Source organism: Liolophura sinensis, unplaced genomic scaffold (assembly GCF_032854445.1).
Source record: "Liolophura sinensis isolate JHLJ2023 unplaced genomic scaffold, CUHK_Ljap_v2 scaffold_71, whole genome shotgun sequence".
Classification (NCBI taxonomy): domain Eukaryota; kingdom Metazoa; phylum Mollusca; class Polyplacophora; order Chitonida; family Chitonidae; genus Liolophura; species Liolophura sinensis.
This window is the reverse complement of record NW_027018010.1, coordinates 57,090-127,250: the sequence shown is the minus strand read 5'-3', so window position 1 is coordinate 127,250 and position 70,161 is coordinate 57,090. Positions and strand designations below refer to the sequence as shown.

General features: G+C 40.2%; 2 protein-coding genes and 1 long non-coding RNA gene across 4 annotated transcripts; all 3 read left to right on the top strand.

Moving 5' to 3' along the window:
- Nucleotides 1–5,414: 5,414 nt before the first annotated feature.
- Nucleotides 5,415–7,779, top strand: LOC135481414 (uncharacterized; the record flags this gene model as incomplete). Its single annotated transcript, XM_064761240.1, has 6 exons — nt 5,415–5,654; nt 5,940–6,074; nt 6,314–6,520; nt 6,726–6,781; nt 7,056–7,199; nt 7,752–7,779. Coding segments are annotated over 6 exons (810 nt in total), but the record flags the coding sequence as incomplete, so codon positions are not given.
- A 2,241-nt stretch (nt 7,780–10,020) lies between these two features.
- LOC135481416 (uncharacterized) lies at nt 10,021–27,823 on the top strand. 2 transcript variants are annotated; one of them, XR_010446010.1, is made up of 8 exons: nt 10,021–10,121; nt 11,184–11,231; nt 13,163–13,511; nt 13,702–13,811; nt 20,789–20,929; nt 25,596–25,756; nt 26,023–26,176; nt 26,578–27,823. It is a non-coding gene; the product is annotated as an uncharacterized LOC135481416 (long non-coding RNA). The 2 variants fall into 2 exon arrangements; XR_010446009.1 differs by having other exon boundaries at nt 20,786–20,929.
- Nucleotides 13,818–20,555, top strand: LOC135481415 (uncharacterized). The gene is made up of 2 exons (XM_064761241.1): nt 13,818–19,966; nt 20,370–20,555. The coding sequence occupies exons 1-2, from the start codon at nt 13,886–13,888 to the stop codon at nt 20,412–20,414; spliced, it is 6,126 nt and encodes a 2,041-aa protein (XP_064617311.1). The 5' UTR covers nt 13,818–13,885; the 3' UTR covers nt 20,415–20,555.
- Nucleotides 27,824–70,161: the final 42,338 nt, after the last annotated feature.

Sequence of the window (70,161 nt, the reverse complement as noted above, 5' to 3'; positions counted from 1 at the left end):
ACCAAAAAAAAACTAGAATGGATCTGCGAATAGCAGATCCTAGGCCGGGATCCCGGATCGGATCGATGACGTTTTCCGCACCCAATAATACACGGTCCTTATCACAGAAAGTTTAAACTTTGACGTATCAATCCACGGCCTGCCATGCACAGTCTAGCCGGCCCCCGCCTTTCTCTTGACAATGGGGCTAGGCAACCATCCATGCAGTTTACAGCATCATAAATTATACTCAAGTGTATTTCTTGGGCCTCCGTGGCTGAGTCGGTTAGCGCACTAGCGGAGCGTAATGACCCAGGAGCCTCTCACCAATGCGGTCGCTGTGAGTTCAAGTCCAGCTCATGCTGGCTTCCTCTCCGGCCGTAAGTGGGAAGGTCTGACAGCAACCTGCGGATGATCGTGGGTTTCTCCCGGGCTGTGCCCGGTTTCTACCCACCATAATGCTGGCCGCCGTCGTATAAGTGAAATATTCTTGAGTACGGCGTAAAACACCAATCAAAAAAAAATAATAATCAAGTGTATTTCTCAGACATTTATACAGACATATTAAACTCTAAGTAATTTATGTTACTGACTCTTTTCAACTGTTTGTGCTTGATAGCATAATTTTTTATAAAATGATTTTGGCTAACGTTTAGCTTATAAATACGTAAAATGTCAGTTCCTTAGCGGATCAGACTGTCGATAAATCGAGATCGACCATTCTCTCTGATTATCCGCCTTTGATAAGCAGATATGGCTTAGTATCCACAATTGAACACACAAGCCAAGTTTTATTAAATTCGGACAGGTGGTTCAAGTGGGCAGGCAAAAGTTGAATTGTTGTCTTGTCTATTATAAAACACAGTAAGTAGAAAAACTTCTTTGTAAAAAGTTAATAGAAGGATTTACTTTAATAGCATTATCTGAAAGTACAACTTATATAGAAGGTTACTGTGTTCCGGTGGAAACCGCACGAAGCTTTTTTAAAAGTTTACATTCTTGTAGGAATATAAATTGTGTGTATGACCCGATGCCAACCTTGCCGGTAATATCAAGAGCAAAATGGAAAGAACAAAATAACCCCTGCTAATATGAGGCTCAGTGCGTCTGTGACTGTAATCACATTATCCTCTGATAGATGGTCAGATAAGCACGATCGCCTGTGTGTTACATACACTCGCCCCTGCAAGAAAAGGGTTTCGAACGGAAATAACAAAATAACCCCTGCCAATATATCGCTCATTGCGTGTGTGATTGTAATCACATTGCGCTGTGATAGATGGTGGGATAAGCACGACCCCCTATGTGTTATACACACTTCTCCCTGCAAGAAAAGGGGTTTCACACAGCAGGTAAACTGACATGAACTCACATGATGAAGTGATACTGTGTCTATAAGGGATAGAGAGACAAAGGAAGTGTCCTGCATGCTGAGGAATCGAGGCGTATCTAGTGAAAACACACAGAGTCAAAGATTACGTATATGAAGTCCAATGTTTGCGATTTTATGCATGTAGCTCAGGAGTCATTGTTAAATATGAATTTTGAAATTGAAATCTGTGTAATGAGTATTTAAAGTCCGTACCCTATACTTTCTTATTACTAAATTATCAGACAAATATTTGTTTTATGTGTAAAGGATTATAGGAAAGATAAAGCTAAGTTAATTGGAAAGGAATAAAGTAAGCTATATAGACACATGTGATTAATAGGCATTTAGCAGGAGTAATTTGCGCTTTCCGTTTTATTCAGAAGGCTGGAATTTTTTAAATATCGTAGCAATACAAACAAATCCCGTAGTTTCTACCAGAAAGTAATTATATACTGGCTTTTAATGTATAACAGAATTAAGATTTTTATTTCTCTGAGAAAATGGTGTTCTCGCAACTTGGTGCAAATTGGATTGCCGTTCATTTTAGTTATTTCAAACTATGAGAAGCCTTTTCAAATAATTTTTATTAATGAAAATAGGTCAATTACTAAAAAGTTCAAATTTAGAAAAAAATTAAAAAAATTTCTGGAGAGGACATCTTTGTCCGGTGCGCTAATTCGCAGTGATATGATTAATTCATAAAATATTTCATCGTATTTTTAGCACCCTTGGATATAAATCTATATTCTCAGCAGTTAGTGAATGGTTTGCACGTTGATTCTGTAGAATAGCCTAAATGTTTCATGTGGGAAATTTGGCTACATACACTTGATACGTGGTTGATAAGTCAAGCGATTTCAGTTGAATTAAGCCGATAAAATCTGTTAGGTGACAGGTCATTTGTTTAGTTGTGAATTAATTATAAGAATTTACTTTTATGCCTGTTACTTAAATATTTCCTATTCTAATCCTTGGAAAGTAGTTTACGCGTGCAATGTATGGTTTTTATATTTAGGCAACTAAAGCAGTGTGCTGGAGATAGTGTTAGTGTAAATTGGGAATACATTAAATGGTTTCATATGCAATAGAAAAAAACATCGCTAAAGGTTTAAGACGATTGACAAAGAATGCAGTCTACTAGATAACAACTTGTGTGAGTAATGTTTGTTATCAGAGGATAATTAAAATCTCAAAATATGTTAACAATAATTCAAATATTTTTGACGATTAAATACTGGTTAACCTGACCGTGTTGAGTGGGACTTGCACTAAAACAGTTGACTATTACTTAGTCTGAAGCAATTACAAATTCGGGCTTCTTTTCATTTCATCCGATAGGCTTGAGAAATAAGTTTATCTTTAGAAATTCATTATTGACAATGAATACATTATTAACGTAAAGAAGAATGTTATCAATAATGTTAATTTAATAAGAAAAAATTCAATTAAAATTGGTTGTTTGACGAATTGACGATTTGTCGATTCGGGTTTATTGAGTTGGTCGTTTTACGAATGACCCTAATTCGTGAACTGACATCTCTGCTGTAGGACAAGTGGAAAAGTGCAATATTATTTGATTCATTCATTTCTTAGGGTAACTCCACTGGCACTGGTATATTATGCATGTATGAGGTTCGGAAAATTTATTGTCATGGAACTAAGTGAAACAGTCAACGCTCCGAAAGAGTTGTATTTACCATAAATGAGATGATCTTATCCGAGTTTGTATAGATACAAATAGAGATACGGCGAAAAGATCAGTGTGATATTTGGAAAATGGTCACATAACACCGATTGAAAATGGACCCATGTTTATGTCAATCTGGGTGTATCTGGGTTTTATTCTAGCTGTCCATGTGGTTGGATATACGGTAATATCTCACATGCCCCTTAACCCTGCGGCTTGAACGGAATAAGACAAATCAGGTATAGCTGTTTGTTGTTTACAATTTACTGTAAGCCGGTGTTCTCGTCAAACTCAATAAGTCAAACATAGGAGAATGGAAACATGAACAAGGGTCTTGGTCGGATTCCATAAAGCGATTTATGAATTAACTCAAACTCTTATCTCTCTTATGTGGCCAGCTGTTGGACCAAGGAACCTCTATGTTAGACATATCTGACTGACCTTCACATTTATGAAGTGTTCAGAATTGCATCAAGTTTTGTGAAATATGAAGCGTTTCATCAAGTAACAAATATTATCTTAATTCTAAAATCTCTTTGTGGAATCGTTCACTGGCCACGGGGAATTTTAGCCCACCCGAGGAATCCCAGCATTTTCAAACACTACAATAGAAATGGGCATACAGTGAAAAGAATAACTAAAACAGTTACGATAGTGTGATAGTTGGAAAATGGTCACACAATTCTAAGTGAAAACGGCCCAATGTCAGTTTACCTCAGCGAGGGTATTACTTTAGCTGTTTATGTGATTGTATATACAGTAACATCTAATATGGCACTTAACACTAGTAAACATAATGGTGAAAGGGCACTGCCACTTGAGCGGCAACATCAAACAAAGGAACAGAACTACTTTCTGCGTCGGAAAATTCTGCAAAATTCATGCATCTGCGGTGGTACAAAGGCTAACGTCTATATAAGCATGTGTCTTCTTTAAACGTCATAATTATTTTCTTTGTCTGATACTGTTTTGGAAACTTTATTTTAAATTCTGATAACTGTTCAAGTCAACCGTGGGTTAAGGTGGAAATGGCGACACCAAGCACATCGAAGACCCCAGTGTATCAAGCTGAGTCCAAGGTATTTTCGTTTTAACATTGTTCGTATCATAACCACAAGGATTATGGCTTATATGTATATGTAGACATCTTAACGAAAGCTTTATATTCGTTTATACATTGGACTTATTTGAATTCAAATATGGATTTGAAATTTTGCCGTGAGAGAGGTTGAATGCAAGTGTATCTTCGCAAGCGTACCAGCATTCGGCCGTAAATATTATGGTCTGACAAAATTCATTCTTTCATTTTTAAATAGATCACACATATAAGACCATTTATAGTTAAGTCAAAGTAAAGCGTTCACAAATGTCTTCAGCAGAGTAAAATACAGAAATGCGCAGGTTTCATGTATGACCCTTCTCACATTTAATGCCTTCAAGGCTCAAGAGGGTCATGAATAATAAATATGTTTTTTTAACAGGTGGGTTTTAAACTGATCGATAACTCGTACTTGTACCTGTGTTGATTTCTGTGTGGGGTCCTTGGAATAATTTTGTGTTATTTATTGAAATTCTTTTCTCACTCAATTGTTTGAAATTAGCACATTTCCCTAATCTTATGCGTTGTTTCTGCGATCGGTTAAAACAAGACCGGAACTAGAACCACGCATCGAGGTGATTTTAGCGAAGAAGAAAGTATGAGAGTAGCTTCGCACTGTTTGATTGTGATTTTGACTTGTCATTCAACACGGGGCATACCTAGCTCTCACTTACACAAATGGATTTTGTGAAGCATGTGACGGTATATATAAAATAATGAAAGCGGTAACTTTCAAAACGGTTTTATTTTTTAGTTCGATTTAATTAAAAACCATTCATGCATGTTTACTATCTTTTTTACCAAATTAAACGTTTACGATAGATTTAACCGAAAGAGCTTATGGGCATCTATTTGTTACTTTTACTGGCTGAACATCAAAGTGGAAGCCTTTGATACTTTGATAACTTTTGGAAAATTCTCTTGATAGGAGATATATTTTCTGCGCACAGGTGCATTCTTGTTTACAAATATTCTCCGTAAACTTTGTAACGACTCATCACGTTGCCAACAGTTTTGATCGGCAAATGATCAATATAAATGGCGTCATTGTTCTGTAAGTAATAAAATACTCAAATTGCAATTATTTTCCAAAGTTACTGTAGGCTTAATATTGCACGAGCTAATTTAGATTTTGAAGGATTTACGCGAGTTGGCTATTGGGTGAGTTGACAGGTGGGGCCACAGTTTGGTTGTGATATTCTTTCTTTGTTAAAACAGATTTATTTCTTTGAATTGAAAACAATTTTGAACATAAATTCGTTAATGTTTTTCTTTTTTTGTCATTTTGTTTTTTCTTGATACAGATTACTGTAAAAGTGAAAGTTCTCACGGAACCGACGGAGAGACATGGAGCAGGGGGAGATTTTGTCTCATTGAATGTTATAGATTCATTGTCCAAGACAGTGAAGGTGGCTTTCATGCCTTTGACCAAGAAGACGAAAATGATCAGGGATAAGTTTTATCTGTTGAGAAATGTTTCTGTCGGCCAGTTTGTCCGAATTTCTGAGACGTCCAGGGTAAGATATACAGAAGCTTCATTTTACAACGAATAACGTCAATGAAAGACTTTGTCCACTTTATTAACTGTAGCACAAGGGGATAAAAATAGCTGACTTATTTCAAACTATCATGTATGTGTTATTATATTTTCATCTACACTTCGGGCATGGAAACAATGATTGATATATGAGGATATTACTGAGTATAAATCTGTAACTTTGTCAATTAACATACGATAGATCAAAGAAAAATGGAAATATTTTTGATATCAATAAACATGATGTTTGAATTTTTGTTCGTAGATCATGCAGTGTGGAAGATTTTCGTTCCCAGAGGATGTTGAATGGGAGTTTCACAACCCGCCGGTTGTAACTGTAAGGGAGGCGTTGGTATCACCCCGCAAGAGGCGCCTCTCTATCACAGGGGAATTGTCGGATGTAAGAATTCAATGGAAAGGCTCATACCATTTTCATGTCATGTGTATATATATTTTTAATAATCAGCTTTTATAATTCACATTTTTTAAAAACACATATACTGATTATAACATAAACTATACTCCACCCTTAAAAACAGATTAAAGATATTAGCAGAAGGAAGGACACATCCAAAACAAGAGTACTATGCAATAGTCTGTTACTAGCCTTAAAACCAAAACGCATTTTCTGTTAAACAGGTATCGAGTGTAATAACCACCCCAACATCGAGACGTAAGATACTAAAGTTATCAAGGGATGACGAAGAAATAGAAGTGAAGCTATGGGGGCCACAGGCCGACCTGGCCTTGCCCCCAGTTGGCCACACTGTGACAGTGTCATGTGTCAACATTGCCGAATATAGGGGCAAGACAGATGCTAATTCTACAGAAATGACAGAAGTCCGGGTTAGTTGCTAAATTCAGCTGGAATCCCAATTATAAACAGTACACACCAATGTTAATGGTTTTCTCTCTATCGGTTGTAGTTGTTCGCACCATTGAGCACCCGCTGGTTGTAACAATTGATTAATTGTATAAACAAGATTTTGTAGTTTGATTGGGAGAAAAACAACACGAGGTCTAATAATTACTGGATATTGTCTGCTTACAGGAAGACAGTGAAACCACTGATTTTGTGGGAGAAGTGGAAGGAGTCTGTTTTGAGATGTGAGTATTTATATGATTATTGTTGGACTGTTCGGTGTCGATGTGGATTGTCACTCAGGCAAAGATATAGATACTATCTATTGATGTGTGTAGCTGTACAAGATAAAACCGTCACCATGGGCAATTCTATATTAATGCTTTATCATGACATATTTTCAAAGGATTTCGAAAGATACTTTTAAAATTTATTATAACTACGCGTAATCTTTTATTGTATAAGAATTTATGTAAGTTGTCACCTTTACTAAATTCAAAGTTTGTTTTATTTTTCTAGGGACGATTCTACTATCATCCTTAAGGATGAAGAGGAGGTGTGTTTTTTAACACATGACCAAGTTTTGTCCCTATTCCCACTGGAGATGTTCGAGGAGAGTGTCAGGGTGAAGGGGAAAAGACAAGGATCTAGGATACTTTCAGTGTAAGTCATTTACCAACTTTATATGCTGGACCACAAAGATGGCTAGCCTTTAGAGATTTTGTGCTACCGAGGTAAAATAAGCATTCTATTCTATTCTATTCTATGTGATCAAGCAGTAAGAAGATGGACAGTCAGGTGTCATTTGAAGAAAAGCAATCAATAACAAGAAAACAGGATGTGTATCTGACAAATTTTCCCAAGTTATTCTACATGTCTTTATCCTAATTTATCTCTACCTCTTCCGCTACCATTATTCTAGTTGAAATTATACTTGCAAGCTGTTATGTTATGGTTCAAGTAACACTTCATCAGTTTTTGTTGTTCAAAATGCAGAGCAAACAACGGGGATGTATACAGACCTATACTGTATTAATACTTTCAAGATCATTCAAGGCAGAAACACTTCGGCCATGTGTATCTGCAGCAAGAAAGCACTATTATATTGATTTAGTATATATCATCTGCAAGAACATGTTTTCACATCCATTAACTTTTCTGCCAACCGAGCCATTTGTTTATCTTACACTAATTGGAAATTTTTGTTTTTTGCAGTGAAAGGATCGACGAAGAAAGTTCTTAAGTCGGGGATACAAGCTGGGACATTTGCTGAAAACTGTATATATGTATATATTTAAAAGATTAGTGACAAAAAAACATCTACTTATGTATCTGCTTTATCTCTATTTGTACTTATTTTTATGTCATTTTGGTGTTCCATGTTTAGTTATACAAAACACGATGTATGTCTTTAATAAATTTTTTTAAAGCTGATCGCTTCTTCTTCGTTTTCTGACTCGAGTGATTTAGTTTAGAAACAATCAACACGAAATCCTCCATTTTACATGTTGATTCATATAGAAAGTATGTGTAGACGTCTGATATGCATGATGACGATTTGAACCCTATGCATATTGATTTGTATCTTGCGAAACCTGCTGGATTCTATTGGTATTTATTTCAGTGACATGGTATTTAATTGTGTGTCACGGTGTAGGCCACCCTGCTTTATGTTTAAACCGAGCTAGTGAAATGCATACTTTTTATTAAAGCCATTATTTGCTTGATAGACAGTAAGCCTAATGCATAATAAAGCACGGTTCTGTTGTCATCTTGGCACCGTGACCCAGTAAGACTATTTCGAGTTTGGGGAAATCTCGACAGAGCCACGCTATTATAGTTACAGGGGTAACTGAACGCGGGAAACATACCATGCATTCTAATATACTAACACGGTACCTGTAATCACAAATATAGCTTTACTTGTAGAGGTCTGGTTTACGTCAGTAGGCCCACTGATTGACGGAAAATAGTTGCAGTATGAAGGTTACACTTTTCACTAGTTAGGGCACTAAACAAGCTGGCTCTTAAAACTTACTAGAACTGCATAGGTTTACATTCTCCTAACACCAGACATTGTATAGGTATGGTGCTCTCAGGAGAATTGAGGGCATTTCCTGGTACGTCCACTTCAGTGGGTGTTTATGTAACGTGACGAGCAGGGTACGAAGTTCACACGTCTGTTTACCTCGATCTTTCAATTAATATTGAGAGAAATTTATTGTTTTAATTCTGCGTATAGAGTTGTGTAATGTTATTACGGAAATCTGCCATATACTGAAAAGTAACTGATTGATGAAGCATGTGGATGTATATATATGAATCTTTGGGTGTACAGGTTGGAGATTTATATCCGTAAAGGTTAATTGCGTTATTTGCAATTATGTAGTCACTGCTAAATCAGCTTTTAGATTTTAATTTATGACCTTTTTTATTTGGTAAAATTCGCGCTGTACATTGAAAGTGTGTGTAGGCCTATATATGTTGAAAGCGGGAGGGGTGTGTATTAATGCATGGAGTCATATTCCGCTACATTGAGTCATATTCCGCTACATTGAATGAAGAGTGAGTGCTTGGGGTTTAACGTTGTGCTCAACAGTTTTTCAGTCATGTGACGACGAAGGAATCCTTAGGGTGTATTTAATGAACATCTTGTAGCAGGACGATTTTCCACCGCTCTTTTATCTAGACTTACTGAAGGCAAGTAAGCCGCCCCGCTTACCCCGCTTGTCCGAGACATAATACTGATGCGGATCAACCAGTCGTTGCACTATCCGCTTCATGCTGAACGTCAAACGAATGAAGGGGGGGGGGGGGGGGGGGGAGGCTGCCCAATTCAAGTCGCTCTTATTCATACAGTGTTTGTTGTATGACTTTCCTTGTTAGAAGTATGTTAAAATGTTAAATAAATATGTAATTAATTGCATAATAAATAATGCCTGCATCGCTAATTACATTGTATATTTTGATAGGCAACACATATTAATTTTCCTAAAAGAACCAACACGCACGACTTCGTTTAAGTCTATTTTATCATTTTTTCACTGGTACATTTATGTCATTAGGCTAATATCAGGGCAGTTATAGGCCTACATACACATAACAAATAAGAAAATCAGCGTTCAAGCACTATTTCAAGCATGCTTCGCTAAAAGGCAATCAGGTACATTTGTTCACTGTATGAGATTAATGCATTTCTGGTAATATTTCTCTGAACACTGCCTTTGGAACTTGGTCATTCATTTGAAATTGTCACTTAACCTCATTGTGATTGTGTAGCTCATATAATGCATTCCCTACTTGTGCGCTTTCAACTCTGTGTGGTTGTTTGGCGGCAACTGCGGAGGAAGAGGTGGGGGGTGGGGAGGTTTGGTTTGCATTTGCTTTTCCGGCCTACATGGCAACTGCGAAGTGTCAGTCTATTTTTAGCGCATGACATCATTATATGTGACCAATGAACGTCGGCCAATCCCTCTTTCTGCTTGTCTTCAGCTAGCTGGTGAAAGATTTTGTGTATCGGTATTTCTTTTGCAAGTGTTCGACGAAAACAGAGTTTGCTGTTTCATTGGATTGACAGAGCATAGTGTAAGTTACTCTTACATGTTCTCACTTATTTGGAATTTTGCTGTTGGGGTAGAATTCATGTGTATTACCGATGCACTTAAAACGATACGTTACTGCTGATACTGACTGGTATGCCGTGCGTGTGGTGCAACAACAACAGGCGTACATTACACGACATGCATTCGTCTCAAAACAGCCGTTACAGTCATTTACTAATACCTTCGAACGGTTTTTTCTCAAAATTCAGAGAAAGACAAGCAGTTACATACTAACAACTATTTTGAGACAAAGGCCTGTTGTTAGACTTGATTGTAAGTTACAGTGAATGTTCTTAGTAGCTTGGATTATTATCAAAAGCGATTTGCTGGTCTTCTAATAGACATACGGGTATTGATAGATAGAGTGGGTAGGGGGTCATCAAAACTACAGTGGTAGTGTATGAGAACTCAAACCCAGGCCTCCCGTTTTTTCCCCGTCTTTTTGGACAAGCTTAGCTTAGAGCAACATACATTCACACGCTATTTCGGTAGATGATGGGTTACATTTCAGGGCAATATCTTGAACAGAAGTGCCAATTAGAATGAACTGATCGATTAGATGTGCCTTTTCATTGCAGGAACATCACTTCGTTCGATTTCTGTGGTTGCCATGTTTATCTGGTATCTATTTTCCTACATAATGCCATCAACTTGGTAGGGTTTACTGTCAAGGAGATAGCTTGTTTGGTTTTGCTAGTGCAGTTTTTAGTGGAGGCATAGATAGAGGGACAGTGATGTGTAATGACCGTCGATTCAAGTTTGTGCTTATCCATGGTTACCGTTTAGCCATTTTCCCCTATAATGGTTTGCTATTAAGTATGGTCTCGTGTCCTGGCTACAAAGACAATTGTTTTGCTTGTTCTGTTTAGATTATTAGGTATAGTTTGGTGTTTATATGGGCTTGTCTCATGATTGTATTATAAAGGGTGGGCATTCTACATGCATGTTAGCGTATGGATTATTGTTACTAGTTTAATGTTGCTTGTTGCACTTGTTTGTTATAGGCGTATATTGAGTTCACCTGAACTCTTGTTTTCATTTGCAGTGCAACATGCCACGGAAAAAGTACTGGAGAAAAACAAGATTCCATAAGGTAAGGTGGGCTCAATATATTATGTGCATAATATCATGTCTGTTTAGTTTTTACAAGCATTGGTACATGAACTGTATTCTTATTAGTGATTATATTTGACAGTCTGCAGAAAAAGGGTGTATTTAACACTAATAAAAGGGACATTTTTAGGGAAAAATGGAGCTAAAGTTCAGGAATGTTCAACTCTTGTACATGACTGCATGATGATGGGGAAGGAGTTTACAAATGACATTGGATAGGGCTTGCATGGTTTTTAACTGCTTTTCTATGCTTAGTACAACGTGGGTGGGTGTGTGGGTGTGTGTGTGTGTGTGTGGGGGGGGGGGGGGGGGGGGTGATCAGATGCACCTAATTTGACTAAGATATCCCTTATACATGTACACTGGAACTGTTTTCCTGTGACGATACAATAGTTAGACAGAGTTTTCTCCCAGTAAGTTATGCAGCACACCTGTAATAAATGGTGATATTTTCTAATGTGGGATATTATAGGACAGTGTTTCTTTGCAGAGATTTGTTTTTTTCTTTACTCTTTAAGATGTACTTGATTGGTCATGGTCACAGATTGGTTATGATCACAGATTGCAAATTAATTGCTGGTTGTCATAGTTTTCTCTGTCGAGAGATTATGCCATAGATTTGGTACAAACAATCGGTAATGGCTAATCAAATCAAACTTCAGCTATTCTTCCTGAATAAGCAAAATTATGGCTTGTCAGAAAATACCACCCCCATTTTTGTACTGTTTACCGTTTTAAAAAAGCAGTAAAGTTTGTAAAAAGCTATAATTTGACACGAATTAATCATTTGTAATGAGCTCTGGAAGATAACATGTTATCTCTAAAATGGACACATCCATGAAATCCTGGACTTCAGGAAACATGACTGACATATGAACTTGTCAGCACTTTGAAGTTCACCTGCTGAAATCTGTGGCTGACATGGATGGGTGGGACTAACCATTCTGTCACCCTGTTTTGGTTTGATTTTTTGAGCTGTGATGTGTTTGCATATCGAGAAATATGCTGACATTCACACTTTTTGCCTGAAACAGAACATAGCTTTAATCTCCAGTATTTGTCCATATGAGTCCAGAAGGGATGAAATTTGACTGATCTCATTCTGTCTGTGACCAGAATTCTACAGATGTTATGACTCGAGAAACATATTTATGACAGTCCATTACCTTGATTAAGTATGGCGTGGAATTGACGATTTGACATTATCAGCATTACCTGTATCGTTTTCTCCATAAAATCTTTACCCATCTGAGTATTTTCCTGGATAGTTTATTGGTTAACGCCCAATTCTAATGCATAAACATAGTTTTTAACATGGAAACCATAAGCAACATCAGCGTGCTATGATTTAGTACACTGCGGATGGTCGTGGGTTTCCCGCAGGTTCCACCCACCATAATGCTCACCACGGTTGTATAAGTGAAATATTCTTGAGTATGTTGTAAGACACCAATCAGATAAATAAATAAATAAATTTAGTACAACGCACGGCATAGCTCGCACCAGACCCACACAAGTGTGTGTGCCATATGGTATTGCATTACTAGTTTAACAAAGGCTGCCTGGTAATGGTGATGTGTATTGAAAGTTGTCTGCATTTTTTTTTTTTTTTTTTTTACAAAAGTGAAATGACAACACCTTCTTCTGTGTTAAGGTATTTAAATATTGCAAAACTTCACTTTTTCTTAGCTTTACAGTTGTATTTGGGACTGTCTATATTAGCTGTACTTGATGTTTTGGATAAACTGGTAGCCTTTGTTACTCACAAACAATACAAGTAAAGTCCTCAGATCAGACTGTGTGCCCAAAGCCTCAAATAATGGGGCAGCTCATGCGCACAGCAAATTATGTAGACAATAATAGCATGGATGGCTGAAGTTCATTTTTTGATTGTATATCTTTCTTTTTAAGGAGACAAAAGGGGATGGAAACGTGTCAAAAAATAATGACAGTGACGAGTCTGGGACTGTTGTTTTTACAGAGATAAGTACAGTTTCTGGACATTTTCATCAAGGACATCCACAATTTATGCCAAACAGTGGGGCACAGTGTGTGGCTAATAGTTGCTCAGCTATTCTGTATGATAAAGTAAAGCCAGTTTCTATGTGGACTAGTAATGATCTTGATGCTGTATTGATTTCTGGTGATGAATTGTACTCTAATGTTAAACCTAATCTTCCTGCTGGTGAGACCTTTTTGCTCATTTCAGACATTCCAGATGTGATGGACATGCACAATGGTACATTCGGTATAAGGGCAGGTGAATCTTTGACAGGTTATGTACTTGGTACTGTTCATGCAGATCTGCAATCTGATATTTTCATGTCACTCAGAGATGCTCTTGAGAGAACACTATCTGTGTTTACTTCTTGCCTTATAACCTTCCACTCTTCTACATTTGCTATCATTAAACGCGACCAGTACTTATATGTTGTTGATTCTCATTCCAGGAATGTAGAAGGTGTACAAGTTGTTGATGGGACTGCTGTAAGCATCAGATACACAGGTCTAGAAGGGGTGTTTCAACACTGTACTCGTCTGGCTATTTCACTCAACACTGGTGAGTATGAACAGTTTGAGATTACTGGCATTGATGTAGTTACTCATGGGGATCGTGCTGATTCTGGTGATGTCATGCATGTACAGACTACATGGACATCTTTAACATTTAACCCACTGACAGACGAAGACCAAAGTCTAATGTGTAGGAAGCTAGAATTGCAGAAATTACCAGAACTTGATGCTCTTGGATCATCCTCCTTCCTTGGTGAACCATGCACGACAAAGAAGATTAAAATGGATGGGAACTGTTTTTTTAGAGCATTGTCTTTTGCAATATCTGGCACAGAGGAGAACCATAGACGACTGCGACTATTAACAGTAAAGCATCTTCTGGAAAACTCAAGGCTCTTCTCCCCATACCTTCGAGATGGACATGTCACTGTAGAAAGATATGTACAGTCATCACGGATGAAGTACTTACATACATGGGCCACTGAAGTAGAAATTCTCGCAGCGTCAGACATGCTTCAGACTGACATCTACACCCACAGTGATTCATGGCTGTTGTTTTCCAAGTCTCAAGCTCAAGAGCAGATGAACAATTCAACTAGGGCTATTTATTTACATCATGTTTCAGGTTGTCACTATGATGTGGTAATTTGTGTAAAAAATCAGTCATTAGATCTTTGTACTGGAAATTGTTTACTGTGTAGTAACCATAGTGCTGAAGGAATACAAAGCATAACACATGTCAAATGTGAGGAAGATGACAACATTATCAAAGATGATGCAGTTGGTTCACGAAAAGACACTGGGAACAAATGCTTTGGGAAAGAGTTGAAGAAGAACCTACATCGGGAACGTATCGAGCAGAAAAGGCTTAAAACAGTGCATGACTGTAATGATGTGATAAATAAGCCATCCGCAGAACTTCAACACACCAAGAAGGAGCAAAACACATATGCTGCAAATGTGTCATACAGGAGACGTGTTTTGGCAGCTTATAAGGAGAAATATGCCAAACTAGACCACAGGGAATCGTCAATCCGACAGGGCAAGCAGAGATACAGCAATGATGAATTGTACCAAAATAGGATTAAGGCATACAGCAAGGCCAAATATTTGTCGGACACCAGGCATAAACAGAAGGTCAAAGCGTACAGCAAGGAGAGGTATTTATCAGACACCAGACATAAACAGAAGGTGAAAGCGTATAGCAAAGAGAAGTATTTGTCAGACACCAGGCATAAACAGAAGGTGAAAGCGTATAGCAAAGAGAAGTATTTGTCCGACACCAGACATAAACAGAAGGTGAAAGCGTATAGCAAAGAGAAGTATTTGTCAGACACCAGGCATAAACAGAAGGTGAAAGCGTATAGCAAAGAGAAGTATTTGTCCGACACCAGACATAAACAGAAGGTGAAAGCGTATAGCAAAGAGAAGTATTTGTCCGACACCAGACATAAACAGAAGGTGAAAGCGTATAGCAAAGAGAAGTATTTGTCAGACACCAGGCATAAACAGAAGGTGAAAGCGTACAGCAAGGGAAAGTATATGATGGACACCAGACACAAAGAGAAGGTGAAAACATACAGCAAGAGGAAGTATATGATGGACACCAGACACAAAGAGAAGGTGAAAACATACAGCAAGAGGAAGTATATGATGGACACCAGACACAAAGAGAACGTGAAAACATACAGCAAGAGGAAGTATATGATGGACACCAGACACAAAGAGAACGTGAAAACATACAGCAAGAGGAAATATATGGATGATGAGTTTAGGAAAAACAGGCAATCACAGCTGAAAAGAAAGTATTCGGAATCAGAGGCATACAGGAAAGATGTAATAAATAGACAGCTGGAACGCAGACGACGGAGGATAGCAGACCTTTCTTGTATTGATAATGTAACATCTGTTTTTCACCACTTAATAAGTGATGCACCACACCACATATGTGCAGTTTGCCATCGACGTTTTTTCAGAGGACAGGTTGTTACATGTAAAAGGGAATCTTACTCACAAATAGGTCAAGTGGCTGGAAAACTTGCTGCCAAATGTATATCAACAAGATACGTTCACACATGCTCCTCAGATTGCAATGTTCCCTGTATTATTTATCTATCTCCGTATTCCAAACTCTGGATTTGTTACACGTGCCATAGGAAGATCAGATCAGGCATTTTACCAGCTGAGGCATCTGTTAACAGTCTACAGGTAGAAGGTGTGCCGTATGAATTGTCTTGTTTGAACCAACTAGAGCAACATTTAATAGCAAAACATATTCCCTTTGCTAAGGTGGCAGCCCTTCCTAGAGGTGGTCAGAGAAGTGTCCATGGACCAGTTGTTTGTGTGCCATCCAACATCGACACAACAATTTCCTCTCTTCCACGACCAGAGTCAGATGATCAGCTGATAAGGGTAAAACTCAAGCGGAAATTATCATATAAAGGGCATTATAGATATCAGTTTGTAAACACTGCACGAATTGAAAGGGCACTCGAATATTTGAAGGAAAATAACCCACACTATCAGGATGTTAATTTCAACAACAATTGGGTTAACAACTTGTCATCAGCAGGAAACGACAAAGAGAGTGATAATGATAGTCTACCAGATTTATGCGACCATGAACAAGCTGGCAGTAATGAGGGCAAAAAGGCTGATCTGGGAAATGATGCTGAATACCTCCACTCAAGCCATACAGGAGATCAGGGGCTGATGATAGACAGTTGTCTGCAACCAGTTGACATAGGACAAGAAATACTTGATCAGTTCGCAGATAATGTACTTTGTTTAGCACCGAGTGAAGGCAATGATCCAATTAGACTTCTGATGAATGAAGAAAATGAAGCAAAGGCATTCCCTGTCTTGTTCCCTAAAGGATCACCGACATACCATGACGAAAGAGAAAAGAAAATAACTATTTCACGCTATCTGAATACCAGGCTGATGCATGCAGACTGCAGATTTGCAAAAAGTACTGAGTATATATTTTATGCTCAGTATCTCTCAGAAGTTCAGCAGGTACTTTCAACTGTCTCTATTGCACTGAGAAAAAGTCATCAACCAGACACTGAACAAACGATAAATAAACTCACCGATTATGACTCCTTGAGAGAAATCCTAAAGACTGACTCTGGATTCAAGTTCTTAAAGCCAATCCGAGGAACTCCAGTATACTGGCAATCTGCACAGAAGGATTTATTTGCTATGCTGAGACAACTTGGCATTCCAACATGGTTTTGTTCATTTTCTGCTGCAGATATGAGATGGCCTGAGTTTATTCAAGCACTGGTGGTGGAAGAAGGGCGTGACATTGACATTACTGATATGGAGTGGTCAGCTAAATGTGAATTAATCAGAGAGAACCCTGTTATGGCAGCACGGATGTTTGAACATCGATTTCAGTGCTTTTTGAAGGAATTTCTGCTGTCCCCTGCAAACCCTGTTGGGAAGATAATAGATTACTTCTACAGGGTAGAGTTTCAACACCGTGGATCACCACATACTCATTGTTTATTTTGGGTTGAAAACGCTCCCAAACTTGACCATAACTCAGATGAAGAGGTGACCGCCTTCATTGACAAGTATGTGACATGTGAAATGCCACCATCAGATGATGAAGTGCTGCAAGAGATCGTGTCTTCTGTACAGAAACATAGTAGCCTTCATTCTAAGAGCTGTCGAAAAAAAGGTACGAACTGCAGGTTTAACTTTCCAAGACCACCAAGTAAGTACACATTCATCTCTAGGCCAAGCTCTTCAGATGTTCACAACAATGATTGTAATGAAGCATCGATAGAAAGGGAGATGAATTGTGAAGAAGCTAAGCGAATCCTTGAAGCGTTGTGGGAGGCTCTCTCAAATCAAGAACATGCTTTTGGGAACACAGAAGATTTGTTCACTGCTGTTGGAATAAACCAAGATCAGTTCCAGGAAGCATACACGATGCTGTCAAAGCGGGCTAGTGTTGTGCTCAGACGAGGCCTGGATGATGTATGGTTGAATCAGTACAATCCTGACCTTCTGCGTGCATGGAATGGGAATATGGATATTCAGTTTGTGCTCGATGCTTACTCTTGCATTGTATACATTATATCATATATTTCTAAGTCAGAAAGAGAAATGGGTCTTCTTCTGGAACAGGCAAGAAAGGAAACTTTGAATGGAAATGAAGACACTAAACAAGCATTGAAGAAACTTGGAGCAGTTTATCTTCAGAGTAGGGAAGTAAGTGCTCAAGAGGCCGTGTTTCGAGTCTGTAACCTGCACTTGAAGGAATGTTCAAGACTTGTTCAGTTTATTCCTGTTGGTGATGCCATAAAGATGAGTCTGCCCCTGAATGTGATCCAAAACAAGCTCAGTGGTGGGGATTTAAATGTAGACGATGTGTGGATGACAAGCATAATTGACCGTTACAAGAACAGACCAGATGGTGATGAATTTGAAGCTATGTGCTTGGCAACATTTTGTTCCGAATTCCGAGTTCTGCCGAAGACAGAGAAAATTTCCAGTAAAGCTCAAAAGGAGGGATTGGTACATAAACTGAGCGGTAACATGGGGTACATTCGTAGAAGAACACGAACCAAACCAGCTGTGGTAAGATATCCAAGGTTTTCACCAGAGAATCAATCAGAGAAATATTTCCAGAGCATTTTACAACTGTTTTTGCCATACAGAACAGACTCGCAGCTGAAACCTGATGGGTTTAATTCGTTTGAATACTTTTTTGAGACTGGTGCTGTAAGTTTGCTGAATAACACTAGTGTTGAGCTTGTCAAGGACATAGTTAACAGAAACAAGGCATCATTTGAAACAGATGCTGATCAAATCACCAGAGCAGCGGAAATTCTTGAAATGGGTGGTCACTTAGAAGATGCATGGGCACAGATGTATCCTGAAACTGAAGCAGAAAGGATTTCTTGTTTTGAAGAAATTGAAGAGCTTGACAAGGTCCCTTGTGAGGCAAAAGACATACCAGATTTAGTACAGAATCAGAAGTCTGATTACACTATTGAGCCTCAACAGGGAGTTCTATCCGGGAGTGAAGCAAAAGATCTTCTGCGATCACTGAATGAACGACAACTGGAGGTCTTCTACAAAGTTCGGAAGTGGTGTTTAGAGAAACTCAATGATCTGGAGACAGAACCTTTCTATCTTTTCATCACGGGAGGTGCAGGAACTGGCAAAACCCATTTGATTAGGTCTTTGCATTTTGAAGCCAACAGGCTTTTAGCACGGTGTTTGTCAAAGCCAGATGACACATCAGTTTTAATAACAGCTCCGACAGGTGTTGCAGCTTTTAACATTAGTGCTTCAACCATTCACAGTACGTTTAGTATTCCTGTAGATGTAAAATTACCCTATCAGCCATTGGGAGAAGAAAAACTAAACACGTTACGTTCAAAGTATAACAGCCTTCAAATTTTAATTATAGATGAAATCTCTATGGTGGATCATAAGTTACTTGCTTACATCCATGGAAGGTTACGACAGATCAAGCAGTGTAAAGATTACTCTCCATTTGGAAAGGTGTCTGTGATTGCTGTTGGAGATTTCTATCAATTGCCACCAGTAAAGGGGAAGCCTTTATACAAAGATGACATTGGATTTAATCTCTGGTCTGAGTTCAAAATAGTGGAACTAACTGAAGTGATGAGACAAAAAGATCAAAGCTTTGCAAATATGTTAAACCGTCTTCGTATCCGTAAAAAGACTGAGAGAATCACAGCTTCGGATATTTGTATGTTGACTAAGCGCGAGAACGGAGATGAAGAAGGTGATATTCATATATTTGCAACAAATCAACAAGTTGCAGAATTCAATCTCTCTAAATTGTCTCAAAGTGAAGAGGAAATTTTTGCTTTTGATGCTCAAGACTTTGAGAAGGATCAAAGGACTGGAAAACTTCAGAAAAGAGACAATCAGTTCATAAGTACGGTGTATTCTAATTTGCCCAGAAAACTGTCTTTAACAGTAGGAGCTCGAGTGTTACTTATGAAAAACATTGATGTTTCTGATGGTCTTGTGAATGGTGTCTTTGGCACAGTCTCACATATTCCATGTCCAGCAAGAGGTGAAGATGTACCAAATGTGATTTATGTTGTGTTTGACAGTGACAGAGTTGGTATTAAGATGAGGAGAGAAAGTCAAATCCCTGATTGTGTACCATCCAGCAGTACACCAATTCACCGGGTAGAAGATAGAGTGAGTGCACGTGGTGGAATCAGAAGACAGTTTCCTCTAAAGTTAAGTTATGCTTGTACTGTACACAAGCTACAAGGTGTCACTCTTGACAGAGCAGTTGTTTCCCTGGACAGAATATTTGCTGCAGGCCAAGCTTATGTGGCGTTAAGTCGTGTGAGATCACTGGAGGGGTTGACCATTCAGGATTTTAAAGAGTCTGTTATTTATTGTAATGATAGTATCACTGAAGCACTCTTGTCCATGTCGCCTTTCCTGAACTTTACATCTGAACACACCAATGACCAAGGAGCTAGTTTGGTGGAATTCAAGTTCATTCTTCATAATGTACAAGGATTAAGATCTCATATTCATGACATCAAAGGGGACAAAAGATTTACAACATCACATGCGATCTGTATTACAGAAACTTGGCTGTCTTCTGATGAGTCAAGAGAAGGACGATACCTAGAGGGATACACATTTAACCATAAGACCAGATCTCAAAGCTATGATCAAAGCGATCCATTGTTCAAGGAGTTAAAACAACAAGCACATGGAGGGGTTGGCATTTTCCACAAATCTGATATGAAATGTGAAATGTTGGATCTCGCTATTCCTAACTTGGAGAGTATAGCATTGTACTTTAATGATCCAAACTTCGCTGTCATTGTCATTTACAGGCCATTGTCTTATAGTCTTCCTATTTTCATACAAAATCTAGATAAACTATTGAAAAAACTGGCGAATCTTCCATATGGTTGTGCAGTAGTTGGAGATTTCAATGAGAACATATTGAAGTCCAATGTCATTTCAAAACTGTTTGCCTCTTACCATTTTCAGCAGCTTGTGAAAGAACCAACCACGGAAAACGGGACACTGATTGATCATGTTTATGTCAGACATGTCCATTTGAAAACAGTCAAAGTCATTCCGACTTATTTTAGCTACCACGATGCCATTATGTCCACATTATAAGAAAAACAGGTAAATGATGGGTGTAATATGGTCCTTAATGATGACTTGTTATACTGACAACTGGCTCACCGGTTGACCTGAAAATTCAGAAACTCCATATAGCACAAAGGCTACATACTTTATGAATACTGTATTCTGTAACAAAACAGTAATGGCTATGCTGCAACTGTATTCTGATGTTAAAGTGATACATGGCTGTCCAACTTATGGCTATACTACACGTAAAGCAATAGTTTGAATACCGTCCTTCCATGCTATACTCAGAATAAAGCAGTACACAGCTATCATACTGCCTGCCTATACTCACTGAAGCTGAACACGGCTATTCTACTACCCTACTATACTAATCCAAAACAGTACACAGCTCTTTTGCCACTTAATAATAGTGAAATCAAAGCAGTACCAGCTGTCGTACTGACTGTCTTTACTGAAATGAAAGAGTACTGGCTATTGTACTACCTGACTTTAATGAAACTGAAACAATACTAGCTATCATACTGCCTGGCTATACTGAAACTAAAGCAGTACCGGCTATCGTACTGCCTGGCTTTACTGAAACTGAAATAGTACCGGCTATCATACTACCTGGCTTTACTGAAACTGAAACTGTACCAGCTATTGTACTGCCTGGCTATACTGAAACTAAAGCAGTACCGGCTATCGCACTGCCTGGCTTTCCTGAAACTAAAACAGTACCTGCTATCGTACTCCCTGGCTATACTGAAACTTAAGCAGTACCGGCTATCGTACTGACTGGCTATACTGAAACTAAAGCAGTACCGGCTATCATACTGCGTGGCTATACTGAAACTAATGCAGTACCGGCTATCGTACTGACTGGCTATACTGAAACGGAAATAGTACTGGCTATCATACTACCTGACTTTACTCAAACTGAAACTAAAGCAGTACCGGCTATCGTACTGCCTGGCTATACTGAAACTAAAGCAGTACCGGCTATCGTACTGCCTGGCTATACTGAAACTAAAGCAGTACCGGCTATCGTACTGACTGGCTATACTGAAGCTAAAGCAGTACCGGCTATCGTACTGACTGGCTATACTGAAACTAAAGCAGTACCGGCTATCGTACTGACTGGCTATACTGAAACTAAAGCAGTACTGGCTATCGTTCTGCCTGGCTATACTGAAACTAAAGCAGTACCGGCCATCGTACTGACTGGCTATACTGAAGCTAAAGCAGTACCGGCTATCGTACTGACTGGCTATACTGAAACTAATGCAGTACCGGCTATCGTACTGACTGGCTATACTGAAACTAAAGCAGTACCGGCTATCGTACTGCCTGGCTATACTGAAACTAATGCAGTACCGGCTATCGTACTGACTGGCTATACTGAAACTGAAATAGTACCGGCTATCATACTACCTGACTTTACTGAAACTGAAACTAAAGCAGTACCGGCTATCGTACTGCCTGGCTATACTGAAACTAAAGCAGTACCGGCTATCGTACTGCCTGGCTATACTGAAGCTAAAGCAGTACCGGCTATCGTACTGACTGGCTATACTGAAGCTAAAGCAGTACCGGCTATCGTACTGACTGGCTATACTGAAGCTAAAGCAGTACCGGCTATCGTACTGCCTGGCTATACTGAAACTAAAGCAGTACCGGCTATCGTACTGACTGGCTATACTGAAGCTAAAGCAGTACCGGCTATCGTACTGCCTGGCTATACTGAAACTAAAGCAGTACCGGCTATCGTACTGACTGGCTATACTGAAGCTAAAGCAGTACTGGCTATCGTACTGCCTGGCTATACTGTAACTAAAGCAGTACCGGCTATCGTACTGACTGGCTATACTGAAGCTAAAGCAGTACCGGCTATCGTACTGACTGGCTATACTGAAGCTAAAGCAGTACCGGCTATCGTACTGACTGGCTATACTGAAGCTAAAGCAGTACCGGCTATCGTACTGACTGGCTATACTGAAGCTAAAGCAGTACCGGCTATCGTACTGCCTGGCTATACTGAAACTAAAGCAGTACCGGCTATCGTACTGCCTGGCTATACTGAAACTAAAGCAGTACCGGCTATCGTACTGCCTGGCTATACTGAAAATAAAGCAGTACCGGCTATCGTACTGACTGGCTATACTGAAACTAAAGCAGTACCGGCTATCGTACTGACTGGCTATACTGAAGCTAAAGCAGTACCGGCTATCGTACTGCCTGGCTATACTGAAACTAAAGCAGTACCGGCTATCGTACTGACTGGCTATACTGAAGCTAAAGCAGTACCGGCTATTGTACTGACTGGCTATACTGAAACTAAAGCAGTACTGGCTATCGTACTGCCTGGCTATACTGAAACTAAAGCAGTACCGGCTATCGTACTGACTGGCTATACTGAAACTAAAGCAGTACCAGCTATCGTACTGACTGGCTATACTGAAACTAAAGCAGTACTGGCTATCGTACTGCCTGGCTATACTGAAACTAAAGCAGTACCGGCTATCGTACTGACTGGCTATACTGAAACTAAAGCAGTACCGGCTATCGTACTTCCTGGCTATACTGAAACAGTACTGGCTATCGCACTGCTTGGCTTTACTGAAACTGAAATAGTACTGGCTATCGTACTGCCTGGCTATATTGAAACAGTACTGGCTATCATACTGCTTGGCTATACTGAAACTAAAGCAGTACCGGCTATCATACTGCCTAGCTTTACTAAAACTAAAGCAGTACCAACTATCATACTGCCTGACTTTACTGAAACAGTACTGGCTATCGTACTCCCTGGCTATACTGAAACTAAAGCAGTACCGGCTATTGTACTGCCTAGCTTTACTAAGAATAAAGCAGTACCGGCTATCGTACTGCATGGCTTTACTGAAACTAAAGCAGTACCGGCTATTGTACTGCCTGGCTTTACTGAAACTAAAGCAGTACGGGCTATTGTTTTGCATGGCTTTACTAAAACTAAAGCAGTACCAGCTATTGAACTGCCTGGTTATACTGAAACTAAAGCAGTACCGGCTATCGTACTGACTGGCTATACTGAAACTAAAGCAGTACCGGCTATCGTACTGCCTGGCTATACTGAAACTAATGCAGTACCGGCTATCATAGTGCCTGGCTATACTGACACTAAAGCAGTACCTTCTATCGTACTGCCTGACTATACTGAAACTAAAGCAGTACCGGCTATTGTACTGACTGGCTATACTGAAACTTAAGCAGTAACGGCTATCGTACTTCATCGCTTTTCTTAAACTTAAGCAGTACCAGCTATTGTACTGCCTGGCTATACTGAAACTAAAGCAGTACCGGTTATTGTTTTGCATGGCTATACTGACACTAAAGCAGTACCAGTTGTCATACTGCTTGGCTTTACTGAGACTAAAGCAGTACCAACTACCGTACTGCCTGACTTTACTGAAACACTACTGGCTATCGCACTGCTTGGCTTTACTGAAACTGAAATAGTACTGGCTATCGTACTGCCTGGCTATATTGAAACAGTACTGGCTATCATACTGCTTGGCTATACTGAAACTAAAGCAGTACCGGCTATCATACTGCCTAGCTTTACTAAAACTAAAGCAGTACCAACTATCGTACTGCCTGACTTTACTGAAACAGTACTGGCTATCATACTCCCTGGCTATACTGAAACTAAAGCAGTACCGGCTATTGTACTGCCTAGCTTTACTAAGAATAAAGCAGTACCGGCTATCGTACTGCATGGCTTTACTGAAACTAAAGCAGTACCGGCTATTGTACTGCCTGGCTTTACTGAAACTAAAGCAGTACCGGCTATTGTTTTGCATGGCTTTACTAAAACTAAAGCATTACCGGCTATTGTTTTGCATGGCTATACTGACACTAAAGCAGTTCCGGCTATTGTACTGCCTGGCTTTACTGAAACTGAAACAGTACCGGTTATTGTACTTTCTGGCTTTACTGAAACTAAAGCAGTACTGGTTATCGTACTGCCTGGCTTTACTGAAACTAAAGCAGTGCCGGCTATTGTACTGCCTGGCTATACTACAAGTAAAGCAGTACTGGCTATCGTACTGCCTGGCTATAGTGAAACTAAAATCAGTACCAGCTATAGTACTGATTGGCTGTACTGAAAATGAAGCAGTACCAGATATTGTACTGCCTAACTATTTTGAAACTAAAGTAGTACCGACTATTGTACTGTTGGCTTAAATTACATGTAAAGTAGTACTGGCTATCATAGTGGGTGGCTATGCTAAAATGAAACCACTACCGGTTATTGTAAAGTAGTACCAGTTATTTTAGTGCTTGGCCATATTGAACCTAAGGCAGTAAACTGACTTAATACAGGCTATTGTACTGCCTGAAGTTAATGCATTACTGACTATCATACTGCCTGAAGCCCAAGCAGTGCGGGCCAATGTGCTGAAGCTAAAGGTAAGTATCTTTGTATGAAAATATTATGATTCATATGAACCCATGTCACTCAATTAGTCAGCTTGCTGTAAAGATATTGAGAGATCTCTTTGTCCTGTGACTGAAATAATGTTTTAAACATTACATCGAAAATAAGTCACTCACTCATTTACTTATCCTAAAAAAACAAACATTTAAACACCGTTAAAATGGGAAAACACTTTTGTACATAGCTTAATCGTGTAATGTTCATACTTGTGTTTAGTGTACTGGATTTGTTCTTTTACAGGAGCTTTGGTCTTGGAAATCTTAGTAACTGTTGGCACTGGAGCTTGTGGGAGAAAAAAAACTTCTGATAACTACAACTGCAACTTCCTGTGAAGTGAAATACCAGAAATTCAGTGCTTATCGATGCAGCTCAAATTGTATCCCAGTTGTCTTCTAGTTAATGTAAGTATGTCATGTATTTAGTTTAAAATGTTTATGACATCTTCCATTTTGGTATTTGACATGGTAATTTACACTTGTAGTGTTATGCTCAGACTATAACATATCACGTTCACTAGCCATTATGTGTAAACACATGCCTCTGACGGGGCCTCTTTAATATTAGATTTGATGGGAGTTCAGTTTATGTAATAATTTTAGATTGATTACTTGATCTCTGCTAATTATTGTGTTATAAATAAACCTATGTTTCCTAAATTTATTTCTAGAGCCAACCTATTTAAAACGTTGGATAGAAAAAACAGGCACTTCAGTGATCAATTTCTGAGGATCTTGGTGGCGAGATGGACGACTATGGCAGAAACGTGCTGTTAGGACATCATTTGTTGGAGACCTCCGGCAGTCCACCGCAGTATAATATAAGTAAGGAAGTTATTAGTGACTTGCCACTATTCCTGTAAAACTACTGAATAAATCTTGGTCAAAATTCTCAAACTTGTGAATAAATTTGTGATCTTGAACTTTCATGTAATATAAATGAATGTCTCAAAACCAGTTTCGATTAACTCCATTACATGTAACTTAAAAGACAGGAGAAATTATATATTAGCTAAAATAACACACAAGCAAAGGCAGGGTGGATATATCCAGGTACAGCTGTAAGAGTCGTATGAATAGAATATTGTGGGCGTTAAGATCACTTCAGGGAATCGCTTGTTTATAAAGCTAGTACAAAGGGACTGAAAGTCTCTTAAAGTGACACTATATTTGACTGAATTGTCTTCACTGGTTTCATGTTAATGTTAAAATATGACTATTTTCAGGTGCTCTCCTCCTCTCACCAATACCACTCCGCGTTTATCTTCGGATAGACACTGGCGGCTCAGGACCTTATGGAATGGACCAGTATATCCCGCAAAAATGGAACAAAATGGCAGCAAAGAACTCAAAAGTCATATATGCCATCTTAAGTCAGTATCACTATGGATGATGGAGAGCAACATATCCATCTAAACAAATGTTGCCCCTAGAACACTAATACTGCGAAGAACTTGCGCATGTGGTTTCTTTTTATGACAACTTGACAAGTCTGTCTTATATAGTTAAATCTGCTGAGAAGGATGATAAGATGTTAGGTGTGCTGAGAGGCATGATTCGTATGGCAAATCAAGAAAATTGCCAAATGACAGAAGCTATCGGCTGGCTGGAAAGTTGAAGATAAAACATCTAGATTGAATTAAATGATGGCCTTTAACAGCAACATGTAACAAACCCTGTATGATGGTAACATTTATTGGTGGTAACATCTGAATGACCTGTCTTGTAGATACTTCAGTAACTGTACCGTAACACCATCATGTGAAACTGAAACTGTAATTCAAAATTGAGGTGATATATATTCGCCTTACATACCTCAAATCGCTGTGAGTTCAACTCCACCGCATGCTATCTTCCTCTCTGGCTGTAAGTGGAAAGGTCTCAGCAACCTGCAGAAGGTCGTGGGTTTCCCTAGAGCCCGGTTTCATCCCACCATATTGCTGGCTGCTGTCGTATAAGTGAAATATTCTTAGCACGGCGTAAACACCAATCAAATAAGTAAATAAAGACATACCCCAATGTATGGACATATCTGATTTTTGTAAATACAATTACAGGGCTGGAAAAATGTGGATTTTTTTTAGTCGCTCTGGCAGGCAACCAAGACGTTCAACTGTGGTTGGCCCCTTTCACCTTGGTTGCCGCCCACTTTTTATGTCATTTTGGTATGTGATCATTTAAAGTACAATACAATAAAATACAATGACATAAATAATATCTGATAAAAGTGATTTTCTGATTGGTGCTGAAATCATTAATACTGAGAAATGGTTAAATACGTTTTGATCCATCAGTTATGTTGCCTTTGAATACCCTTTTGAAAAGTATGGAATGGAATTTTTAGGCAGCCATATGCATTTTCATTGATGTACGGTTCGGATGACAGTCCAATTACATTTTTGTGAACAGAATTTTTTGGACATGTATTTTTTGACCAAATTCAAAGCACGGTCGATTCATGAATGAAATGTACACTTCATCCAAACATAGCGGTAAGCCAACCTATTTCCTGGATGATACAGAAGACGGCTTATATTGTATATGTAGTAGCAGAATAGTGACGTATGTTTTGTACGGTATATTGGACCGTGAATATAATATTTTATATTTTGTTGTTGTGTGAGACGACACCGTAGGGTGAATTAAGTTTTGTAACAGAAGATATAAACCAAGAGAAACGTTGTTGAGCGATTATACAGTACGAAGCATTTTCATTTTTATTATGTACTGTGAAGAATTCTTTTCCGTCGAGCCTCAGTAAGCGTCAATATCATTTAGCTTGTTTATGTACGATTGGTACAACTAGCTGGCCGACAAGGTCGATGGGAGTTTGAACGGCTAAACGATGATTAATACTGAATCGGAATCTGAAACTTCCGCTTGGTACATGTTACATTGTGTTTTGGCAAAGTAGTTCCAAAGGGCAGAACTCTTGATCAGTGATTGTTTCTCCCAAGTAAAGTTCGACCATGGAAAGACTGCAGTTTTGCGGACGTGCATGCCTGGCTTTCCCGCTGAGCGAGTCACGCGGTCGCTCAAATGGGGCTTCACTTACGGGGTCGTCTCAAATTTTCGAATGGTCATTTATCTATTCCAATTCGGCCAATTTTCTAACCGTTTACGGGTCCCCCCTTTTCGACGCTACTTCTGATATATATATGTCACTTTACCTGAATAAAGAAAATGTACTTTTCACTTTGGTGTTATTCATTTGCTGTATATTTTCAACAATCCCCACCAATTAAACAGTTTACTTTCTTCACGGGCATTAACATACATATATAATGGAAAATATTTTGATTTCTATACAGCACAGTGACAGAGGCTTGTGCAGTTAGGTTAATTAAAGTGTGTACAAACAATACATGTACTTTCAATTTGTGCCCACATTATCAAATATATATCGACCGCCTCGGTGGCCTATTGGTTAGAGTGTACACCTCGAAGTCGAAATATACGAAAGGCATTAAAATGGTACTTGTTGGCTCGATTGGCGCCCAGCGCTAAGGGCTTCGAGCAAAGAGACCGGACTCGTCAGCCCGATGTCAGTTTATAAAATGATTGGCTGAGGTGTCTTGTGTCTTCGGTATGGTGTTTCAGTGGCGGCAGAACTTTGACGGCATTCGCCCTGCCGATCCAATAATACACGGACCGTATAACATGATCAGGTTAACATATAACGTGGCCACAGTAAAGAGAAGTGGGTGTGGGCGAAACAAAGATAACTTTTGGAAATACATATACAAGATACACTGGTTGAGGCAATCGCTATTATAGTGCAAACCAGACAGGAGAACATATATATGAGACATACTCTTCGCAGCCATCGATACATTGTATTACACTACATAGTTTGTAAATGTGGTAAATATGCCTTTGGACATTACTTGAAAACGTATATGTCCTGTGTTTGTTGAAACAGATCACAGATTTTCAGCACACATAGAGTACATGTGTAGCGCTTTACACTCAGTAATTTTCAACTTTACGGCTGTTACGGTTTTCTCGCAACAGACCTCGAAATATGGTGACAAATTGCGCTTTTTAACGTTTTCATCGCCATTTGCAGCAGAACTATGCGTCGCCGGAAAGAAATAAGTCCACATTCATGATTAGGACGTCAAACTACGTCGCGTAGCATGTTTACATTGTTCGTGCCTTCATCCTAGTCGAAGTGCCAAATATAGCAAATCGGCCTTTGCACAATATTTGAAGCATTGCAACTCCCACATTTATTGGCACACTATCATGATTTTACGCACGCCTACAGTACTCATATAGCCCTTTGTACTCAGTCATTTTCAGCTCCACAGCTGCAGCGGTTGTGTGTCACGTTCCCTCCAAACATCGGCGAAAATTGTACTTTTTCGCATCTTCATAGCAATTCGCGACAAAACTATGCGTCGGAGAAAGGAAAAACCACCAAATTCGTCATCAGAACATCGAACTACGCCTAGCAGCCTACTTGAAACCTTGAAATTCACAACATTTTCATCGCCTGACAGATTGGCTAAGCTGGGATCGAACTCTGACTTGACTGACTGGCGTCACACCACGCACCCGGGAGACGGTTAGCGTTTAAATCCTTGTGTAATTAGGTAAAGTCTTAGAAAATTTCGCCAGCATTTCCCCTACCACCCACACTATTGTATATCTGGCGTAGTCCCCAAGGCAGTCGCAATTCTCACTTCAAGTCTGCGTACAAATTTTCTTTATGCTTTCATCTTTTATATGAGAGCATAAGTTATTGGTCGAAAATCCACACATAACTAGCTACACGGTTTTCAAAGTTTCGATGCGACCTTACACCGTTTGTCACTGAGGCAGTCGGCCGGTCATTCCCTATTCCCTTCCTTGGCATACTTGGCTCGCTGTGTGTAAGAAATAATGCAAAAACAAAGCCCGTGTAAGAGCAAATTTGAACTTCCACGTCTCAATCCACGACCTGCCATGCACAGACTCAAAGCTCTACTCATAGCTCGGCTGTTGTCAGAAAGTCAACACTTATAACACATGTCCATACCCTGACCTGGTTAGCGTATAGTAAAAAAGACAAGGTCTGCCCAAAACAAAGCTAACTTTTACAGGTCCACGTCGTTTGCTGTTGTAGTTAGATCTCTACGCCATCTAATAGAGTACTGGAGTTAGATGGGAACTGGAATCAATGTCATCCTACAACCGTTTCGGGAGATCACGGACAGTGTAGCCGAAAGCATCAGGTGAAATACTACAAACCCAGTCCAGTCCCCATCTAACTCCATGTTAAATCAATAGGATTCCCATCTTTTTCTGAACAAAAAACGGTGTTGTCATTTAAACGCTTCTAGCGAAAAAACTATTGATCGGAGCTGAAATCCGTTGACGAATGCTCGAAAGAGCATGTCTTGGGCTACAATTTCGTGCAAATTGCACATTTCTAGCTCCCACAGATCTCGAGTTACAGGTCATTAAAATTACGTAACTTTTTTGAGTTTTTTGCTCATATCTCAAAAAGTTACACAGATATGGAAAAAATACGACCAGATTCAGAATCAGCAGCTCAAGATACACCAGAATGCGTTCAGAACATTTGAACTTTGAGAACTTTTTGTGACGTCACAAATTCGACCAATGGCGAGCTTCCAGAATTTTGACCGGAAGTGAACCATTTTCGCAAACTTTAAAGAACTCGTGACTTACTAGCTGCATGTCAAATTTGAAAACGATCGGTTCAGTGGTTCTGGAGAAGAAGATTTTTAAAAGTTTTACACAAAATCCAATATGGCGGCCGAACCACGTGACATAGCAAAAAAGTGGAGAATTTGTCCCGAGATATTCACCGCCAGAATATGTGTGCAAAATTTCAGACCTGTATGTTGAACGGTAAAAAAGTTTCCATGCGAACAAAGTCGGTGAAAAAAAAATAATAATAATAATAATAACTAGAATGGATCTGCGAATAGCAGATCCTAGGCCGGGATCCCGGATCGGATCGATGACGTTTTCCCCTTCATGATCTTTGTTCGAAGGATACATGTTCCACAAACACGGCTTTCAAAGTTACCTTGCGACCTTACACCGTTTGTCACTGATGCAGTCGGCCGGTCATTTGCATTCCCTCGAATAGATCGGCGACCTTAATGATGCTACGCTATGCCCAGTGAAAAACGGTCGTTCCTTGGCAGATTTAGCCCGCTAATTGTAAGAAATCAGGCAAAAACACGACCAGTGTAACAGCCTGTTTGTACATTTACATCTCAATCCACGACATGCCATGCACAGACTCACTGCTCCACTGATAGCTCGGCCATCGTTGGAAAGTCAGCACTTGGACCAGTTCACATGTCCATATCTGTTAATCACCCTGGACTGTTTAACGTATAGTAAAGAGGGCGAGGTCTGCGCAAAACAAAGTTAACTTTTACAGGTCCATGTCATTTGCTGTTGTAGTTAGATCTCTACGCCTTCTAATAGAGTACTGGAGATAGATGGGAACTGGAATCAATGTCATCCTACAACTGTTTCGGGAGATCACGGACAGTGTGGCCGAAAGCATCAGGTAAAATACTATAAACCCAGTCCAGTCCCCATCTAACTCCATGTTAAAGCAATAGGATTCCCACCTTTTTCTAAACAAAAAACGGTGTTGTCATTTAAACGCTTGTAGCGAAAAAACTATTGATCGGAGCTGAAATCTGTTGACGAATGCTCGAAAGAGCATGTCTTGGGCTACAATTTCGTGCAGGTTGCACATTTCTAGCTGTCATAGTTCTCGAGTTACAGGTCATTGAAGTTACGTAACTTTTTTGATTTTTTGGCTGATATCTCAAAAAGTTACACAGATATTGAAAAAATACAAGCAGATTCGGAATCAGCAGCTCAAGATACATCAGAATACGTTCAGAACATATGAACTTTGAGAAATTTTTGTGACGTCACAAATTCGACCAATGGCGAGCTTCCAGAGTTTTGACCGGAAGTGAACCATTTTCGCAAACTTTGAAGAGCTCCTGACCTACTAGTTGCATGTCAAATTTGAGAACGATCTGTTCAGTGGTTCTGGAGAAGAAGATTTTTAAAGATTTTCCTCAAAATCCAATATGGCGGCCGAACCACGTGACATAGCAAAAAAAAAAAAAATATACCCCTAGAAAATTTCCTATAGATTGTGTGTGTAAAATTTTAAACTTCTATGTTGAACGGTGTTGGAGTTCTGCTGCTAACAAATTCGAAAAAAAAAAATAATAATAATAATAATAACTAGAATGGATCTGCGAATAGCAGATCCTAGGCCGGGATCCCGGATCGGATCGATGACGTTTTCCCCTTCATGATCTGTGTTCGAAGGACCCATGTTCCACATACACGGCTTTCAAAGTTTCTATGCGACCTTACACCGTTTGTCAATGAGGCAGTCGGCCGGTCATTTCCAATCCCTCGAATAGATCGGCGACCTTGATGATGCTACGCTATGCCCAGTCAAAAACGGTCGTTCCTTGGCAGACTTAGCCCATTAATTGTAAGAAATAATGCAAAAACACGACTAGTGCAACACAAAGTTTGTACAGACTCACAGCTCCACTGATAGCTTGGCCAGCGTTAGAAAGTCAGCACTTGGACCACGGCACATGTCCATATCTGTCAATCACCCTGAACTGTTTAACGTATAGTAAAGAGCACGAGGTCTGCGCAAAACAAAGCTAACTTTTACAGGTCCATGTCATTTGCTGTTGTAGTTAGATCTCTACGCCTTCTAATAGAGTACTGGAGATAGATGGGAACTGGAATCAATGTCATCCTACAACCGTTTCGGGAAATCACGGACAGTGTAGCCGAAAGCATCAGGTCAAATACTACAAACCCAGTCCAGTCCCCATCTAACTCCATGTTAAAGCAATGGGATTCCCACCTTTTTCTAAACAAAAACCGGTGTTGTCATTTAAACGCTTGTAGCGAAAAATCTATCGATCGCAGCTCAAATCCATTGACAAATGCTCGAAAGAGCATGTCTTGGGCTACAATTTCGTGCAGGTTGCACATTTCTAACTGTCATAGTTCTCGAGTTACAGGTCATTCAAATTACGTAACTTTTTTTAGGTTTTTTGCTAATATCTCAAAAAGTTACACAGATATGCAAAAAACACAAGCAGATTCAGAATCAGCAGCTCAAGATACACCAGAATACGTTCAGAACAAATGAACTTTGAGAACTTTTTGTGACGTCACAAATTCGACCAATGGCGAGCTTCCAGAATTTTGACCGGAAGTAAACCATTTTCGCAAACTTTAAAGAACTCGTGACTTACTAGCTGTATGTCAAGTTTGAAAACGATCGGTTCAGTGGTTCTGGAGAAGAAGATTTTTAAAGATTTTACACAAAATCCAATATGGCGGCCGAACCACGTGACATAGCAAAAAAGTGGAGAATTTGTCCCGAGATATTCATTGCCACATTATGTGTGCAAAATTTCAGACCTGTATGTTGAACGGTAAAAAAGTTTCCATGCGAACAAAGTCGGTGAAAAAAAAATAATAATAATAATAATAAGAAAAAACAGAACGATTACAATAGGGATCCCGTTCGGGAGAACGGGATCCCTAATAATAATAAGAAAAAACAGAACAATAACAATAGGGATCCCGTTCGGGAAGAACGGGATCCCTAATAACTAGAATGGATCTGCGAATAGCAGATCCTAGGCCGGGATCCCGGATCGGATCGATGAGGTTTTCCCCTTCATGTTCTGTGTTCGAAGGACACATGTTCCACATACACGGCTTTCAAAGTTTCCATGCGACCTTACACCGTTTGTCACTGAGGCAGTCGGCCGGTCATTTGCATTCCCGTGAATAGATCGGCGAACTTAATGAAGTTAGGCTATGCCTAGTGAAAAACGGTCGTTCCTTGGCACACTTAGCCCGCTATTTGTAAGAAATAACGCAAAAACACGACCAGTGTAACAGCAAGTTTGTACATTCACATCTCAATCCACGACACGCCATGCACAGACTCACGGCTCTCATGATAGCTCGGCCATCAATAGAAAGCCCGCACTTGGGCCACGGCACATGTCCATATCTGTCAATTACCCTGGCCTCTTTAACGTGTAGTAAAGAGGACGAGGTCTACGCAAAACAAAGCTAACTTTCACAGTTGCATGCCGTTTACTGTTGTAGTTAGATCTCTACGCCATCTAATATAGTACTGTATAGCTGAATGTCATCCTACAACGGTTTCGGGAGATCACGGACAGTGTAGCCGAAAGCATCAGGTCAAATACTACAAATCCAGTCCATTCCCCATCTAACTCCATGTTAAAGCAATAGGATTCCCATATTTTTCTAAACAAAAACGGTGTTGATTTTTAAACGCTTTTAGCGAGAAAACTTTTAATCGGAGCTCAAATCCTTTGACGAATGATCGAAAGAGCGTGTCTTGAACTACATTTTCATGCAATTTGCACATTTCTAGCTGCCATAGTTCTCGATTAAAACGCCATTGAAATTACGTAATTTTTTTAGTTTTTTGCTCATATCTCAAAAAGTTACACAGATATGCAAAAAATACAACCAGATTCGGAATCAGGAGCTCAAGATACATCAGAATTCGTTCAGAACAAATGAACTTTAAGAACTTTTTGTGACGTCATAAATTCGACCAATGGCGAGCTTCTAGAGTTTTGATCGGAAGTAAACCATTTTCGCAAACTTTAAAGAACTCATGATCTACTAGTTGCATGTTAAATTTGACAATGATCGGTTCAGTGGTTCTGGAGAAGAAGATTTTTTAAGATTATACACAAAATCCAATATGGCGGCCGAACCACGTGACATAGCCAAAAAAAAAAAAATATACCCCTAGAAAATTTTCGCTAAATTATTTGTGCAAAATTTTGAACTTCTATGTTGAACGGTGTTGGAGTTCTGCTGCTAACAAAATCGAAAAAAAAAAATAATAATAATAATAATAACTAGAATGGATCTGCGAATAGCAGATCCTAGGCCGGGATCCCGGATCGGATCGATGACGTTTTCCCCTTCATGATCTTTGTTCGAAGGATACATGTTCCACAAACACGGCTTTCAAAGTTACCTTGCGACCTTACACCGTTTGTCACTGATGCAGTCGGCCGGTCATTTGCATTCCCTCATATAGATCGGCGACCTTAATGATGCTACGCTATGCCCAGTGAAAAACGGTCGTCCCTTGGCAGACTTAGCCCGCTAATTGTAAGAAATCAGGCAAAAACACGACCAGTGTAACAGCCTGTTTGTACATTCACATCTCAATCCACGACATGCCATGCACAGACTCACTGCTCCACTGATAGCTCGGCCATCGTTGGAAAGTCAGCACTTGGACCAGTTCACATGTCCATATCTGTTAATCACCCTGGACTGTTTAACGTATAGTAAAGAGGGCGAGGTCTGCGCAAAACAAAGTTAACTTTTACAGGTCTATGTCATTTGCTGTTGTAGTTAGATCTCTACGCCTTCTAATAGAGTACTGGAGATAGATGGGAACTGTAATCAATGTCATCGTACAACCGTTTTGGGAGATCACGGACAGTGTGGCCGAAACATCAGGTCAAATACTACAAACCCAGTCCAGTCCCCATCTAACTCCATGTTAAAGCAATAGGATTCCCATCTTTTTCTAAACAAAAAACGGTGTTGTCATTTAAACGCTTGTAGCGAAAAAACTATTGATCGGAGCTCAAATCCGTTGACGAATGATCAAAAGAGCATGTCTTGTTCTGCAATTTCGTGCAGGTTGCAGATTTCTAGCTGCCATAGTTCTCGAGTTACAGGTCATTGAACTTACGTAAGATTTTTGAGTTTTTTGCTAATATCTCAAAAAGTTACACAGATATGCAAAAAATACAACCAGATTCGGAATCAGCAGCTCAAGATACATTAGAATACGTTCAGATCAATTGAACTTGGAGAACTTTTTTTGACGTCACAAATTCGACCAATGGCGAGCTTCCAGAGTTTTGACCGGAAGTAAACCATTTTCGCAAACTTTAAAGAACTTGTGACTTACTAGCTGCATGTCAAATTTGAAACCGATCGGCTCAGTGGTTCTGGAGAAGAAGATTTTTAAAGATTTTACACAAAATCCAATATGGCGGCCGAATCACGTGACATAAGAAAAAAACAAAAAATATACCCCTGGTAAATCTCCGCCAGATTGTGTGTACGAAATTTGAGACCTCTATGATGAACGGTGTTAAAGTTCTGCTGCTCACAATGTCGGTGAAAAAAAAATAATAATAATAATAACTAGAATGGATCTGCGAATAGCAGATCCTAGGCCGGGATCCCGGATCGGATCGATGACGTTTTCCCCTTCATGATCTGTGTTCGAAGGACACATGTTCCAGATACACGGCTTTCAAAGTTTCCATGCGACCTTACACCGTTTGTCACTGAGGCAGTCGGCCGGTCATTTGCATTCCCGTGAATAGATCGGCGAACTTAATGAAGTTAGGCTATGCCTAGTGAAAAACGGTCGTTCCTTGGCAGACTTAGCCCGCTATTTGTAAGAAATAACGCAAAAACACGACCAGTGTAACAGCAAGTTTGTACATTCACATCTCAATCCACGACACGCCATGCACAGACTCACGGCTCTCATGATAGCTCGGCCATCAATAGAAAGCCCGCACTTGGGCCACGGCACATGTCCATATCTGTCAATTACCCTGGCCTCTTTCACGTGTAGTAAAGAGGACGAGGTCTACGCAAAACAAAGCTAACTTTCACAGTTGCATGCCGTTTACTGTTGTAGTTAGATCTCTACGCCATCTAATATAGTACTGTATAGCTGAATGTCATCCTACAACGGTTTCGGGAGATCACGGACAGTGTAGCCGAAAGCATCAGGTCAAATACTACAAATCCAGTCCATTCCCCATCTAACTCCATGTTAAAGCAATAGGATTCCCATCTTTTTCTAAACAAAAACGGTGTTGTTTTTTAAACGCTTCTAGCGAGAAAACTTTTAAACGGAGCTCAAATCCGTTGACGAATGATCGAAAGAGCGTGTCTTGAACTACATTTTCATGCAATTTGCACATTTCTAGCTGCCACAGTTCTCGATTAAAACGCCATTGAAATTACGTAATTTTTTTAGTTTTTTGCTCATATCTCAAAAAGTTACACAGATATGCAAAAAATACAACCAGATTCGGAATCAGCAGCTCAAGATACATCAGAATTCGTTCAGAACAAATGAACTTTGAGAACTTTTTGTGACGTCATAAATTCGACCAATGGCGAGCTCCCAGAGTTTTGATCGGAAGTGAACCATTTTCGCAAACTTTAAAGAACTCATAACCTACTAGTTGCATGTTAAATTTGACAATGATCGGTTCAGTGGTTCTGGAGAAGAAGATTTTTAAAGATTTTACACAAAATCCAATATGGCGGCCGAACCACGTGACATAGCCAAAAAAAAAAAAATATACCCCTAGAAAATTTCCGCTAGATTATGTGTGCAAAATTTTGAACTTCTATGTTGAACGGTGTTGGAGTTCTGCTGCTAACAAAATCGAAAAAAAAAAATAATAATAATAATAATAATAACTAGAATGGATCTGCGAATAGCAGATCCTAGGCCGGGATCCCGGATCGGATCGATGACGTTTTTCCCTTCATGTTCTGTGTTCGAAGGACACATGTTCCACATACACGGCTTTCAAAGTTTCCATGCGACCTTACACCGTTTGTCACTGAGGCAGTCGGCCGGTCATTTGCATTCCCGTGAATAGATCGGCGAACTTAATGAAGTTAGGCTATGCCTAGTGAAAAACGGTCGTTCCTTGGCAGACTTAGCCCGCTATTTGTAAGAAATAACGCAAAAACACGACCAGTGTAACAGCAAGTTTGTACATTCACATCTCAATCCACGACACGCCATGCACAGATTCACGGCTCTCATGATAGCTCGGCCATCAATAGAAAGCCCGCACTTGGGCCACGGCACATGTCCATATCTGTCAATTACCCTGGCCTGTTTAACGTGTAGTAAAGAGGACGAGGTCTACGCAAAACAAAGCTAACTTTCACAGTTGCATGCCGTTTACTGTTGTAGTTAGATCTCTACGCCATCTAATATAGTACTGTATAGCTGAATGTCATCCTACAACGGTTTCGGGAGATCACGGACAGTGTAGCCGAAAGCATCAGGTCAAATACTGCAAATCCAGTCCATTCCCCATCTAACTCCATGTTAAAGCAATAGGATTCCCATCTTTTTCTAAACAAAAACGGTGTTGTTTTTTAAACGCTTCTAGCGAGAAAACTTTTAATCGGAGCTCAAATCCATTGACGAATGATCGAAAGAGCGTGTCTTGAACTACATTTTCATGCAATTTGCACATTTCTAGCTGCCATAGTTCTCGATTAAAACGCCATTGAAATTACGTAATTTTTTTAGTTTTTTGCTCATATCTCTAAAAGTTACACAGATATGCCAAAAATACAAGCAGATTCGGAATCAGCAGCTCAAGATACATCAGAATACGTTCAGAACAAATGAACTTTAAGAACTTTTTGTGACGTCATGAATTCGACCAATGGCGAGCTTCTAGAGTTTTGATCGGAAGTGAACCATTTTCGCAAACTTTGAAGAACTCATGACCTACTAGTTGCATGTTAAATTTAACAATGATCGGTTCAGTGGTTCTGGAGAAGAAGATTTTTAAAGATTATACACAAAATCCAATATGGCGGCCGAACCACGTGACATAGCCAAAAAAGAAAAAATATACCCCTAGAAAATTTCCGCCAGATTATGTGTGCAAAATTTTGAACTTCTATGTTGAACGGTGTTGGAGTTCTGCTGCTAACAAAATCGAAAAAAAAAAATAATAATAATAATAACTAGAATGGATCTGCGAATAGCAGATCCTAGGCCGGGATCCCGGATCGGATCGATGACGTTTTCCCCAACAAATTATACACGGCCCTTGTAACAACAAGTTGATGTAAATGTGCCGAATGTGGTAAATCTATTTTACGACAAAATTGCACTTTTTTGCAATTTCATGGTAACTGGCGACAAAACCGTGCGTCGGAAAAAGAAAAAAACACCACACTCGTGATCGGAAAATCCAACTACGCCTAGCAGTCTACTTAAAACCTAGAAATTCACAACATTTTCATCGCGTGACAAATTGGCTAAGCTGGGATCGAACTCTGATATGACAGAGAGACGTCAGCGGTAAGAGAAAATAAAGAAAGAAGAAAAATCATAGTTTGTACTTTTATGTCTCAATCCACGACCTGCCATGCGCAGACTCAGTGCTCTACTGATATCTAGGCCGTTGTCAGAAAGTCAACACCTGGACCACGGCACATGTCCATATTTGTCAATCACCCTGGCCTGGTTAGCGTACAGTAAAGAAGACAAGGCCTGCGCAAAACAAAGCTAACTTTTACAGGTCCACGTCGTCTGCTGTTGTAGTTAGAACTCTACGCCATCTAATAGAAGACTGTATAGCTAAATGTCATCCCACAACCGTTTCGGGAGATCACGGACAGTGTAGGCGAAAGCATCAGGTCAAATACTATGAACCCAGTCCAGTCCCCTTCTAACTCCATGTTAAAGCAATAGGATTCCCATCTTTTTCTAAACAAAAAACGGTGTTGTCATTTAAACGCTTCTAGCGAGAAAACTGTTGATCGGAGCTCAAATCCGTTGACGAATGATCGAAAGAGCATGTCTTGGTCTACAATTTCGTGCAGGTTTCACGTTTCTAGCTGCCATAGATCTCGAGTTACAGGTCATTGAGGTTACGTCACTTTTTTCATTTTTTTGCTGATATCGCAAAAAGTTACACAGATATGCAAAAAATACAACCAGATTCGGAATCAGCAGCTCAAGATACATCAGAATACGTTCAGAACATTTGAACTTTAAGAACTTTTTGTGACGTCACAAATTCGACCAATGGCGAACTTCCAGAATTTTAACCGGAAGTGAACCATTTTCGCAAACTTTAAAGAACTCGTAACTTACTAGCAGCATGTCAAATTTGAAACTGATCGGTTCAGTGGTTCTGGAGAAGAAGATTTTTAAAGATTTTACACAAAATCCAATATGGCGGCCGAACCACGTGACATAACAAAAAAGTGGAGAATTTGTCCCGAGATATTCACCGCCAGAACATGTGTGCAAAATTTCAGACCTGTATGTTAAACGGTAAAAAAGTTTCCATGCGAACAAAGTCGGTGAAAAAAAAATAATAATAATAATAATAATAATAATAACTAGAATGGATCTGCGAATAGCAGATCCTAGGCCGGGATCCCGGATCGGATCGATGACGTTTTCATCTTCACGTTCTGTGTTCGAAGGACACATGTTCCACATGCACGGCTTTCAAAGATTCCATGCAACCTTACACCGTTTGTCATTGAGGCAGTCGGCCGGTAATTTGCATTCCCTCGAATAGATCGGCGACCTTGATGATGCTACGCTATGCCCAGTGAAAAACAGTCGTCCCTTGGCAGGCTTAACCCGCTATTAGTCAGAAATAATGCAAAAACACGACCAGTGTAACGGCAAGTTTGTACATTCACATCTCAATCCACGACATGCCATGCACAGACTCACTGCTTCACTGATAGCTCGGCCATCGTTAGAAAGTTAGCACTTGGAGCAGGGCACATGTCCATATCTGTCAATCACCCTGGCCTGTTTAACGTATAGTAAAGAGCACGAGGTCTGCGCAAAACAAAGTTAACTTTTACAGGTCCACGTCGTTTGCTGTTGTAGTTAGATGTCTACGCCATCTAATAGAGTACTGGAGTTAGATGGGAACTGGAATCAATGTCATCCTACAACCGTTTCGGGAGATCACGGACAGTGTAGCCGAAAGCATCAGGTCAAATACTACAAACCCAATCCAGTCCCCATCTAACTCCATGTTAAAGCAATAGGATTAGCACCTTTTTCTAAACAAAAAACGGTGTTGTGATTTAAACGCTTGTAGCGAGAAAACTATTGATCGGAGGTCAAATCCGTTGACGATTGCTCGAAAGAGCATGTCTTGGGCTACAATTTCGTGCAGGTTGCACATTTCTAGCTCCCACAGATCTCGAGTTACAGGTCATTGAAGTTACGTAACTTTTTTGAGTTTTTGGCTTTTATCTCAAAAAGTTACACAGATATCCAAAAAATACATGCAGATTCAGAATTAGCAGCTCAAGATACACCAGAATACGTTGAGAACAATTGAACTTTGAGAACTTTTTGTGACGTCACAAATTCGACCAATGGCGAACTTCCAGAATTTTGACCGGAAGTGAACCATTTTCGCAAACTTTATAGAACTCGTAACCTACTAGCTGCATGTCAAATTTGAAATCGATCGGTTTAGTGGTTCTGGAGAAGAAGATTTTTAAAAGTTTTACACAAAATCCAATATGGCGGCCGAACCACGTGACATAGCAAAAAAGTGGAGAATTTGTCCCGAGATATTCACCGCCAGAATATGTGTGCAAAATTTCAGACCTGTATGTTGAACAGTAAAAAAGTTTCCATGCGAACAAAGTCGGTGAAAAAAAAATAATAATAATAATAATAATAATAATAAGAAAAAACAGAACGATTACAATAGGGATCCCGTTCGGGAGAACGGGATCCCTAATAATAAGAAAAAACAGAACGATTACAATAGGGATCCCGTTCCGGAAGAACGGGATCCCTAATAACTAGAATGGATCTGCGAATAGCAGATCCTAGGCCGGGATCCCGGATCTGATCGATGACGTTTTCCCCTTCATGTTCTGTGTTCGAAGGAAACATGTTCCATATACACGGCTTTCAAAGTTTCCATGCGACCTTACACGGTTTGTAACTGAGGCAGTCGGCCGGTCATATGCATTCCCTCGAATAGATCAGCGACCTTGATGATTCTACGCTATGCCCAGTGAAAAACGGTCGTCCCTTGGCAGACTTAGCCCGCTATTTGTAAGAAATAAGGCAAAAACACGACCAGTGTAACAGCAGGTTTGTACATTCACATGTCAATCTACGACCTGCCATGCACAGACTCACAGCTCCACTGATAGCTCGGCCATCGTTAGAAAGTCAGCAGTTATACCAGGGCACATGTCCATATCTGTCAATCACCCTGGTCTGTTTAACGTATAGTAAAGAGAACGAGGTCTGCGCAAAACAAAGCTAACTTTTACAGGTCCACGTCGTTTGCTGTTGAAGTTAGATCTCTACGCCATCTAATAGAGTACTGGAGTTAGATGGGAACTGGAATCAATGTCATCCCACAACCGTTTCGGGAGATCACGGACAGTGTGGCCGAAACATCAGGTCAAATACTACAAACCCAGTCCAGTCCCCATCTAACTCCATGTTAAAGCAATGGGATTCCCGTCTGTTTCTAAACAAAAAACGGTGTTGTGATTTAAACGCTTATAGCGAAAAAACTATTGATCGGAGCTCAAATCTGTTGACAAATGCTCGAAAGAGCATGTCTAGGGCTACAATTTCGTGCAGGTTGCACATTTCTAGCTGTCATAGTTCTCGAGTTACAGGTCATTGAATTTACGTCACTTTTTTGAGTTTTTTGCTCATATCTCAAAAAGTTACACAGATATGCAAAAAATACAAGCAGATTCAGAATCAGCAGCTCAAGATACACCAGAATACGTTGAGCACAATTGAACTTTGAGAACTTTTTGTGACGTCACAAATTCGACCAATGGCGAGCTTCCAGAGTTTTGACCGGAAGTAAACTATTTTCGCAAACTTTAAAGAACTCGTAACTTATTAGCTGCATGTCAAGTTTGAAATCGATCGGTTGAGTGGTTCTGGAGAAGAAGATTTTTAAAGATTTTACACAAAATCCAATATGGCGGCCGAACCACGTGACATAGCAAAAAAGTGGAGAATTTGTCCCGAGATATTCACCGCCAGATTATGTGTGCCAAATTTCAGACCTCTATGTTGAACGGTAAAAAAGTTTCCATGCGAACAATATCGGTGAAAAAAAAATAATAATAATAATAATAATAAGAAAAAACAGAACGATTACAATAGGGATCCCGTTCGGGAGAACGGGATCCCTAATAATAAGAAAAAACAGAACAATAACAATAGGGATCCCGTTCCGGAAGAACGGGATCCCTAACTAGAATGGATCTGCGAATAGCAGATCCTAGGCCGGGATCCCGGATCGGATCGATGACGTTTTCCCCTTCATGTTCTGTGTTCGAAGGACACATGTTTCACATACACGGCTTTCAATGTTTCCATGCGACCTTACACCGTTTATCACTTAGTCAGTCGGCCGGTCATTTGCAATCCCTAGAATAGATCGGCGACCATAATGATGCTACGCTATGCCCAGTGAAAAAGTGTCGTTTCTTGCCAGACTTAGAACGCTATTTGTAAGAAATAAGACAAAAACACGACCAGTGTAACAGCAAGTTTGTACAAGTTTGAACTGGAATCAATGTCATCCTGCACCCGTTTCGGGAGATCACGGACAGTGTAGCCGAAAGCATCAGGTCAAATACTACAAACCCAGTCCAGTCCCCATCTAACTCCATGTTAAATCAATAGGATTCCCATCTTTTTCTAAACAAAAACGGTGTTGTTATTTAAACGCCTCTAGCGAGAAAACTATTGATCGGAGCTAAAATCCGTTGACGAATGATCGAAAGAGCATGTCTTGAACTACATTTTCATGCAGGTTGCACATTTCTAGCTGTCCTAGTTCTCGAGTTACAGGTCATTGAAGTTACGTAACTTTATTGATTTTTTGGCTGATATCTCAAAAAGTTACACAGATATTGAAAAAATACAACCAGATTCGGAATCAGCGGCTCAAGATACATCAGAATACGTTGAGAACATATGAACTTTGAGAACTTTTTGTGACGTCACAAATTCGACCAATGGCGAGCTTCCAGAGTTTTGACCGGAAGTGAACCATTTTCGCAAACTTTGAAGAACTCCTGACCTTCTAGTTGCATGTCAAATTTGAGAACGATCGGTTCAGTGGTTCTGGAGAAGAAGATTTTTAAAGATTTTACTCAAAATCCAATATGGCGGCCGAACCACGTGACATAGCCAAAAAAAAAAAAATATACCCCTAGAAAATTTCCTCTAGATTGTGTGTGCAAAATTTTAAACTTCTATGTTGATCGGTGTTGGAGTTCTGCTGCTAACAAAATCGAAAAAAAAAAATAATAATAATAATAATAACTAGAATGGATCTGCGAATAGCAGATCCTAGGCCGGGATCCCGGATCGGATCGATGACGTTTTCCCCTTCATGTTCTGTGTTCGAAGGACACATGTTCCACATACACGGCTTTCAAAGTTTCCATGCGACCTTACACTGTTTGTCACTGAGGCAGTCGGCCGGTCATTTGCATTCCCGTGAATAGATCGGCGAACTTAATAAAGTTAGGCTATGCCTAGTGAAAAACGGTCGTTCCTTGGCAGACTTAGCCCGCTATTTGTAAGAAATAAGGCAAAAACACGACCAGTGTAACAGCAAGTTTGTACATTCACATCTCAATCCACGACACGCCATGCACAGACTCACGGCTCTCATGATAGCTCGGCCATCAATAGAAAGCCCGCACTTGGGCCACGGCACATGTCCATATCTGTCAATTACCCTGGCCTGTTTAACGTGTAGTAAAGAGGACGAGGTCTACGCAAAACAAAGCTAACTTTCACAGTTGCATGCCGTTTACTGTTGTAGTTAGATCTCTACGCCATCTAATATAGTACTGTATATCTGAATGTCATCCTACAACGGTTTCGGGAGATCACGGACAGTGTAGCCGAAAGCATCAGGTCAAATACTGCAAATCCAGTCCATTCCCCATCTAACTCCATGTTAAAGCAATAGGATTCCCATCTTTTTCTAAACAAAAACGGTGTTGTTTTTTAAACGCTTCTAGCGAGAAAACTTTTGATCGGAGCTCAAATCCGTTGACGAATGATCGAAAGAGCGTGTCTTGAACTACATTTTCATGCAATTTGCACATTTCTAGCTGCCATAGTTCTCGATTAAAACGCCATTGAAATTACGTAATTTTTTTAGTTTTTTGCTCATATCTCAAAAAGTTACACAGATATGCAAAAAATACAACCAGATTCGGAATCAGCAGCTCAAGATACATCAGAATTCGTTCAGAACAAATGAACTTTGAGAACTTTTTGTGACGTCATAAATTCGACCAATGGCGAGCTTCCAGAGTTTTTAACGGAAGTGAACCATTTTCGCAAACTTTAAAGAACTCATGACCTACTAGTTGCATGTTAAATTTGACAATGATCGGTTCAGTGGTTCTGGAGAAGAAGATTTTTAAAGATTATACACAAAATCCAATATGGCGGCCGAACCACGTGACATAGCCAAAAAAAAAAAAATATACCCCTAGAAAATTTCCGCTAGATTATGTGTGCAAAATTTTGAACTTCTATGTTGAACGGTGTTGCAGTTCTGCTGCTAACAAAATCGAAAAAAAAAAATAATAATAATAATAATAATAATAAGAAAAAACAGAACAATAACAATAGGGATCCCGTTCCGGAAGAACGGGATCCCTAACTAGAATGGATCTGCGAATAGCAGATCCTAGGCCGGGATCCCGGATCGGATCGATGACGTTTTCATCTCACGTTCTGTGTTCGAAGGACACATGTTCCACATGCATGGCTTTCAAAGATTCCATGCAACCTTACACCGTTTGTCATTGAGGCAGTCGGCCGGTCATATGCATTCCCTCGAATAGATCGGCGACCTTGATGATGCTACGCTATGCCCAGTGAAAAACAGTCGTCCCTTGGCAGGCTTAACCCGCTATTAGTAAGAAATAATGCAAAAACACGACCAGTGTAACAGCAAGTTTGTACATTCACATCTCAATCCACGACCTGCCATGCACATACTCACTGCTCCACTGATAGCTCGGCCATCGTTAGAAAGTCAGCACTTGGACCAGGGCACATGTCCATATCTGTCAATCACCCTGGCCTGTTTAACGTATAGTAAAGAGGACGAGGTCTGCGCAAAACAAAGCTAACTTTAACAGGTCCACGTCGTTTGCTGTTGTAGTTAGATGTCTACGCCATCTAATAGAGTACTGGAGTTAGATGGGAACTGGAATCAATGTCATCCTACAACCGTTTCGGGAGATCACGGACAGTGTAGCCGAAAGCATCAGGTCAAATACTACAAACCCAGTCCAGTCCCCATCTAACTCCATGTTAAAGCAATAGGATTAGCACCTTTTTCTAAACAAAAAACGGTGTTGTGATTTAAACGCTTGTAGCGAAAAAACTATTGATCGGAGCTCAAATCCGTTGACGAATGCTCGAAAGAGCATGTCTTGGGCTACAATTTCGTGCAGGTTGCACATTTCTAGCTCCCACAGATCTCGAGTTACAGGTCATTGAAGTTACGTAACTTTTTTGAGTTTTTTGCTAATATCTCAAAACGTTACACAGATATGCAAAAAATACAACCAGATTCAGAATCAGCAGCTCAAGATACACCAGAATACGTTCAGAACAATTGAACTTTGAGAACTTTTTGTGACGTCACAAATTCGACCAATGGCGAGCTTCCACAATTTTGACCGGAAGTGAACCATTTTTGCAAACTTTAAAGAACTCGTAACTTACTAGCTGCATGTCAAATTTGAAAACGATCGGTTCAGTGGTTCTGGAGAAGAAGATTTTTAAAGATTTTACACAAAATCCAATATGGCGGCCGAACCACGTGACATGAAAAAAAAATGGAGAATTTATCCCTGGAAAATCTCCGCCAGAATTTGTGTGCAAAATTTGAGACCTGTATGTTGAACAGTAAAAAAGTTTCCTTGCTAACAAAGTCGGTGAAAAAAAAATAATAATAATAATAATAATAATAATAATAAGAAAAAACCGAACAATTACAAAAGGGATCCCGTTCGGGAAGAACGGGATCCCTAACTAGAATGGATCTGCGAACAGCAGATCCTAGGCCGGGATCCCGGATCGGATCGATGACGTTTTCCCCTTCATGATCTGTGTTCGAAGGACACATGTTCCACATACACCGCTTTCAAAGTTTTCATGCGACCTTACACCGTTTGTCACTGAGGCAGTCGGCCGGTCATTTGCATTCCCTCGAATATATCAGCGACCTTAATGATGCTACGCTATGCCCAGTGAAAAACGGTCGTTCTTTGGCAGACATAGCCCGCTATTTGTAAGAAATAACGCTAAAACACGACCAGTGTAACAGGAGGTTTGTACAGACTCACAGCTCCACTGATAGCTCGACAATCGTTAGAAAGTCAACACTTGGACCGCAGCACATGTCCATATCTGTCAATCACCCTGGCCTGTTTAATGTATAGTAAAGAGCACGAGGCCTGCGCAAAACAAAGCTAACCTTTACAGGTCCACGTCGTTTGCTGTTGTAGTTAGATCTCTACACCATCTAATAGAGTACTGGAGTTAGATGGGAACTGGAATCAATGTCATCCTACAACCGTTTCGGGAGATCACGGACAGTGCAGCCGAAAGCATCAGGTCAAATACTACAAACCCAGTTTTGTCCCCATCTAACTCCATGTTAAAGCAATAGGATTAGCACCTTTTTCTAAACAAAAAACGGTGTTGTCATTTAAACGCTTGTAGCGAAAAAACTATTGATCGGAGCTCAAATCTGTTGACGAATGCTCGAAAGAGCATGTCTTGTTCTACAATTTCGTGCAGGTTGCACATTTCTAGCTCCCACAGATCTCGAGTTACAGGTCATTGAAGTTACGTCACTTTTTTGAGTTTTTTGCTAATATCTCAAAAAGTTACACAGATATGCAAAAAATACAAGCAGATTCCGAATCAGCAGCTCAAGATACACCAGAATACGTTCAGAACGTTTGAACTTTGAGAACTTTTTGTGACGTCATAAATTCGACCAATAGCGAACTTCCAGAATTTTGACCGGAAGTGAACCATTTTCGCAAACTTTAAAGAACTCGTAACTTACTAGCAGCATGCCAAATTTGAAAACGATCGGTTCAGTGGTTCTGGAGAAGAAGATTTTTAAAGATTTTACACAAAATCCAATATGGCGTCCGAACCACGTGACATGGCAAAAAAGTGGAGAATTTGTCCCGAGATATTCACCGCCAGAATATGTGTGCAAAATTTCAGACCTGTATGTTGAACGGTAAAAAAGTTTCCATGCGAACAAAGTCGGTGAAAAAAAAATAATAATAATAATAATAATAAGAAAAAACAGAACGATTACAATAGGGATCCCGTTCGGGAGAACGGGATCCCTAACTAGAATGGATCTGCGAATAGCAGATCCTAGGCCGGGATCCCGGATCGGATCGATGACGTTTTCCCCTTCATCTTCTGTGTTCGAAGGACACATGTTCCACATACACGGCTTTCAAAGTTTCCATGCGACCTTACACCTTTCGCCATTGAGGCAGTCGGCCGGTCATTTGCATTCCCTCGAATAGATTGGCGACCTTAATGATGCTACGCTATGCCCAGTGAAAAACGGTCGTTCCTTGGCAGACTTAGCCCGCTAATTGTAAGAAATAAGGCAAAAACACGACCAGTGTAACAGCAAGTTTGTACATTCACATCTCAATCCACGACATGCCATGCACAGACTAACTGTTCCACTGATAGCTCGGCCATCGTTAGAAAGTCAGCACTTGGACCAGTTCACATATCCATATTTGTTAATCACCCTGGATTGTTTAACGTATAGTAAAGAGCACAAGGTCTGCGCAAAACAAAGCTAACTTTTACAGGTCCATGTCGTTTGCTGTTGTAGTTAGATCTCTACGCCATCTAATAGAGTACTGGAGTTAGATGGAAACTGGAATCAATGTCATCGTACAACCGTTTCGGGAGATCACGGACAGTGTAGCCGAAAGCATCAGGTCAAATACTACAAACCCAGTTTTGTCCCCATCTAACTCCATGTTAAAGCAATAGGATTAGCACCTTTTTCTAAACAAAAAACGGTGTTGTCATTTAAACGCTTCTAGCGAAAAAACTATTGATCGGAGCTCAAATCTGTTGACGAATGCTCGAAAGAGCATGTCTTGGGCTACAATTTCGTGCAGGTTGCACATTTCTATCTCCCACAGATCTCGAGTTACAGGTCATTGAAGTTACGTCACTTTTTTTAGTTTTTTGCTAATATCTCAAAAAGTTACACAGATATGCAAAAAATACAACCAGATTCGGAATCAGCAGCTCAATATACACCAGAATACGTTCAGAACATTTGAACTTTGAGAACTTTTTGTGACGTCAAAAATTCGACCAATGGCGAACTTCCAGAATTTTGAACGGAAGTGAACCATTTTCGCAAACTTTAAAGAACTCGTAACTTACTCGCAGCATGTCAAATTTGAAACCGATCGGTTCAGTGGTTCTGGAGAAGAAGATTTTTAAAGATTTTACACAAAATCCAATATGGCGGCCGAACCACGTGACATGGCAAAAAAGTGGAGAATTTGTCCCGAGGTATTCTCCGCCAGAATATGTGTGCAAAATTTCAGATCTGTATGTTAAACGGTAAAAAAGTTTCCATGCGAACAAAGTCGGTGAAAAAAAAATAATAATAATAATAATAATAATAATAATAATAATAAGAAAAAACAGAACGATTACAATAGGGATCCCGTTCGGGAGAACGGGATCCCTAATAAGAAAAAACAGAACAATAACAATAGGGATCCCGTTCCGGAAGAACGGGATCCCTAATAATAACTAGAATGGATCTGCGAATAGCAGATCCTAGGCCGGGATCCCGGATCGGATCGATGACGTTTTCCCCTTCATGTTCTGTGTTCGAAGGACACATGTTCCACATACACGGCTTTCAAAGTTTCCATGCGACCTTACACCGTTTGTCACTGAGGCAGTCGGCCGGCCATTTGTATTCCCTCGAATAGATCGACGTCCCTAATGATGCTACGCTATGCCCAGTGAAAAACGGTCGTTTCTTGGCAGATTTAGCCCGCTATTTTTAAGAAATAAGGCAAAAACACGACCAGTGTAACAGCAAGTTTCTACATTCACATCTCAATCCACGACCTGCCATGCATGGACTCACTGCTCCACTGATAGCTCGGCCATCGTTAGAAAGTCAGCACTTAGACCACGGCACATGTCCATCTCTGTCAATCTCCCTGGACTGTTTAACGTATAGTAAAGAGGACGAGGTCTGCGCAAAACAAAGCTAACTTTTACAGGTCCACTTCGTTTGCTGTTGTAGTTAGTTCTCCAAGCCATCTAATAGAGTACTGGAGATAGATGGGAACTGGAATCAATGTCATCCCACAACCGTTTCGGAGATCACGGACAGTGTAGCCGAAAGCATTAGGTCAAATACTACAAACCCAGTCCAGTCCCCATCTAACTGCATGTTAAAGTAATAGGATTCCCACCTTTTTCTAAACAAAAAACGGTGTTGTGATTTAAACGCTTGTAGCGAAAAAACTATTAAACGGAGCTCAAATCCGTTGACGAATGATCGAAAGAGCATGTCTTGGGCTACAATTTCGTGCAGGTTGCAGATTTCTAGCTTCCATAGTTCTCGAGTTACATGTCATTGAACTTACGTAACTTTTTTGAGTTTTTTTGCTAATATCTCAAAAAGTTATACAGATATGTAGAAAGTACAGGCAGATTCAGAATCAGCAGCTCAAGATACATCAGAATACGTTCAGAACATTTGAACTTTGAGAACTTTTTGTGACGTCACAAATTCGACCAATGGCGAGCTTCCAGAGTTTTGACCGGAAGTGAACCATTTTCGCAAACTTTAAAGAACTCGTGACCTACTAGCTGCATGTCGAATTTGAAAACGATCGGTTCAGTGGTTCTGGAGAAGAAGATTTTTAAAAGTTTTACACAAAATCCAATATGGCGGCCGAATCACGTGACATAGCCAAAAAAAAAAAAATATACCCCTAGAAAATTTCCGCTAGATTATGTGTACAAAATTTGAGACCTCTATGTTGAACGGTGTTGGAGTTCTGCTGCTAACAAAATCGAAAAAAAATAATAATAATAATAATAATAACTAGAATGGATCTGCGAATAGCAGATCCTAGGCCGGGATCCCGGATCGGATCGATGACGTTTTCCCCTTCATGTTCTGTGTTCAAAGGACACATGTTCCACATACACGGCTTTCAAAGTTTCCATGCGACCTTACACCGTTTGTCATTGAGGCAGTCGGCCGGTCATTTGCATTCCCTCGAATAGATCGGCGACCTTAATGATGCTACGCTATGCCCAGTGAAAAACGGTCGTCCCTTGGCAGACTTACCCCGCTATTTGTAAGAAATAAGGCAAAAACACGACCAGTGTAACAGCAAGTTTGTACATTCACATCTCAATCTACGACCTGCCGTGCACAGACTCACAGCTCCACTGATAGCTCGGCCACCGTTGGAAAGTCAGCAGTTATACCAGGGCACATGTCCATGTCTGTCAATCTCCCTGGACTGTTTAACGTATAGTAAAGAGGACGAGGTCTGCGCAAAACAAAGCTAACTTTTACAGGTCCACGTCGTTTGCTGTTGTAGTTAGATGTCTACGCCATCTAATAGAGTACTGGAGTTAGATGGGAACTGGAATCAATGTCACCCTACAACCGTTTCGGGAGATCACGGACAGTGTAGCCGAAAGCATCAGGTCAAATACTACAAACCCAGTCCAGTCCCCATCTAACTCCATGTTAAAGCAATAGGATTCCCGTCTTTTTCTACACAAAAAAGGGTGTTGTCATTTAAACGCTTGTAGCGAAAAAACTATTGATCGGAGCTCAAATCCGTTGACGAATGCTCAAAAGAGCATGTCTTGGGCTACAATTTCGTGCAGATTGCACATTTCTACCTTTCATAGTTCTCGAGTTACAGGTCATTGAAATTGCGTAACTTTTTTGAGTTTTTTGCTGATATCTCAAAAAGTTACACAGATATGCAAAAAATACAACCAGATTCGGAATCAGCAGCTCAAGATACATCAGAATACGTTCAGAACATTTGAACTTTTAGAACTTTTTGTGACGTCACAAATTCGACCAATAGCGAGCTTCCAGAGTTTTGACCGGAAGTGAACCATTTTCGCAAACTTTAAAGAACTTGTGACCTACTAGCTGCATGTCGAATTTGAAAACGATTGGTTCAGTGGTTCTGGAGAAGAAGATTTTTAAAAGTTTTACACAAAATCCAATATGGCGGCCGAACCACGTGACATGAAAAAAAAATGGAGAATTTATCCCTGGAAAATCTCCGCCAGAATTTGCGTGCAAAATTTGAGATCTCTATGTTGAACGGTGAAAAAGTTTCCTTGCTAACAAAGTCGGTGAAAAAAAAATAATAATAATAATAATAATAATAATAATAAGAAAAAACAGAACAATAACAATAGGGATCCCGTTCGGGAAGAACGGGATCCCTAATAATAACTAGAATGGATCTGCGAATAGCAGATCCTAGGCCGGGATCCCGGATCGGATCGATGAAGTTTTCCCCTTCATGTTCTGTGTTCGAAGGACACATGTTTCACATACACGGCTTTCAAAGTTTCCATGCGACCTTACACCTTTCGCCATTGAGGCAGTCGGCCGGTCATATGCATTCCCTCGAATAGTTTGGCGACCTTAATGATGCTACGCTATGCCCAGGGAAAAACGGTCGTTCCTTGGCAGACTTAGCCCGCTAATTGTAAGAAATAAGGCAAAAACACGACCAGTGTAACAGCAAGTTTGTACATTCACATCTCAATCCACGACATGCCATGCACAGACTCACTGCTCCACTGATAGCTCGGCCATCGTTAGAAAGTCAGCACTTGGACCAGTTCAAATATCCATATTTGTTAATCACCCTGGATTGTTTAACGTATAGTAAAGAGCACGCGGTCTGCGCAAAACAAAGCTAACTTTTACAGGTCCATGTCGTTTGCTGTTGTATTTAGATCTCTACGCCATCTAATAGAGTACTGGAGTTAGATGGGAACTGGAATCAATGTCATCCTACAACCGTTTCGGGAGATCACGGACAGTGTAGCCGAAAGCATCAGGTCAAATACTACAAACCCAGACCAGTCCCCATCTAACTCCATGTTAAAGCAATAGGATTAGCACCTTTTTCTAAACAAAAAACGGTGTTGTTATTTAAACGCTTGTAGCGAAAAAACTATTGATCGGAGCTGAAATCTGTTGACGAATGCTCGAAAGAGCATGTCTTGGGCTACAATTTCGTGCAGGTTGCACATTTCTAGCTCCCACAGATCTCGAGTTACAGGTCATTGAAGTTACGTCACTTTTTTGAGTTTTTTGCTAATATCTCAAAAAGTTACACAGATATGCAAAAAATACAACCAGATTCGGAATCAGCAGCTCAAGATACATCAGAATACGTTCAGAACATTTGAACTTTGAGAACTTTTTGTGACGTCATAAATTCGACCAATGGCGAACTTCCAGAATTTTGACCGGAAGTTAACCATTTTCGCAAACTTTAAAGAACTCATGACCTACTAGTTGCATGTCAAATTTGAAACCGATCGGTTCAGTGGTTCTGGAGAAGAAGATTTTTAAAAGTTTTACACAAAATCCAATATGGCGGCCGAACCACGTAACATGGCAAAAAAGTGGAGAATTTGTCCCGAGGTATTCACCGCCAGAATATGTGTGCAAAATTTCAGACCTGTATGTTAAACGGTAAAAAAGTTTCCATGCGAACAAAGTCGGTGAAAAAAAAATAATAATAATAATAACTAGAATGGATCTGCGAATAGCAGATCCTAGGCCGGGATCCCGGATCGGATCGATGACGTTTTCCCCTTCATGTTCTGTGTTCGAAGGACACATGTTCCACATACACGGCTTTCAAAGTTTCCATGCGACCTTACACCGTTTGTCACTGAGGCAGTCGGCCGGTCATTTGCATTCCCGTGATTAGATCGGCGAACTTAATGAAGTTAGGCTATGCCTAGTGAAAAACGGTCGTGCCTTGGCAGACTTAGCCCGCTATTTGTAAGAAATAACGCAAAAACACGACCAGTGTAACAGCAAGTTTGTACATTCACATCTCAATCCACGACACGCCATACACAGACTCACGGCTCTCATGATAGCTCGGCCATCAATAGAAAGCCCGCACTTGGGCCACGGCACATGTCCATATCTGTCAATTACCCTGGCCTGTTTAACGTGTAGTAAAGAGGACGAGGTCTACGCAAAACAAAGCTAACTTTCACAGTTGCATGCCGTTTACTGTTGTAGTTAGATCTCTACGTCATCTAATATAGTACTGTATAGCTGAATGTCATCCTACAACGGTTTCGGGAGATCACGGACAGTGTAGCCGAAAGCATCAGGTCAAATACTGCAAATCCAGTCCATTCCCCATCTAACTCCATGTTAAAGCAATAGGATTCCCATCTTTTTCTAAACAAAAACGGTGTTGTTTTTTAAACGCTTCTAGCGAGAAAACTTTTAATCGGAGCTCAAATCCGTTGACGATTGATCGAAAGAGCGTGTCTTGAACTACATTTTCATGCAATTTGCACATTTCTAGCTGCCATAGTTCTCGATTAAAACGCCATTGAAATTACGTAATTTTTTTAGTTTTTTGCTCATATCTCAAAAAGTTACACAGATATACAAAAAATACAACCAGATTCGGAATCAGCAGCTCAAGATACATCAGAATTCGTTCAGAACAAATGAACTTTGAGAACTTTATGTGACGTCATAAATTCGACCAATGGCGAGCTTCCAGAGTTTTGATCGGAAGTGAACCATTTTCGCAAACTTTAAAGAACTCATGACCTACTAGTTGCATGTTAAATTTGACAATGATCGGTTCAGTGGTTCTGGAGAAGAAGATTTTTAAAGATTATACACAAAATCCAATATGGCGGCCGAACCACGTGACATAGCCAAAAAAAAAAAAATATACCCCTAGAAAATTTCCGCTAGATTATGTGTGCAAAATTTTGAACTTCTATGTTGAACGGTGTTGGAGTTCTGCTGCTAACAAAATCGAAAAAAAAAAATAATAATAATAATAATAACTAGAATGGATCTGCGAATAGCAGATCCTAGGCCGGGATCCCGGATCGGATCGATGAAGTTTTCCCCTTCATGTTCTGTGTTCGAAGGACACATGTTTCACATACACGGCTTTCAAAGTTTCCATGCGACCTTACACCTTTCGCCATTGAGGCAGTCGGCCGGTCATTTGCATTCCCTCGAATAGATTGGCGGCCTTAATGATGCTACGCTATGCCCAGTGAAAAACGGTCGTTCCTTGGCAGACTTAGCCCGCTAATTGTAAGAAATAAGGCAAAAACACGACCAGTGTAACAGCAAGTTCGTACATTCACATCTCAATCCACGACATGCCATGCACAGACTAACTGCTCCACTCATAGCTCGGCCATCGTTAGAAAGTCAGCACTTGGACCAGTTCACATATCCATATTTGTTAATCACCCTGGATTGTTTAACGTATAGTAAAGAGCACGAGGTCTGCGCAATCCAAAGCTAACTTTTACAGGTCCATGTCGTTTGCTGTTGTAGTTAGATCTCTACGCCATCTAATAGAGTACTGGAGTTAGATGGGAACTGGAATCAATGTCATCCTACAACCGTTTCGGGAGATCACGGACAGTGTAGGCGAAAGCATCAGGTCAAATACTACAAACCCAGTTTTGTCCCCATCTAACTCCATGTTAAAGCAATAGGATTAGCACCTTTTTCTAAACAAAAAACGGTGTTGTCATTTAAACGCTTGTAGCGAAAAAACTATTGATCGGAGCTCAAATCTGTTGACGAATGCTCGAAAGAGCATGTCTTGGGCTACAATTTGGTGCAGGTTGCACATTTCTAGCTCCCACAGATCTCGAGTTACAGGTCATTGAAGTTACGTCACTTTTTTGAGTTTTTTGCTAATATCTCAAAAAGTTACACAGATATGCAAAAAATACAAGCAGATTCAGAATCAGCAGCTCAAGATACACCAGAATACGTTCAGAACAATTGAACTTTGAGAACTTTTTGTGACGTCATAAATTCGACCAATGGCGAACTTCCAGAATTTTGACCGGAAGTAAACCATTTTCGCAAACTTTAAAGAACTCGTAACTTACTAGCAGCATGTCAAATTTGAAACCGATCGGTTCAGTGGTTCTGGAGAAGAAGATTTTTAAAGATTTTACACAAAATCCAATATGGCGGCCGAACCACGTGACATGGCAAAAAAGTGGAGAATTTGTCCCGAGGTATTCACCGCCAGAATATGTGTGCAAAATTTCAGACCTGTATGTTAAACGGTAAAAAAGTTTCCATGAGAACAAAGTCGGTGAAAAAAAAATAATAATAATAATAATAATAATAATAACTAGAATGGATCTGCGAATAGCAGATCCTAGGCCGGGATCCCGGTTCTGATCGATGACGTTTTCCCCTTCATGTTCTGAGTTCAAAGGACACATGTTCCACATACACGGCTTTCAAAGTTTCCATGCGACCTTACACCGTTTGTCACTGAGGCAGTCGGCCGGTCATTTCCATTCCCTGGAATAGATCGGCGACCTTGATGATGCTACGCTATGCCCAGTGAAAAACGGTCGTTCTTTGGCAGACTTAGCCCGCTAATTGTAAGAAATAAGGCAAAAACACGACCAGTGTAACAGCAAGTTTGTACATTCACATCTCAATCCACGACCTGCCATGCACACTCACTGCTCCACTGATAGCTCGGCCATCGTTAGAAAGTCAGCACTTGGACCAGGGCATATGTCCTTATATGTCAATCACACTGGCCTGTTTAACGTATAGTAAAGAGGACAAGGTCTGCGCAAAACAAAGCTAACTTTTACAGGTCCACGTCGTTTGCTGTTGTAGTTAGATCTCTTCGCCATCTAATAGAGTACTGGAGTTAGATGGGAACTGGAATCAATGTCATCCTATAACGTATTCGGGAGATCACGGACAGTGTAGCCGAAAGCATCAGGTCAAATACTACAAACCCAGTCCAGTCCCAATCTAACTCCATGTTAAAGCAATAGGATTCCCATCTTTTTCTACACAAAAAACGGTGTTGTCATTTAAACGCTTGTAACGAAAAAACTATTGATCGGAGCTGAAATCCGTTGACGAATGCTCGAAAGAGCATGTCTTGGGCTACAATTTCCTGCAGATTGCACATTTCTAACTGTCATAGTTCTCGAGTTACAGGTCATTGAAATTACGTCACTTTTTCTAGTTTTTTGCTGATATCTCAAAAAGTTACACAGATATACAAAAAATACAAGCAGATTCGGAATCAGCAGTTCAAGATACATCAGAATACGTTAAGAACAATTGAACTTTGAGAACTTTTTGTGACGTCACAAATTCGACCAATAGCGAGCTTCCAGAGTTTTGACCGGAAGTGAACCGTTTTCGCAAACTTTAAAGAACTCGTGACTTACTAGCTTCATGTCAAATTTGAAAACGATCGGTTCAGTGGTTCTGGAGAAGAAGATTTTTAAAGATTTTACACAAAATCCAATATGGCGGCCGAACCACGTGACATAGCAAAAAAGTGGAGAATTTGTCCCGAGGTATTCACCGCCAGAATATGTGTGCAAAATTTTAGACCTGTATGTTGAACAGTAAAAAAGTTTCCATGCGAACAAAGTCGGTGAAAAAAAAATAATAATAATAATAATAATAATAAGAACTAGAATGGATCTGCGAATAGCAGATCCTAGGCCGGGATCCCGGATCGGATCGATGACGTTTTCATCTTCACGTTCTGTGTTCGAAGGACACATGTTCCACATGCACGGCTTTCAAAGATTCCATGCAACCTTACACCGTTTGTCATTGAGGCAGTCGGCTGGTCATTTGCATTCCCTCGAATAGATCGGCGACCTTGATGATGCTACGCTATGCCCAGTGAAAAACAGTCGTCCCTTGGCAGGCTAAACCCGCTATTAGTAAGAAATAATGCAAAAACACGACCAGTGTAACAGCAAGTTTGTACATTCACATCTCAATCCACGACCTGCCATGCACAGACTCACTGCTCCACTGATAGCTCGGCCATCGTTAGAAAGTCAGCACTTGGAGCAGGGCACATGTCCATATCTGTCAATCACCCTGGCCTGTTTAACGTATAGTAAAGAGGACGAGGTCTGCGCAAAACAAAGCTAACTTTTACAGGTCCACGTCGTTTGCTGTTGTAGTTAGATGTCTACGCCATCTAATAGAGTACTGGAGTTAGACGGGAACTGGAATCAATGTCATCCTACAACCGTTTCGGGAGATCACGGACAGTGTAGTCGAAAGCATCAGGTCAAATACTACAAACCCAGTCCAGTCCCCATCTAACTCCATGTTAAAGCAATAGGATTAGCACCTTTTTCTAAACAAAAAACGGTGTTGTTATGTAAACGCTTGTAGCGAAAAAACTATTGATCGGAGCTCAAATCCGTTGACAAATGCTCGAAAGAGCATGTCTTGGGCTACAATTTCGTGCAGGTTGCACATTTCTAGCTCCCACAGATCTCGAGTTACAGGTCATTGAACTTACGTAACTTTTTTGAGTTTTTTGCTAATATCTCAAAAAGTTACACAGATATGCAAAAAATACAAGCAGATTCAGAATCAGCAGCTCAAGATACACCAGAATACGTTGAGAACATTTGAACTTTGAGAACTTTTTGTGACGTCACAAATTCGACCAATGGCGAGCTTCCAGAATTTTGACCGGAAGTAAACCATTTTCGCAAACTTTAAAGAACTCGTAACTTACTAGCTGCATGTTAAATTTGAAACCGATCGGTTCAGTGGTTCTTGAGAAGAAGATTTTTAAAGATTTTACACAAAATCCAATATGGCGTCCGAACCACGTGACATAGCAAAAAAGTGGAGAATTTGTCCCGAGATATTCACCGCCAGAATATGTGTGCAAAATTTCAGACCTGTATGTTGAACGGTAAAAAAGTTTCCATGCGAACAAAGTCGGTGAAAAAAAAATAATAATAATAATAACTAGAATGGATCTGCGAATAGCAGATCCTAGGCCGGGATCCCGGATCGGATCGATGACGTTTTCCCCTTCATGTTCTGTGTTCGAAGGACACATGTTCCACATACACGGCTTTCAAAGTTTCCATGCGACCTTACACCGTTTGTCACTGAGGCAGTCGGCCGGTCATTTGCATTCCCATGAATAGATCGGCGAACTTAATGAAGTTAGGCTATGCCTAGTGAAAAACGGTCGTTCCTTGGCAGACTTAGCCCGCTATTTGTAAGAAATAACGCAAAAACACGACCAGTGTAACAGCAAGTTTGTACATTCACATCTCAATCCACGACACGCCATGCACAGACTCACGGCTCTTATGATAGCTCGGCCATCAATAGAAAGCCCGCACTTGGGCCACGGCACATGTCCATATCTGTCAAATACCCTGGCCTCTTTAACGTGTAGTAAAGAGGACGAGGTCTGCGCAAAACAAAGCTAACTTTCACAGTTGCATGCCGTTTACTGTTGTAGTTAGATCTCTACGCCATCTAATATAGTACTGTATAGCTGAATGTCATCCTACAACGGTTTCGGGAGATCACGGACAGTGTAGCCGAAAGCATCAGGTCAAATACTACAAATCCAGTCCATTCCCCATCTAACTCCATGTTAAAGCAATAGGATTCCCATCTTTTTCTAAACAAAAACGGTGTTGTTTTTTTAAACGCTTCTAGCGAGAAAACTTTTAATCGGAGCTCAAATCCGTTGACGAATGATCGAAAGAGCGTGTCTTGAACTACATTTCCATGCAATTTGCACATTTCTAGCTGCCATAGTTCTCGATTAAAACGCCATTGAAATTACGTAATTTTTTTAGTTTTTTGCTCATATCTCAAAAAGTTACACAGATATGCAAAAAATACAACCAGATTCGGAATCAGCAGCTCAAGATACATCAGAATTCGTTCAGAACAAATGAACTTTAAGAACTTTTTGTGACGTCATAAATTCGACCAATGGCGAGCTTCCAGAGTTTTGATCGGAAGTGAACCATTTTCGCAAACTTTAAAGAACTCATGACCTACTAGTTGCATGTTAAATTTGAAACTGATCGGTTCAGTGGTTCTGGAGAAGAAGATTTTTAAAGATTTTACACAAAATCCAATATGGCGGACGAACCACGTGACATAACAAAAAAGTGGAGAATTTGTCCCGAGATATTTACCGCCAGAATATGTGTGCAAAATTTCAGACCTGTATGTTGAACGGTAAAAAAGTTTCCATGCGAACAAAGTCGGTGAAAAAAAAATAATAATAATAATAAGAAAAAACAGAACGATTACAATAGGGATCCCGTTCGGGAGAACGGGATCCCTAAAAAACAGAACGAATACAATAGGGATCCCGTTCCGGAAGAACGGGATCCCTAATAATAATAAGAAAAAACAGAACGATTACAATAGGGATCCCGTTCGGGAGAACGGGATCCCTAATAAGAAAAAACAGAACAATAACAATAGGGATCCCGTTCGGGAAGAACGGGATCCCTAATAATAAGAAACTAGAATGGATCTGCGAATAGCAGATCCTAGGCCGGGATCCCGGATCTGATCGATGACGTTTTCCCCTTTATGATCTTTGTTCGAAGGATACATGTTCCACAAACACGGCTTTCAAAGTTACCTTGCGACCTTACACCGTTTGTCACTGATGCAGTCGGCCGGTCATTTGCATTCCCTCATATAGATCGGCGACCTTAATGATGCTACGCTATGCCCAGTGAAAAACGGTCGTTCCTTGGCAGATTTAGCCCGCTAATTGTAAGAAATCAGGCAAAAACACGACCAGTGTAACAGCCTGTTTGTACATTCACATCTGAATCCACGACATGCCATGCACAGACTCACTGCTCCACTGATAGCTGGGCCATCGTTGGAAAGTCAGCACTTGGACCAGTTCACATGTCCATATCTGTTAATCACCCTGGACTGTTTAACGTATAGTAAAGAGGGCGAGGTCTGCGCAAAACAAAGTTAACTTTTACAGGTCCATGTCATTTGCTGTTGTAGTTAGATCTCTACGCCTTCTAATAGAGTACTGGAGATAGATGGGAACTGGAAGCAATGTCATCCTACAACTGTTTCGGGAGATGACGGACAGTGTGGCCGAAAGCATCAGGTCAAATACTATAAACCCAGTCCAGTCCCCATCTAACTCCATGTTAAAGCAATAGGATTCCCACCTTTTTCTAAACAAAAAACGGTGTTGTGATTTAAACGCTTGTAGCGAAAAAACTATTGATCGCAGCTCAAATCCGTTGACGAATGCTCGAAAGAGCATGTCTTGGGCTACAATTTCGTGCAGGTTGCACGTTTCTAGCTGTCCTAGTTCTCGAGTTACAGGTCATTGAAGTTACGTAACTTTATTGATTTTTTGGCTGATATCTCAAAAAGTTACACAGATATGCAAAAAAATACAACCAGATTCGGAATCAGCAGCTCAAGATACATCAGAATACGTTCAGAACATATGAACTTTGAGAACTTTTTGTGACGTCACAAATTCGACCAATGGCGAGCTTCGAGAGTTTTAGCCGGAAGTGAACCATTTTCGCAAACTTTAAAGAACTCATGACTTACTAGTTGCATGTCAAATTTGAGAACGATCGAATCAGTGGTTCTGGAGAAGAAGATTTTTAAAGATTTTACACAAAATCCAATATGGCGGCCGAACCACGTGACATAGCAAAAAAAAAAAAAATATACCCCTAGAAAATTTCCTCTAGATTGTGTGTGCAAAATTTTGAACTTCTATGTTGAACGGTGTTGGAGTTCTGCTGCTAACAAAATCGAAAAAAAAAAATAATAATAATAACTAGAATGGATCTGCGAATAGCAGATCCTAGGCCGGGATCCCGGATCGGATCGATGACGTTTTCCCCAACCAATAATACACGGCCCTTGTAAAAGCAAGCTTATGGAAATGTGCCGAATGTGGTAAATCTGCCTTAGGACATCTTTGAAAACGTGCATGTCCTGTGTTTGTTGACATAGATCAAAGAGTATTAGCAGACATAGACTACATGTGTAACGCTTTGCACTCAGTGATTTTCAGCTTTACAGCTGTAACGGATATCTCTCACCAGACCTCCAAATATGGTCAAAAGTTCGGCTTTATCGTCTTTTGATCGCAATTATGCGGAAAAGCTGTAAGTCGCCGGAAAAAAATATGTCCAAATTTATGATTAGGACGTCAAACTACATCTGGTAGTATGCTCACAATGTTCGTGTGTTCATCCTAGTCGCAAATGCATTCAAAATGCATCATATAACATGGGGACGTCAAAGTGCTAAACATAGCCAATCGAAGACAAGGCCTGCGAAAAACAAAGCTAACTTTTACAGGTCCACGTCGTTTGCTTTTGTAGTTAGAATTCTACGCGACCTAATAGAGTACTCTATAGCTGAATGTCATCCTACAATCGTTTCGGGAGATCACGGACAGTGTAGCCGAAAGCATCAGGTCAAATACTACAAACCCAGTCCAGTCCCCATCTAACTCCATGTTAAAGCAATAGGATACCCATCTTTTTCTAAGCGAAAAACGGTGTTGTGATTTAAACGCTTCTAGCGAGAAAACTATTGATCGGAGCTCAAATCCATTGACGACTGATCGAAAGAGCATGTCTTGGGCTACATTTTCGTGCAGGTTGCACATTTCTACCTCTTATAGTTCTGGATTAAAAGGCCATTGAAATTACGTAACAATTTTCAGTTTTTTGCTAATATCTCTAAAACTTACACAGATATAGAAAAAATACAAGCAGATTCGGAATCAGCAGCTCAAGATACATCAGAATCCGTTAAGAACAATTGAACTTTGAGAACTTTTTGTGACGTCATAACTTTGACCAATAGCGAGCTTCCAGAGTTTTAACCAGAACTGAACCATTTTCGCAAACTTTAAAGAACTCGTGACCTACTAGCTGCATGTCAAATTACAAAATGATCCGTTCAGTGGTTCTGGAGAAGAAGATTTTTAAAGATTTTGCACAAAATCCAATATGGCGGCCGAACCACGTGACATGAAAAAAAAATGGAGAATTTATCCCTGGAAAATCACCGCCAGATTATGTGTGCAAAATTTGAGACCTCTATGATGAACAGTAAAAAAGTTTCCTTGCTAACAAAGTCGGTGAAAAAAAAATAATAATAATAATAAGAAAAAACAGAACGATTACAATAGGGATCCCGTTCCGGAAGAACGGGATCCCTAATAATAACTAGAATGGATCTGCGAATAGCAGATCCTAGGCCGGGATCCCGGATCGGATCGATGACGTTTTCCCCTTCATGATCTTTGTTCGAAGGATACATGTTCCACAAACTCGGCTTTCAAAGTTACCTTGCGACCTTACACCGTTTGTCACTGATGCAGTCGGCCGGTCATTTGCATTCCCTCATATAGATCGGCGACCTTAATGATGCTACGCTATGCCCAGTGAAAAACGGTGGTTCCTTGGCAGATTTAGCCCGCTAATTGTAAGAAATCAGGCAAAAACACGACCAGTGTAACAGCCTGTTTGTACATTCACATCTCAATCCACGACATGCCATGCACAGACTCACTGCTCCACTGATAGCTCGGCCATCGTTGGAAAGTCAGCACTTGGACCAGTTCACATGTCCATATCTGTTAATCACCCTGGACTGTTTAACGTATAGTAAAGAGGGCGAGGTCTCCGCAAAACAAAGTTAACTTTTACAGGTCCATGTCATTTGCTGTTGTAGTTAGATCTCTACGCCTTCTAATAGAGTACTGGAGATAGATGGGAACTGGAATCAATGTCATCCTACAACTGTTTCGGGAGATCACGGACAGTGTGGCCGAAAGCATCAGGTCAAATACTATAAACCCAGTCCAGTCCCCATCTAACTCCATGTTAAAGCAATAGGATTCCCACCTTTTTCTGAACAAAAAACGGTGTTGTCATTTAAACGCTTCTAGCGAAAAAACTATTAATCTGAGCTGAAATCCGTTGACAAATGCTCGAAAGAGCATGTCTTGGGCTACAATTTCGTGCAGGTTGCACATTTCTAGCTGTCCTAGTTCTCGAGTTACAGGTCATTGAAGTTACGTAACTTTATTGATTTTTTGGCTGATATCTCAAAAAGTTACACAGATATTGAAAAAATACAAGCAGATTCGGAATCAGCAGCTCAAGATACATCAGAATACGTTCAGAACATATGAACTTTGAGAACTTTTTGTGACGTCACAAATTCGACCAATGGCGAGCTTCCAGAGTTTTGACCGGAAATGAACCATTTTCGCAAACTTTGAAGAACTCCTGACCTACTAGTTGAATGTCAAATTTGAAAACGATCGGTTTAGTGGTTCTGGAGAAGAAGATTTTTAAAGATTTTACACAAAATCCAATATGGCGGCCGAACCACGTGACATAGCAAAAAAAAAAAAATATACCCCTAGAAAATTTCCTCTAGATAGTGTGTGCAAAATTTTAAACTTCTATGTTGAACGGTGTTGGAGTTCTGCTGCTAACAAAATCGAAAAAAAAAAATAATAATAATAATAATAATAATAATAATAATAACTAGAATGGATCTGCGAATAGCAGATCCTAGGCCGGGATCCCGGATCGGATCGATGACATTTTCCCCTGCATGTCCTGTGGTTGTTGACACAGATCAAAGATTTTCGGCACACATAGTGTACGTATTTAGCGCTTTGCACTCGGTGATTTTCAGCTTTACGGCTGTTACGGTTTTCTCGCAATAGATCTCCAATTATGGTGAAAAATTGCGCTTTTTCGCGTTTTCATCGCCATTTGCGGCAAAACTATGCGTCTCCGGAAAGAAATAAATCCAGATTCATGATCAGGACGTTAAACTACGTCGGGTAGCATGCTTACATTGTTCGTGCCTTTATCCCAGTCGCAAATGCATTTAAAATGCATCATATAACATGGGGACATCAAAGTGCCAAATATAGCCAATCGGCCTTTGGACAATATTTGAAGCATTGCAACTCCCACATTTATTGACACACTTCCCTGATTTTACGCACGCCTAAAGTGCGCATATTGCCCTTTGTACTCAGTGATTTTCAGCTCCACAGCTGCAGCAGTTTTGTGTCACGTGACGGCTAAACATGGGCGAAAATTGCACTTTTTCGCATTTTGATGGCAATTGGCGACAAAACCATGCGTCGGACAAAGGAAAAAAAAACCAAATTCGTCATCAGAACATCGAACTACGCCTAGCAGCCTACTTGAAACCTTAAAATTCACAACATTTTTATCCCCTGACAAATTGGCTAAGCTGGGATCGAACTCTGACATGACTGACAGGCGTCACACCACGCAGACGGAAGACGGTTAGCGTTTAAATCCTTGTGTAATTAGGTCAAGTCTTAGAAAATTTCGCCAGCATCTCCCCTACCACCCACACTATTGTGTATCTCACGTAGTCCCCAAGGAAGTCGCAAACCTCACTTCAAGTCTACATACAAATTTTCTTTATGCTTTCATCTTTCATATGAGAACATAAGTTATTGGTCGAAAATCAACACATAACTAGCTACACGGCTTTTAAAGTCTAAATGCGACCTTACACCGTTTGTCACTGAGGCAGTCGGCCGATCATTCCCTATGCGACACTATGCCCAGTGAAAAACGGTTATTCCTTGGCAGGCTTGGCTGGCTTTATGTAAGGAATAATGCAAAAACACAGCCCGTGTAACAGCAAATTTGAACTTCCACGTCTCAATCCACGACCTGCCATGCACAGACTCACAGCTCTACTGATAGCTCGGCTGTTGTCAGAAAGTCAACACCTGGACCACGGCACATGTCCATATCTGTCAATCACCCTGGCCTGGTTAGCGTATAGTAAAGAAAACAAGGTCTGGGCAAAACAAAGCTAACTTTTACAGGTCCACGTCGTTTGCTGTTGTAGTTAGATCTCTACGCCATCTAATAGAGTACTGGAGTTAGATGGGAACTGGACTGAATGTCATAGCACAACCGTTTCTGGAGATCACGGACAGTGTAGCCGAAAGCATCAGGTCAAATACTACAAACCCAGTGCAGTCCCCATCTAACTCCATGTTAAAGCAATAGGATTCCCATCTTTTTCTAAACAAAAAACGGTGTTGTCATTTAAACGCTCCTAGCGAGAAAACTATTGATTGGAGCTCAAATCTGTTGACGAATGCTCGAAAGAGCATGTCTTGGGCTACACTTTGGTGCAGGTTGCACATTTTTAGCTGCCTTACTTCTTGAGTTACAGGTCCTTAAAGTTACGTAACTTTTTTGAGTTTTTTGCTGATATCTCAAAAAGTTACACAGATATGCAAAAAATACAACCAGATTCAGAATCAGCAGCTCAAGATACATCAGAATACGTTCAGAACAATTGAACTTTGAGAACTTTTTGTGACGTCACAAATTCGACCAATGGCCAACATCCAGAGTTTTGACCGGAAGTAAACCATTTTCTCAAACTTTAAAGAACTCGTGACTTACTAGCTGCATGTCAAATTTGAAAACGATCGGTTCAGTGGTTCTGGAGAAGAAGATTTTTAAAGATTTTACACAAAATCCAATATGGCGGCCGAACCACGTGACATGAAAAAAAAATGGAGAATTTATCCCTGGAAAATCACCGCCAAAATTTCTGTGCAAAATTTGAGACCTGTATGTTGAAGAGTAAAAAAGTTTCCTTGCTAACAAAGTCGGTGAAAAAAAAATAATAATAATAAGAAAAAACAGAACGATAACAATAGGGATCCCGTTCCGGAAGAACGGGATCCCTAATAAGAAAAAACAGAACAATAACAATAGGGATCCCGTTCCGGAAGAACGGGATCCCTAATAACTAGAATGGATCTGCGAATAGCAGATCCTAGGCCGGGATCCCGGATCGGATCGATGACGTTTTCCCCTTCATCTTCTGTGTTCGAAGGACACATGTTCCACATACACGGCTTTCAAAGTTTCCATGCGACCTTACACCGTTTGTCACTGAGGCAGTCGGCCGGTCATTTGCATTCCCGTGAATAGATCGGCGAACTTAATGAAGTTAGGCTAGGCCTAGTGAAAAACGGTCGTTCCTTGGCAGACTTAGCCCGCTATTTGTAAGAAATAACGCAAAAACACGACCAGTGTAACAGCAAGTTTGTACATTCACATCTCAATCCACGACACGCCATGCACAGACTCACGGCTCTCATGATAGCTCGGCCATCAATAGAAAGCCCGCACTTCGGCCACGGCACATGTCCATATCTGTCAATTACCCTGGCCTCTTTAACGTGTAGTAAAGAGGACGAGGTCTACGCAAAACAAAGCTAACTTTCACAGTTGCATGCCGTTTACTGTTGTAGTTAGATCTCTACGCCATCTAATATAGTACTGTATAGCTGAATGTCATCCTACAACGGTTTTGGGAGATCACGGACAGTGTAGCCGAAAGCATCAGGTCAAATACTACAAATCCAGTCCATTCCCCATCTAACTCCATGTTAAAGCAATAGGATTCCCATCTTTTTCTAAACAAAAACGGTGTTGTTTTTTAAACGCTTCTAGCGAGAAAACTTTTAATCGGAGCTCAAATCCGTTGACGAATGATCGAAAGAGCGTGTCTTGAACTACATTTTCATGCAATTTGCACATTTCTAGCTGCCATAGTTCTCGATTAAAACGCCATTGAAATTACGTAATTTTTTTAGTTTTTTGCTCATATCTCAAAAAGTTACACAGATATGCAAAAAATACAACCAGATTCGGAATCAGCAGCTCAAGATACATCAGAATTCGTTCAGAACAAATGAACTTTGAGAACTTTTTGTGACGTCATAAATTCGACCAATGGCGAGCTTCCAGAGTTTTGATCGCAAGTGAACCATTTTCGCAAACTTTAAAGAACTCATGACCTACTAGTTGCATGTTAAATTTGACAATGATCGGTTCAGTGGTTCTGGAGAAGAAGATTTTTAAAGATTATACACAAAATCCAATATGGCGGCCGAACCACGTGACATAGCCAAAAAAAAAAAAATATACCCCTAGAAAATTTCCCCTAAATTATGTGTGCAAAATTTTGAACTTCTATGTTTAACGGTGTTGGAGTTCTGCTGCTAACAAAATCGAAAAAAAAAAATAATAATAATAATAATAACTAGAATGGATCTGCGAACAGCAGATCCTAGGCCGGGATCCCGGATCGGATCGATGACGTTTTCCCCTTCATGTTCTGTGTTCGAAGGACACATGTTCCACATACACGGCTTTCAAAGTTTCCATGCGACCTTACACCGTTTGTCACCGAGGCAGGCGGCTGGTCATTTGCAATCCCTCGAATAGATCGGCGGCCTTGATGATGCTACGCTATGCCCAGTGAAAAACGGTCGTTTATTGGCAGTCTTAGCCCGCTATTTGTAAGAAATAACGCAAAAACATGAAAAGTGTAACAGCAAGTTTGTAAATTCACATCTCAATCCACGACCTGCCATGCACAGACTCACAGCTCCACTGATAGCTCGGCCATCGTTAGAAAGTCAGCACTTGAAAAAGGGCACATGTCCATATCTGTCAATCACCCTGGCCTCTTTAACGTATAGTAAAGAGGACGAGGTCTGCGCAAAACAATGCTAACTTTTACAGGTCCACGTCGTTTGCTGTTGTAGTTAGATCTCTACGCCATCTAATAGATAACTGGAGTTAGATGTAAACTGGAATCAATGTCATCCTACAACCGTTTCGGGAGATCACGGACAGTGTAGCCGAAAGCATCAGGTCAAATACTACAAACCCAGACCAATCCCCATCTAACTCCATGTTAAAGCAATGGGATTCCCGTCTTTTTCTAAACAAAAAACGGTGTTCTGATTTAAACGCTTCTAGCGAAAAAACTATTGATCGGAGCTCAAATCCGTTGACGAGTGCTCGAAAGAGCATGTCTTGGGCTACAATTTCGTGCAGGTTGCACGTTTCTAGCTTCCATAGATCTCGAGTTACAGGTCATTAAAGTTACGTCATTTTTTTTAGTTTTTGACTTATATCTCAAAAAGTTACACAGATATGCAAAAAATACAACCAGATTCGCAATAAGCAGCTCAAGATACATCAGAATATGTTCAGAACATTTGAACTTTGAGAACTTTTTGTGACGTCACAAATTCGACCAATGGCGAGCTTCCAGAGTTTTGATCGGAAGTGAACCATTTTCGCAAACTTTAAAGAACTCGTAACTTACTAGTTGCATGTTAAATTTGAAAACGATCGGTTCAGTGGTTCTGGAGAAGAAGATTTTTAAAAGTTTTACACAAAATCCAATATGGCGGCCGAACCACGTGACATAGCAAAAAAAAAAAAAATATACCCCTAGAAAATTTCCGCCAGATTATGTGTGCAAAATTTTGAACTTCTATATTGAACGGTATTGGAGTTCTGCTGCTAACAAAATCGAAAAAAAAAAATAATAATAATAATAATAATAAGAAAAAACAGAACAATAACAAAAGGGATCCCGTTCGGAAGAACGGGATCCCTAATAATAAGAAAAAACAGAACAATAACAATAGGGATCCCGTTCCGGAAGAACGGGATCCCTAATAATAATAATAATAATAATAAGAAAAAACAGAACAATAACAATAGGGATCCCGTTCGGGAAGAACGGGATCTCTAAAAACAGAACAATAACAATAGGGATCCCGTTCCGGAAGAACGGGATCCCTAACTAGAA

Excerpts from the sequence above, each read along its gene's own strand:
- LOC135481415 (XM_064761241.1), top strand. The coding sequence starts at position 13,886 with ATGCATGTACAGACTACATGGACATCTTTAACATTTAACCCACTGACA. Across the intron at positions 19,967-20,369 it reads TTCACCGGGTAGAAGATAGA|AAACTTGGCTGTCTTCTGAT; the intron begins GTGAGTGCACGT and ends TCTGTATTACAG.